Source organism: Poromitra crassiceps (assembly GCF_964638095.1).
Source record: "Poromitra crassiceps genome assembly, chromosome: 2".
In the NCBI taxonomy this organism is placed as follows: Eukaryota; Metazoa; Chordata; class Actinopteri; order Beryciformes; family Melamphaidae; genus Poromitra; species Poromitra crassiceps.
The window spans coordinates 4,877,484-4,949,572 of record NC_139624.1 but is presented as its reverse complement, the minus strand read 5'-3'; the positions used below and the strand labels follow the sequence as shown (position 1 = coordinate 4,949,572).

The window sequence follows — 72,089 nt, the reverse complement described above, 5'->3', positions numbered from 1 at the left end:
TTCAAGGCCTCCTCGACACATCTGTCAACTTCTGTAGCCTGATCTTCTACAAAGCTGCTTTTGAAGCGGGGGTCAATGAAACAAGCCATGGACATGGCTTTCTTTGCAGCATTTGTGTATCTGTCGTCAAGGTCTTCTCTCATCGCCCTTTTCATCTCCTTGGTTGGTCCTCATCCTTTTCTACCAGAACATCCTGGGTGATCTAGTCCAGGACAGGCTTGACGGCTGACAGTGTCTCTGTTTCTCTGAGGCAAGTGTATCAGTAAACTTGCTCAGAGGTTCAAGGAGCTGGCAGGCTTGCTCCATAACATTTATGTCAGCATCCTTGCATCAGATGCCATGATCCTCTTTCTCCAGCCAGTGTTGCACAGACTGCCTGCTGTAGGCTGAGGAAACGCTCAAGCATCTTGTGTGTAGACCCCCATCGTGTCACCACATCGTGGATAAGAGACTTCGGTTCCTTCTCCTTGTCCAGGGCGATTTGCTTTGCTCGCAGTTCTCTCTTTCTTTTCCAGCTCCGTGAGAAGCCTTGGACCAGATGACGGCAGGCCCTGACTGCTCTGTCAACTCTCTGGATTTTCAGAGCCTTTGAGATGGCCAGGTTCTAATTATGTCCAAAACACCCAAGCCACAGATCTGGGAAACTTTCAAAAGCCTTCGTCATGTTTGTGGCATTGTCTGTGGTTATGCTGACCAGGTCTTTCTTGTTGATTCCCCACTCTTCCAGCACAGGGCCGATCCTGGCCATTTGGGTGCCCTAAGCGTAATTGTTCTGTGGTGCCCCCCCCCCCCCCCCCCCCGTAAAACTTTCAATAACTGTCAAACGAAAGACTGCAAAATCATTAATTATGAACGATACTAGTGTATCTCACATTTCATTACATGTGGGAAACAAACAATTGTTAGAATTACTGTACATGTCAGCAAACAAGTGATTGTTAAACTGTACATGCAAGCAGGGGCGGACTGGGATCATAATTCAGGCCGGGCATTAGATACCAAGCAGGCCAGGCCGATACAGGCCGACGTGCGTGCCGGCGTCCGAAGGGCGGCGGCGAAAAATTTGGGCTGTTTGAAGCCCAATTTGGGCCGTTTGAAGCCAGATTTGGGCTGTTTGAAGCCAGATTTGGACCGTCTGAAGCCCGATTTGGGCCAGTTGAAGCCAGATTTGGGCCAGTTGAAGCCAGATTTGGGCCGGTTGAAGCCAGATTTGGGCCGCTTGAAGCCCAATTTGGGCCGAGTCCAATTTTACAATGAGATGCACCCTGAATAAAGTAATAAAACCACTAGTAAACCAGTAGGCGGCGCCTGGCCTGCTGTTCAGTGAGTGGCCTGACTGAGGGCACCAAAAAAAAAAAAAAAAAAAAAAAAAAATTTTTTTTTTTTTGGTGCCCTCAGTCACGTGATGCCCTACGCAGTCTGCGTACTCTGCGTAATGGGTTGGAGCGGGCCTGTTCCAGCATATTTGCAAAAAACACTTTGATGTTTGCAGAGGAGTGATCTTCTGGGAAGAAGGTAGGTAGGTAGGTAGGTAGATACTTTATTGATCCTGAAGGAAATTCATGTACCAGCAGCTCACATACAGTCAATAAAAACACACAGTAGACAAATTAGAAAAACACAGTAAAAAATATATAAAAAGATACTAACAGGCCGTGTGCAAAAGCCAGAACCTAAAGTGACCGAGTGCCTAATAGAGAACATAATGAATAAAAACAGGCAGGGCTAAAAAAACAACAACACACGAGACAGAGACAACAGAGCGAAGGCACACATGACCTCACTTCCCCCGCTGGGAAGAGTTAAAAAGTCGAATGGCTCTGGGGACAAATTATTTATTTAGTCTGTCTGTAGGGGGTCCACCCGCTATGCCGACCACCCGCTATGCCGACCACCCGCAATGCCGACCTTAGGTTTAGGCATGGGGGTGGGAGAGGTTAGGTTTTGGGGTCTGGGGGAGGTTAGGTTTAGCCATGGGGGGAGGTTAGGTTTGGCGTGGGGGCTGGGAGAGGTTAGGTTTTGGGTTAGGGTCTGGGGGAGGTTAGGTTTGGCGTGGGGGCTGGGAGAGGTTAGCTCCACCGACACGCTGCACGCCGCCTCGCTCAGCTGGTTCTGCTTGTGGGCTATCGGCATTGCGACCTGTAAAATATGTGCTTTGAGCCAAACTTTTTTCAACATCAGCTTTAACCTTGTTGTACAGGTGCAGGATTTCAGTCTTGGAGAAAAGATTACGGGATGGCACCTTCATCAGCCTCACAAACCCTCTCAACAATTTGGAACGGCATCATATCCTTTACGATCCAATATGCAAGGGCTCGATTGAGGTCTTGAGTCTTTTTTGATGTAGGTGCCCAAGCAGCCTGATGACCAAATGCTTGCTCGAGTGTCTGTGGCAATGTAGATGATGAGGAAGCAGAAGCAGTAGCTGAGGAGGATGAGGATGATGCAGCACTGGTTTTCTCTGATGCACGCCCACTCTGTAAACAAGGGAATAGCACATGTATTATGTATTATTATGATTATTGTTATTGTTGTTATTGTTATTATTATTATTATTATCATCACCACCATCATCATCATCATCATCCTGGCTCGTCTGTCTCTCTCTCTCACACACACACACACACACACACACACACACACACACACACACACACACACACACACACAGTCTATCTTCTGTGTTTGAGTATATGCAATGACCACATGCACAATCACGACGACATTGATGTGTTTCTCCTGTTTGGACAACAGACTGTTTGATGTTGAACAAAATGATGTTGGTTAATTTGGTCGGGGTGATCAAACTACCTACCTAACGTGGTGTCGTGTGTGTAATGGGTAAATAACATTAATGTTAGTTTGTAGACAAAAGGGCTGTGTGTCAGCCCCGTTTGTTTGCAGACAAAGGGGCTGTGTATCAGCCCCCTAACGTTAGTTTGCAGACATGTCTTTGTAAATAATGTAATGTAAACAGTGACTCACGTCATCGCACCGGCCGCAACTAATGGAACTGATGAGCGTCAGGTGCGAGTGATTGTGCAGCCGTGGGTCGCTGACAAAAGGAGAGAGCCTGACACTTGCCTTTGGTTCTGGGAGCGCGCGGATGTTCTGTGTGGGGCTGTGTTCAAAGCGGGTGGGGCATTCGCAGCTGTTTAGGGGTGCCGGTGCGAAGAAAGTATATGTCAGCGTGGGTCCAGTCTTGTCCATGTAGGAAGGAGAGGGTTAGTTAGGGCTCTTCTATAGGAACGTCAGCTCCACCGTCGCGCCCCAGCAATTGTTCCGCCTTCGGCCTGCCGCCGTTGGCGTCTGCTACGCTACCTGTGCAATCACAGACTTGGTTGCTGCATCGCCCAGCGAAGCTGTTTCCTCCCGGGGAGTTGGACGGTGCCTACTGCCTTGACCCCGGGGGGGGGGGGGGGGGGTCTCGGTGACCACAAAAGTTACGTATCTGTTTTAACCTTTTGTGTATCGTCCATTCAATTAATGTCTTCATGAATGTATTTTCTATTGTATATTTATCCCATGCGTTTTATAGAGGGAATAGAGGGAAACTGAGTGGGGTTGAGGAGCTTGTGATAAAGGGAGGGGCTATGTATTGTGCTCACTCTTACTTTCCCTACTAGATGTGTCATGTGATGTGACCCTCTGTGTGTAGTGTGGCAGGGTTTACATATCGATGTGTGCAGTGGCTTGCAGTGACGTTATCTTAGGCAGTGATATGCTCGTATTTGCAGTGGCGTGCTCTTACTCGCAGTGAGGTGTTTTTCAGCAGGAATGTGCTTTTACTAGCTGAGATATGCTCTTATCCTGATGTGTTTGCATCCTTAGATGGTGGTGTGTACATTATGTGACCAGTTCTGTGTTAAGGTTTACATATCGTATGTGTGCAGTGGCTTGCAGTGACGTTATCTTAGGCAGTGATATGCTCGTATTTGCAGTGGCGTGCTCTTACTCGCAGTGAGGTGTTTTTCAGCAGGAATGTGCTTTTACTAGCTGAGATATGCTCTTATCCTGATGTGTTTGCATCCTTAGATGGTGGTGTGTACATTATGTGACCAGTTCTGTGTTAAGGTTTACATATCGTATGTGTGCAGTGGCTTGTAGTGACGTTCTCTTAAGCAGTGATATGCTCGTATTTGCAGTGGCGTGCTCCTACTCGCAGTGAGGTGTTCTTCAGCAGGAATGTGCTTTCACTAGCCGAGATATGCTCTTATTCTGATGTGTTTTGCATCCTTTGATGGTGGTGTGTACATTATGTGACCGGTTCTGGGTCCCCCCCGGAAGACAGCAATTCTTCTGCACTTAGTGACCCCCAAACTCCCTGTTTTAATTTGTGCCTTAAATAAAGATTGTTCTATTGTACCTGTACTCCTGGAGGTTGCGTGGTTGTTTTCCAGTACTGACATTTTGATCCTACATCTCATTTTGGTATATCTGGTAGCCTTGGCTACCAGTAGCCTTAAAGCTAATCCAAACAATTATTACGATAACGTTAACGCTAGCGCTAGCGCTAACGTTATTTACCCATTACACACACGACACCATGTTAGTTAGGTAGTTAACCCGCTAGCCGGGCACATCTCACCAATGTTCAGTATGAGAGAGAAGCTCCCGGCTCTAGCGGGGTACTAGGTAATAAGTTACACTAAAAGCTTCCGTTTAAAGGTCCCAATTCGTGCAGCTGTAACCTCTTAAAAACGTGTGTCTCTGGTCCATAAAACATGATTCTGGATTAATCTGTCGAAAATATAGCAACCCCGTTTGTTGTGACGGAGTTCTCACTTCCTCATCTCGTCGCTTCCCAAGAATGGCCTGTTTCTATAATATATTCAGAACTAACAGTTCCCATTGGCCGCTGAGGGAGAGCCCGCCCCAGGCTCCCAGCGGGCAATCAGATTAGCGTCTGTGGACCAGCACGCTAGGTTGCGAGTTATCGTTAACTTAACGGTACTACGCTAAAGAGGACATCTCAAAATGCCTAGACTTACCGAATGCACCTCTGCAGTTGCTGGATCACGTACAGTTGGCGTCGCTCCAGCTAGAAGTGTTAATTTTGTGGCTATAGACTAAATGGTGCAGGTAGCTTGTGTGAGAGAGACCCGCGCAGTATACAGGAGGAAGCTAGTGACGTCCCAATTCCCCCAGATTCCCCTCTGGGCAAACGAAGCGTTTGGGGGTGTGGCTTGGAGGAGACTGCAGGGGGACGCTGGATAGGGACAAATCCAACTGTGGCAGTTCTGAGCGTGTGACCACTCATTACAGGGAGGGCTGACAGCAGTATATATGCATTTACAAGTAAAAACAGCTTTTGCACGGAATGGGACCTTTAAAGTTAGAATATTGAATGACAAGCTATTGGCAAGTTAGACAGACAAACCATTACATTTCCCCCACACATCGTTAAGCCAGAGTCGATAACAAGAAGTAACGTAACATTAAAATAGAAGCTAAAAGTTAGGCTAGCATTAGCTTACCTTGCATTCACTATACAGAATTGGATGATGGTCACGGAGATGGCTCATGAGTTTGGAAGTATTGCCTCCCTTTGCAGCGATTTTTTTTTGCAGGTTCTGCAGACAGGGTTGCCGTCTTCCTTCAACTGTCCTTCGGCATTCTTATAATAGGCCCACACATCAGACCTTGTTCTCTTGGATGGAGATAAAAGTTCACGAGTAGCTTCGTCCGCCATGTTTTCATTGCACATTCCAAACAATGACAACTGCACATGCCTGCAAGTCTGAGGGACTCAGGGAGACGTGCTTCATGCTTTGCTTGTGGCATTTACCGAGAGAACGCACGGTAATCAAACCGTCGCGGTTTTAATGATAATTAAAATTTGAAATGGTACTATAACCGTAGGCAATTTTATCATGGTTTATCATTAAACCGGTAACCGTTACATCCCTAGTTCCAAACATTTCTTCTCAAAAAGGTGCCAGGTTTTAAAAACTCCCTTGTAAAAATCAGGCAACAAAGACAGGTCTAAAAACTTACATTCCATAAAAAACAAAACAGCATCAAGTCCCAATTTGTCCGTTCTTCTCAGGATATTACTTGCAACTTCCTTCCATACTATATTAAAACCAGTCAGATACTTCTGTACAAATTGTAAACAAAAAGTTGCCACTCTACTTGCTAGGTGTACCAGGCCTTGCCCCCCGCCATCCTTTGGTAAAAAGAGCACACTGAGAAACCGAATGCATTCTATCCAAAAATAAATTAACTAAGATTGCTTGTAGTTTTGAGAGTAGCCCGGCAGGTGGCTCCATGGAAGCAAAACGGTGCCACAATGCTGAAGCAACAAGATTATTAATAACCAGGATTCTCCCTCTAAAGGATGCATTTGAGAGAGCAGTCATTTCCACTTTTTTAACCTTTCGTAATCTTTTCAACCAATCCCTCCCAATTCTTCTTAACCATCTCCTCGTTGCCAAGATAAACACCTAGATACTTGACACCATCTTTTTTCCACCCCAATCCTCCCGGTAAAACTGGAAGACCACCATACCATGTTCACAATGCCAGTGCTTCACTTTTCCCCCAGTTCACCTTTGCAGCAGAAAGAAGCCCAAAATCAACTACAGTTTTGTTAAGAATGGTAATTTCAGACTGGTTTCTAACCATCATCCGCATAAGCAGACAGGACATGGGCTTTATTAAAACCTGGAAACACCAAACCATCAATACAGGACCTCATCTTATGCAACAAGGGTTCAATAGACAAAGCGTAGAGCATGCCAGACAGAGTGCAGCCCTGCCTGACACCTCTTTGAACCATAAAATGAACACTCAGCCCCCCATTCACGATTTCAGACGGCAGCCCGTCTTTATTGTCACACGAACACACTACAACACATGCGTGCGGCCACTACACACACTCATGCTGACGGTGGCCGGTGAAATATGTCCTCTGCATTTGACCCATCCAGGCTTGTCCTTTCCTCCAGGGGGCAGGCCAGGAGCTGTGGTCGCTATTTCTTTCCAGCGCCCGGGGACCTTCATTGGACCATCATTGGACCAACTTCAGATGTTGTCGTCACTGGTCGGATGACGATCTTCTGCATGTTTTTAGTGCGGACGACGAGATAGCCCGACGAGATAGCCCACCTGGGCAGTAGGCACTGAAGATATGGGGTAAGATATTCATCTTCAATACACTCTGAATGTCCTGATCCAGAACCATGATCATAGCAATGAGACGCGGGCTGAGACCAAACCTCTCAAGGACCTTCCACAGGTAGGGGTGCTCAACCCGGTCAAATGCTTTTTCTTGGTCTAACGAAATGAGACCAAAGTCTATGCCTAATGAACCAGAGATGTCCAAAACGTCTCTAATTAAAGACACATTGTCTATGATGGACCTACCAGGCACACAGTAAGTCTGATCCAAATGAATGACATCTTCCATCACATGCTTCAACCGATTTGCCAGGGCCTTAGACAGGATTTTATAATCCGAACAGAGGAGGGAGACTGGACGCCAGTTTTTAATGTCTTGAAGGTCTCCCTTCTTCGGCAACAGAGTTATGAGAGCTCTCCTGCAGCTCAGAGGTAAAGACAGATTCTCAAAGCTTTCATTGAAAACGTCCATAAGATCCTGACCGAGTTCAATCCAGAATGTCTTATAGAACTCAATAGGAAGACCGTCAATGCCCGGGGCCTCCCACCATCCATCCCCTGCAGGGCTGTATACAACTCCTCCTCAACCAAAGGCTCACCCAGGATAGTCTTCACTGGAGAATTCAGGCAAGCCCTCACAGAAACTTTCAAACAACTGTTCGTTCTGTTGCCAATGTATATGGTTCCTCTTCTGGCTCAAATGAAAGAAGCCAAGACATGCCTGAGAACCTGCCCTGGAGTCTATCCCTCAGCCAGTCACGATCCTCAGTGGTTGGCTCTCTTGTCAGTGGGTCAAAGGGCTTCTGAGGGGGGAACAGCTCCTCCACTGAGTGTGAACGTTTAGCTGCTTTAGGCTTCTTCCACTGACAGGTGGTGTCTGTGCAGCTGAAATTATGTACAGCAAAGATGGCTAAAGCAGCTGCATGACTGCATTTGTATGCTCCATGTGGACAATCGCAGTTTGTGGAGATAATCCCCTCTTCACCTGTAGAGACCTGTGTAATGGTGGGTGTCATGTTAGTTTGTTAGTTTCATGCCAGTACTTAGTTTATCATTAATGTTAATAGTTGCCAGGCAGTCGGTTTATAGTTATGTTTAATCAACTTCTTTATTTTATTTGTGTGTGTGTGTCTCTAAGTGATTGCTATCTGATTGGGTGCATGTCCCCCCCTCCATCCCACACACTGCTCTGTCAGCTCACAGTAACACCCTTATTTTGATAAAAGTCGGCTTTGTATTAACATGACATTGGACAGATTAGGTGAGTGAGGACTATGCTGCTTTCTTAGTAGTTGAATACATGACAAATATTAAGTTGAATATTGTTTAGTATGCAGGTTATATCATGTTAATGACAAACTAGCATACTGGTCTATAATGATAATTATATAACACTATATAAATACATTGTACTCCTCCCCTGGTTTAATACAGTACATCAGTGATTCTCAACCTCTTTCATATCAATGACCACTAAGTACATTAGACCTGCAGGCCCCCATTTGATTAGCTTATTTTCTTTTCTTTTCTTTTTTCTCTCTGGGACCCAATTCTGTAAATATCTTTATTGTGAGACTTAGTCCAGAAAGTACTATTAATACTAAGTTCATGCAATTGTAGGTAGAGAGATGACAGCAGTGAAACTGGTTAAAAAATCAATCTTCATCTACATTTTGTAATTATGTTAACTTGTTGTAAATGAAGAAGCAAATAAAATGAATGAATAAATGAAGAACAATTCATCATTTGCTGGGGGCCCACGTTGAGAATCACTGTGGTTCATCCATTAACTTCACTCACCAAAACTTGATATACTTTGTTCCTCATGCTAGCCCTGACAACACCGGTAAGTACACACATTATTCACAATTTCCTGTGCCTCAAAAACGCCACTGTACGTGTTACAGTCCAATGAAATGAATGAGGGTCAACAAATAGAACAGCTAGCTTGAAAGCTAATGCTAGCTAAGCTAAACTAGTAACGTAGCATTAGGTTACATCACTTGGCTATAGAGCTCAACAGGCACGTGACTTTTCATGACGTAATTTGCCCCGGAAGTAAGTTCTGCGTCCATTTTCTCCATAGACATTTCGATACATCCAAATATAACAAGTTTTAAGGCTCGAACCAAACCAACACGTGATCCAGAGAATCTTGAGTGACCCCCCCCCCCCTTGTTATTTTTTGTTGTCGCTGCTCAACATGCCTGTTGAGCTCTATAGCTAACATTAGCTGATATAAATTTGCAAGCATGGCCGGGGACAAGGCACCCAAAACGGGGCTGTGGGGACGTCTCGTCACCATAAATATATTGAAATAACATTACTCACATCTTGTGCCTGCAGACATAATCCACCTGGCTGGCAGCGCTGCCAAGGACCCGGTACCGACCTGACTGTAGTGTGTGTAGGCTAATGTTACTCCACCTGGAGTGGAGTGGCTGCAGCAAGCATTGAACGAACGTACCCAGACTCCTAAACACGCCCACCACCTCTTCATTTCCAACTTGAAAAATGAAACGTGGCGAGTTTTAGCGTCCTTCACTCAGAGTAGACAACGAGAAATCGAACACGCACATTCTCCTTATGCGACTACCATATCCCTTTACTGCATGTCACAATCAAAGTCTGCATTGGATATGAGTCTGTTACTGAAGGACTGTCTAAAGTTACCGCTTTTATTCACATCAGTCATTTGATTTCTGCTGCCGTTTCTGCCTATAGTGCCTATACAGCAGATTAATATAGGTCTACTCAATAAAACCTGCATGTGTTTTTCCCAAATCCGTAGGCCTATTTTGATCATAGATTTATGGAGCTGCTATTTTTATAGGCTATTTTGCCACAGAGAGCACCTTAGTGCGCATTGGAGACGTTTATGGTTCCTTTTTACGCAGGTGATTTAGTGATATTTCTCCACGCAATCGGCAGGGTCAAACGTGCTTGGGAGAAAATAAAAAGCAATACTTCATGCTGGAGGAACAAACCATAATCTTAAGAAAATATGAAAAATTCAAAGATGTAGCATAATAAAAACCCAAGGCAACACTGCTGCACATAATAATCACAGAAAGGAGGGCTGTTAAAAAATTGCAGATTGTCTCAATGCGTAAGTTATTCAGCTTGCTTGATTTCGCTACCGAAGTTCAGCATCTCCGTTGCGCACACAGTGCGCTTTGGAGACGTATGATTAAATGTGTCTTGGCGGTCGCAAAAGACTTCTCTCCTTTTTCAAGAAGCTCATTGGTTCGTGGGCGGTGCCTTTCTAAGGTTTAATCTTATCCTTGCAACTTAACCTGCTCTCAGCCAGGTTAAATGTGAAGCATAAGTTGCAATAGAAATATATCTCGGTAAGAAATTGACTAGCGTCGTAGCACGGCAAACCCAGGGTTAAACCTGAAGTTACCTCGCTAAGCAACTAATCTTGCTTATAGGCCTCTGGACCGTGTGTGTGTGCGTGCACGCGTGCGTGTGTGGCTGTGGCGTGATTTCTAACCCCACATAGGATAAGCAATAACCACGCCCTGTGGCACCGGGATTGGCCAGGAGCAACACTGGAGGGCACGCAGCCCAGCGATTTCATGAACCAACTGAATAGCTCTTGAGAACAGACAGCGATATTGAGAGCGGACATTGAAATGAATTATGGTCACCTACCTTCCTTAGCATATAGTAATAATAATAATAAGCATAATAATTGTAATCTACACAATGTACAAAAACATGCAATAATATAAACGGTGTTGTGTTCACGTTCATAGCTCATATAATATAATCGTTAATTTCAAGCTCAATTCTTACCCAGAGAAAAGGTACAGCACTGAAAATGTAACAAGAAATAGTTTTTTAAACATCTTTATTTTAAAAGATGAAAAACCCCAGGTGCTTTAGTCCCAAGCTTCAATGCTCCTGGCCAATCCCGGCGCCACAGGGCGTGGTTATTGCTTATCCTATGTGGGGTTAGAAATCACGCGTGGCTGTGTGTGTGTGTAATAATGGAAATTATGACAGCTTCTTGCTTGTATGTTGTAAATGCTTAAACGGTGTGCATTGAATTTTACTATTTACCATAATTTATTGTAGCGAATCAGTGTTACACATACAGCGGTGAGCAATGGAAGTGTCTCGACTACAGATAGGAACTGATGTGTGTGGGTGTGTTCCTAGGGGGAAGGGGATATATGTGACCAGCGGCCGGGGCGGAAGTGAGTCTAGCTATGCGAGCGAGTTGACCGGGTGTCGTGTGTAGAGCTAGCTGTGAAGCTAGCTGCTAGGAGCTGAATGAGCCTGTGAATAAAGAACCTGTACCAACTACAAGTCTCCGGTTCCTTGGCGAGTTAGCGCTACGCTACGCTACATTGGTGCAGAAGTGAAGCGGTAACGCCTCTGATTCGGCCGGGAGAGGAGAGAGTGAGGAGGAACGACGGAGAAAGTTGGAATCGACAGCTGTTGGGCTCGAGCGGGAAAAAAAAATGTTTAAGAGGGAGAGGGAAGAGGCTGTAGCCTCGGAGTTCGCGAGGACGAATGCTGCGGTGGAGGGCTCGCTAGAAGACTACATGTGGATGGAGGAGGGCCGTGGGCGGAGGGAGAATGAAGCCGAGCCGGGCCCCGCTGGCAGACAGGCGGGGAGTGATGAGGCTGAAGCAAGGCCCGCGGCAGCGGGAGACGGCGCCCGCAGAACCAGGAAGGACGTGCCCGTCCCGAAATACAACGGTAAAGGCGAGTGGGAAGCGTACTGCAAGCAGTTTGAGACAGCTGCAGAATGGAATGGCTGGATGAGAGGGGAGAGGGCCAGCCATCTCGTGATGTCCCTCGAGGGCGAGGCTACGGCGTGCGTGTCGGCAATAGCCGATACACAGGACTTGAATGCGGTGATGGGGGCCCTGCGGAGACGCTTCGGCCGATGTGAAGAGCAGGCCATCGTAGCCGCGGAACTGTGTAACAGACGCAGACGGCAGGATGAGTCGCTGCGTGCACTGGCAACGGACATTGAGACGCTCAGCCGGCGCGCATACAGTCAGCTACCGACGGAGGCGCTGGAGGGGTTGGCCCTAAACTACTTTGTCCAGGCCATCGAGCCACGGAGTCTAAGCCAGAAGGTAATGCTGAGACATCCGAAAACACTGGGAGCAGCGCTGGAGTTGGCGCTGGAGATAGAGATTGTGGAGGGCTGGGACACGAGCAGCGGCAGGATGGAGGCCGCCCCCGTGGCGAAAATGGCGGTGGAGAGCCCGCCACGGGAAGAGCCAGCGTCGAAGAGGGCGTTGGAGGAGCAAAGCAGCATGGTGCGGGAGCTATCTGAGTCGGTGCGCCAGTTAAAAGAACAACTGCTCCGAAGCGCGACCCTGCAGCCCACCCCACGAGACAATACCGGGGCCAGGGGGCCCGGGGCCATGCGTTGCTGGACCTGTGGACGGCCCGGACATCGGGCCAGAGAGTGCCGCGGAGGAGCGTGGAACCAGGGAAACGGCGCGGGGCCCGTCTAAGAGGGTCGAGACGGGCCCCCTACGTCATATTCCCTATGGCCACCATTGGAGGGGGCCCAGCGGTACAGACAGGGAGGTGGGGCGTCGCCTTCCCCCGAAGCAGACGACATCGCCGGCACGGTCAACATGCAGAACGGGCCGCACACGATGAACGGCTGCCATGTTCAGGTTCGCCTGCAAGGGAAACCCTGTGTCGCCCTGGTGGACACGGGGTGTACGGCAACGCTGGTGAACTACAACATGATGCCAGAGGGAGCGCTTCTGGAGCAGCCAGCGGACCAGCTGCTGAGGACAGTATCCGGTGAGTTGATGCCGATGAGGGGAAGGGGGTCCGTGATGATAACTGTGGGGGGACAGACAGTGAACTTTCCAGTATGGGTAGTAGAGATGGCGGGGCCCTGTATCTTGGGGGAGGACTACTTGACGCTAAACCAATGCACTGTAGACCTCGGGAAGAGCACACTGTTCGCAGGGGGGCCAGTAGTCCAGATGGGTCACCCTCCCACCGCTCCAGGGGAGCAACCAAACGTCAATAACATCACTGTATACCGCGTCACAGTTGGGCACGGGCCCCACGCGGAGCCGCAAAAGAGACTGTGTTGGACCTGCGGAGAGCCGGGCCACGTGGCGAGGTGGTGCCGAAGCGGTCCCGGGAGACGGACCGGGTATGCGGGACAACGACATGGACAGCAGGGAGCCTGCTGGGCATGCGCCGCGATTGGACATCTGGCTAGAGAATGTCAAAAGACTGTCGGGGACCGGAGGACAGCGGGAGAGGAGAGACGTGCAGGCGGCGGGCAGGGGAGACTCTGCTGGACGTTTCGGCCTTAAATACCGGCCTAACGATATATTCCGCCCTGGCGTTAATTTAGCGCTTATTGCTTTTCAAAACCAGGCCTATTCAGTGTGCCGGTTGCGCGGAGCTCTCCTCTGCCATCATCACTCTCTGTCCCCCCTCTCTCTCTCACTCCCTCTCTCTTGTGCATCAGACAGGCACAATGACTGATGGAAAAAAAGTTTGCCCGGTTCTATTATTGTGCGTAATTGCGCGGAGCCGCGGACTCTCCACTCTCTGTCCCCCCTCTCTCTCTCTCACTCCCTCGCGCATCAGACAGCAGACAGGCACAAAGCCACACATGTGAAATCTCCCAGCATGCATTGGGCTAATACATTTCGATAATAAATAGCATCCAAATTAGCCTAAATAGATAGAAAGGTAGATAGAAATAATGTGTAATGTTAACACAACATGCAACTGTAGAACATTTCAATATTGGACAAAATAAAATCTCGAAATCAAAACACAACCCTATGTGAAACATATATGTCATCCTGGTGGTATAAATATCCCTCGCAGATTTAACGTAATTTAGGAGATGAGTGACAGCCGTAACACGGTTCTACTGTGACTTCCTACTGTGATGTCGCTCCAATAAGACGACTTACTTCACATTTTCTTTTACAATAAAAACACATTTATGCAATGACTTTACATAATGTAGGCTATATTTATGTGCATCATCCTACCTGAGCTGAACTTTTTGTTAGATTGCGGGTAGACTCAGCCCTCAGTCTTAATCCGTTTCACTACTGTAAGACTGAGAATATTACTATTTAAATCTTTGCATAACGTTAGGTGGCGCTGTTGGAAGCCTTGCATCGGAGAACCAATCATGAGTGCTGTGGGCGGGCCTGCTTTCTGGGGGCAGTTCTCATGCAGAACCGGTGTCTCGCAAAACATCGTCGCATTTGCGGAGAAACATATTAATCACTTAGAAACAAACATAACCTGTTAATAGGACGTGTTTCATCCGGCCCCGGCGGCTAGAGGTCTTTCCCCCAGCGATAAACCCGACTCCCGAGGCTAACGTTACAGAGCCTGCTGGCTGCTAATGACTTCACACAAGTTCACAGTATCAAGTGGACCACTTCCGCGTAGGAAAAATATTTGTAAATAAACCACAGCTATAAATTTTGTTTGGAGCATATCAGCTTCATGCTCTGTGTTAGGACTATGATAAATGGCATTGCCGCTACCAAATAAAATTCTAATAATAAATGTAGGCGTGTCTGCTGCCGGCGGTTCTCGCCGGGCTCGAAGAGACAGTTTCTGACAGTGAAATTCCCAGATGTTTGGTGGCACAGCTCACCAAACGTCTGGGAGCCGAGACTAGATTGCGGGTGGCAAAAGCTGTCTGTTTTATAGTAGTCTCGCTAGCCAGCCTCTCTTCCCTTCCATCAGAGAGTCTGGCGCCATGGAAACAGGCAACAGGGATAAGCCCTCCCCTGCTCTAAAGCTGCTCTCCCATTCGAGCGGCTGTTTCGGTGGCAGCAGGATATCCGCTCCCCCCCCTTGCAAGCTCTGTCATTGGCTCCGACCATGTCAATCAGAGCGGCTTCCGCTCCCGTGTGTCGCTGTAATGCTCCCGGCCGCCGAATGTGAAAACAACGACGCTAACTAGCTAGCGTAGAAAGCTAACGGCAGAAACCTACAGGCTAACTCGTTGCTACACGCTGAAAATGGCAAGTTTTGAAGAAAATTTGGATTGTGCAATAAAGAAGGCCTGCTCGGCACAAGTTCCACCCCAAAACTATTTTCCAAGGGCACTAACGCTAAGCACCGCCCAAGACGAGGATGATTGGTTAACCCAAACAGAGCATTTTTTTCGCAATCCCACAATGGAAACCTGCGGCGCCAGACTCTCTGACGGAAGGGAAGAGAGGCTGGCTAGCGAGACTAGTTTTATAGGTATTGTTGCAGTGTGCGCAGCTGCCACAGCGGTAGTTGCCGTTGGGCAGCGGACTAAGGAGCCTCTGTTGAGGTTGTGTAGGTCTGTGACCTGTGAAGTTTGCATTCACCAACAGGTCTCTATGATTTTTACCGCGTTTATGTACAAAAAGAGGCAGCTCATTGAAGATCGGAGTTAGCTCCACATCAGATTTTAAAATATGCCAATGTTTTTTAAAACTGGGTCCCTCCTCTTACCCTGTAAGGATCTGAAGAAGGTCTTAGGACTGAAACGTTATTCTGTTAAATAAACTTTTGCATTTGGAGACAGGGATTACAGGGAGTTATTCTCTTTTGATCCATTTTACATTTGAAATTTTGTCCGTTTGAAGCCAGATTTAGAGGAATATCTCATTTTAAAGGGATAGTGCGGATTATTGGACATTAAGTTGGATGAACTCCATACCAGTTGTAGAGTGTATGAGGAGCTGACTTGCCGATCCATGAGTCCCGTGGGCGGAGCTCTAGCTTGATCTGAGTGGAGAAAAATGATTCCCGATGGACATTCTATCTAGGGTCACAGAGTTATCAAGTTTTACTATCAAGACCTTCATCAGAGCATGCTCTGATGAAGGTCTTGCTGACCGAAAGCTCACAATAAATGTGAATTTTAGTGCAAATTTAAGTGTGTGGAAAGTCCTTCTTTCAATATTGGAGAAAAATAAAACATAGAAATCAAAACACAACCCTATGTGAAACATATATGTAATCCAGGTGGTATATATATCCCTCGCAGATTTAACGTGATTTAGATGAGTGACAGCCGTAACACGGTTCTACTGTGATGTCCTACTGTGATGTCCGCTCCAATAAGACTTGGCTTACGTCACATTTACTTTTACAATAAAAACACATTTATGCAATGACTTTACATAATGTAGGCTATATTTATGTGCATCGTCCTACCTGTGCAGCAGGGGAGAAGAAAGGGTAGTGAGAGAAAACGATGCGTTTAGAACATTCTTTTCACTTTGATTGCTGTGTAGCGTATTTACATGCTTGCAGTATTTAAACTGCAGTGAGATTGGTTTGAGAAGCATAATAATATGGAATAATATGGAGACAGCCGGGGAGGGGATGAAAGAGGGAGGGGGGAGCTCAGAGCGCCTCGGCTTTTCTGAAGCCGGACTGGATCGCTCCGTGGAATTGGAGCTTAAAAGGGAAGCTAATTGTGATTCGTTTACTGCACTTCCCCAATGAGCAGGTTGTGCATAATTCTACACTTAACTCATTGAGTGCCAGCCACTTTTGGAAAACGGACGCTCCCAGTGCCAGAGTTTCAGAGCGTTTTCAGTGATTTCTCGAGGCCCACAGAATATTGTGTGATATTACTATTTAAACACCGAACACGCACAAAGAACGATGAGACTCTCTTCTATCATCTGCAAAAAAAAGTTTATTGATCCCATTTTCCGTTCTTTAGTTAGGGTTAGGGTTAGGGTTAGGGTTAGGGTCTGCTCCGTTTTTTTGCGCCGGCTCCCAGCGCGACACGGAAAAGCCAAACCGGACTGCAGGGAAAGGTTTGGCCCTTCGGCGTCGGGTGCTGCCTTTCTGGCGGCTAATCGTGTGAAGAAACTATGCAGACAGACAGACAGAGGCAGAGGGGCTCAGTTGTGTGCGCGGATTGACTGCTGTTCGCAGCCAACATAAGCTGCAGTCAGAGCCATCTATATGGCTCTGGCTGCAGCATGAGCGGTTTCTCTTTGATCACGGGGGTTTTTCCTGCTGTTTTCTGGACCTTCCTCTAATCTGGAGAGCACTGTCGCCACCTAATGGATCTGTAAAATAGGTTATAGACCTCCAATAGCTACAATATTTGTACAGGAGATGTATCGGGCATTGATCCACGTCCCACCGTCAAAAAACGCAATTGACGACAATCGTCGTCATTGGCACTCTACGTTACTAAAGCAATTGACGACGATTGTCGTCATTGGCACTCAATGAGTTAAAAGGCGTGGTTATAATGCTTAAGGCCGCGTGAAGCGCCGACACCAAAATATCGCCGGTCCACGCCCACTAATCTGCGCTGCACCTGGAGCTAAGCGCTGTTTTAAGGCCGTTGCAACGTTAGAGCCCAATGAGTTTTGGCCTGTCAGATGTGACTGGGGAGGGCATTCCAGAGGGAGGGGGCGGCTGCAGCAAGGCCCTGTCAGAGGCCCCCCTGTCACAGCTTTAGCAAAGAGATACCTGTGATGCTTGTTAAAGTGGATATAAATTGTATGATCATATTCAGCCAGACAGTGAGATGGAGATTTACAATGGTGAGCAAAAAAAAAAAAAAAAAGTCCATGGAGTCTATTTTTTCTTTTTTTTTGGACCGGGCTTGCGGCCCGGTACCAAATGCATTGCGGCCCGGTACCGGTCCGCGGCCCGGTGGTTGGGGACCACTGGTCTAGAGGTATCAGGAGCTGATGCAGTGAGGAGGGAGTTACAGTAGTCTATGGAGGGATCAGGAGCTGATGCAGTGAGGACTGAGGAGGGAGTTACAATAGTCTCTGGAGGCATCAGGAGCTGATGCAGTGAGGAGGGAGTTACAGTAGTCTCTGGAGGGATCAGGACCTGATGCAGTGAGGAGGGAGTTACAGTAGTCTATGGAGGGATCAGAAGCTGATGCAGTGAGGAGGGAGTTACAATAGTCTCTGGAGGGATCAGGAGATGCAGTGAGGAAGGAGTTACAGTAGTCCATGGAGGGATTAGGAGCTGATGCAGTGAGGAGGGAGTTACAGTAGTCTATGGAGGGATCAGGAGCTGATGCAGTGAGGAGGGAGTTACAGTAGTCTCTGGAGGGATCAGGAGCTGATGCAGTGAGGAGGGAGTTACAGTAGTCCATGGAGGGATTAGGAGCTGATGCAGTGAGGAGGGAGTTACAGTAGTCCATGGAGGGATTAGGAGCTGATGCAGTGAGGAGGGAGTTACAGTAGTCCATGGAGGGATCAGGAGCTGATGCAGTGAGGAGGGAGTTACAGTAGTCTCTGGAGGGATCAGGAGCTGATGCAGTGAGGAGGGAGTTACAGTAGTCTACGCACGAGGAGATGAAGGCGTGGATAAGTGATTCCGTGGCAGGTGGAGAGGCAGTGCAGGCTATTTGTTGCATGTTTCATGTGAGCGGGCTCATAGCTGGATAGGTAACTCCTGGGTTATCACAGCCACTTGCTGATCAGCTACGTAGGACCAGTTATCTGGATGGCCAATGTTAGCTATAGTGAAGTCGGCTAACTCTCCCCTGACTTTACTGAACTTGCTTCGTACAGGCCCCTGCTCTGTGAAGGTGGCGGTGAGGGGCTGGGGAACCTCTCCAACAAGCGCTGCAGCACAAGCATCTGATGCTCTCGGTTCTCCCGATTTATGGCAGCCAGGCTGGAGAGGAGAGTGCTCTGTAACGCAGCCAGGCTGGAGATAAGAGTACTCTGTAACGCAGCCAAGCTGGAGATGAGAGCACCCTGTAACGCCTTCTCCTGCTCCATCATTCTCTGCTGCCTGTCCTCCTCCCGTGCCTGCATAGCTGCGTCCATCTCTTGCAGCTTCTCGGTCATGGTCCGAGTCCAGGTTTCAGACACTCCCTCCATCTTGGTTTTCTTTCGCTTACGCGGAGGTGCCGCGTAGCCTAGTAACAGAAACCGAGGAGAGGAATTAGACAGCTGAAAGAGAAATTCCATACTAACATAGCGGACATTTGTAATTTCATGGGCAGTGTTGCGGAGTAGTGAACATAGTTAAGTTTAGTACAAACATTTAGTTTAGCTACATTTTGCAGTAGCTTACTGCCTGGTAGTTCAACTACATATATTTCAGAGTTAATTTATTTATGTATTTGTTGACATGTTTTGTAGTTAACTACTGAAACTACAAACAATTTTGGCCCATAAAGGGAAAGGAATTATTCTTTTTTTAAACCATGTTACTGTCACTGAACCCCCTTTGACCAGCCCCGCCCCTTTTATTTTATCCTGACCACTGTGAAGGCCTTCATCATGCTGCCACAACCTTTGTGTAGTGCAGTGGTTTTCAAAGTCTGAGACTGTGGGCCTCCCCCCAGACAAAGCTTGGAAAAAGGAGCCTGCCTCACTCAATTCCTGGATGCCTATGGGATTATGATTATGTTATTTGATCCCATAGACACTCAACAATTGAGCCAAGATAGCCTGATATTGCTGTTTGACATATTTCAGAGTTAAGACTACATAAAGAAGGTCTCTCTGAAGGGGTTTATTTGTTTCTGACTCTGGGAAAGTGGGAAAAACAGTAAAATAGTAACAGTAATATATATATATATATGAATATATTACTATATATATATATATATATATATATATATATATATATATATTACTGTATAGTACTGTAGCTTCCCCAACACTGTCCATGGGAAACAACAAACAGCGGCTTAGTATCTGAATGCATATTTCCACTTACCACTCGATTGCAAGGGACGTGTAGTGTCCGACAGGTCGGAGTCCTCTGCGGTCTCTGATGAAGATGCCAGGTCCGACATCTCATCTCTCTCTCCCACATCACACCAAGCTCTCTCGCCCACATCCCTCGGTCCGCCGAGAGGGGGGGACACACCCTGCACATTGCACCAAGAAGTGGCCAGTCCGGAGCTGGAGGACAGCTCAACTGGACTGAGAGCAGTGTGTCCGAAAACTCTGTCGCACAGATCATAATACTGCCAGTCCATTCGACCTGGTACTCCGTTCCGGGTTTTGTCGTGGTTTTGGATCTTGGTGTATTGTTTCTTCAGTGCCTTCAGTTAGGGGTGGACAATAAATCAATATCAATAATAAAATAAAATAAAAATAGAATATGCCCCAATAATAAGGATACATATTTTTGATAAGTTTCCAATATTTTCAATATCCATGATGTACAGCATCATGCACTCACTGACTCAGTGCAGCGCACTTTCATTACAGGGCTGAGGCAGTGCAATGTGTTCAAGCAGAATTGGAAAACAAACAGACTTGGCACATTTTTCAGACATGTTTGTAGTTGCAGACATCGATTGTGACATAAGTGAACATTCTTGGCCCTTTTTCCTGTGTCCTTTAGTGTTAAAGGAGAATTTCGTGTGCTTTTTTTCAACCTGGACATCGTGACACATTTTTTTCAAATTCGTCGAGGACTCACCGAGATAGCCTTGTTTCTAGCTGGAGCAATGTGCTCTAACAGCTACACAGTGTACTACACAGGGCAATCGCGCACCGCCTCGTCAATACATGTTCGCTAAAACGTTGCCGGTGGGGAAGCTCAAACTGTCAATAGTGTCTGGCAACATGGAAATGACTCTATATATATTTAGCTGATTGATGGATAGTTTCCCATTCGGTCCCTCTGTTTTGGCCGCTTCTTCCAGTTCACCTTTGGGACATGGAAGAATTGTCTCCAGCACAGCACTGTTGTGTTGATGAGAGAGGGGAAATCCTCCGTTCGCTTCGCTGTCTTGCTGGTTGCCCCTCTGTCTGCTCCTCTCTTTCTCTCTCCTCACCTGCTTGTACGCCCCGGAGATTAATATTCATGTATAGAGTCATCTCTCCATGCGAGCAGGCGAGAAGAAAGAGATGAGCAGACAGAGGGGCAACCAGCAAGACAGCGAAGCTCGCGCTGTGACACCTGTGGAGGAGTTTGGAGTGGGAAATACCAGCTCTGGTGACGTCACCGTCCCGGCTCATGACCTTTGAAGCGTAAGATTGCCAGTTCCCAGTTATAAAGGAATGCACGATATATACTGGGGAGTGAGTCTACCCAAGAACTCGGGAATCACGAGGACTCACATTCACTCAAGCCGTTTTCCCACATGCGCTTTGTACCGCTAAATGACCGGAACGTGGTCTATTGCCTTCATGTGTGAAAGTTGTTGTTCCGGTATAAGCGCGACCCCGTCATCGCGGACATTTCACCAGTTTCGAGCCAGTCAGAAGAGCGGTATGCGCGATAACGGACACAAGTGTGAAACGGGTCCAGTCATTTCCCGCTATCAGTGGGCGTTGTCTCATGCGTTGCCTATGCGAAAATGACGCTTCCATTCCACGTCGTCAAAATTGTTCAGAGCATCTTCCCAAAATAAATTCTCTCCTGGTCTCTCTCGCTTCCAGACGGCTCTAGTCTCACGCAGCAGCGCAGAGGTACTTAACACTGTCATCATCTGTCCCCGGTTTAGTCTATCTTCATATTCTGCAAGATGTTGAGCGGAGAAGACTGCGAACATGAATCTGTTTCTGTTCGCACGTATATCCCTTTCCATTTTCGCCTTAATTTGTCTGCGTCGCTGTCTACGTTTGAGGAAAAAGCGCGTCAGCAATATTATCAAAAGAGTGGACGCCGGCTCCATGTTTGTTTGTTGTTTTTTTCTGACTGGCCTCAGTGGCCTGCAGCACAGACCCCAGGCCACTCTCCTCCGACCCCCGCCCCCCGCCCGCTCCGCCCCACCCCACCCCACCCCCCAACATACCGGCTATTTGACGACTAGATTCCCACATGCGAGCGCTCAGGTGTGAAGGGAAATTCCGGGAAATGTCCGATATTGACTTACAGGTAATTTTCCGGTACGCATGTGGAAAAACGGCTTCAGTTACATGAACACACTAATTGACTAATATCGGAATAATAATCATATCGACTGGTATGAATAAGTATATACGGTGCAGCCTTACCTTCAGTTTGTTAGTGACCTGTTTCTGTGAGCGCTGGATGCCTTTTCGGTTGAGCAGCAGTGTGATGTTAGCGTACACCGTGTTGTCGCGCACCGTCCCGGTCATCTGCCTCTGGATCTCTGCCTCACCACGCACGGCCAGCAGCGCCCGCACCTCCAAATCCTGCCACATGTGATGCTGACCCGACCACATGGTGACCGCCAATGTGTTTGAAAACACGCCGTTGCAGCAACCTGGAAATGCATCACTGCTGTGCGCCCCTGTTCCTAACCAATGAGATCCGCTTTGTCCCGCCCCTGGTTGTTATAGCAACCCAGGTGGTGCCATTCTCTTACCACTTTTACACCAATGACCAGGCTCCAGCCAGGGTTATTTGACCCATGTCCAACACTTCTTTTGTCAGTTCACACCGTCAGTCAGCACGGGGTTAATCCCTCCTCATGAGAATAGGACCTGGGTCATGACCGGGGAGAGATGCATAACAATTAGCCTAGCATATTAGCATAACAAATAGCAACCCGGGTGCCGGTGGTGCCATTCCCACTGAAATCAAGCCTTGTCGAGTCAGGCAACCTGGGAATTATGCTGTGTTCCAGTTGCACTGGGAACTAGGACTCTCCCAAGTCAAAGGTCGGGGAAGGCCCCTGTGACGTCACCTGAACTGCGATTTCCTTCTTCGAATGTCAGGGGGAACCTCACTACCCCGGGGGAGATGCATAACAATGAACTCATTCATAACAATTATAGCCTGTATCAGCCCAGAATCACAGTTTTCAGCACTCTTTGGGTTTGCATGGCGATTCAGAAAAAACACGATTAAACACGATTTCAGACGGAAGCCCGTCTTTATTGTCACACGAACACTACAACACATGCATGCGGCCACTACACACACTCATGCTGACGGTGGCCAGTGAAATATATCCTCTGCATTTGACCCATCCAGGCTTGTCCTTTCCTCCAGGGGGCAGGCCAGGAGCAGTGGTCGCTATTTCGTTCCAGCGCCCAGGGACCATCATTGGACCAACTTCAGATGTTGTTGTCACTGGTCGGATGACGATCTTCTGCATGTTTTTAGTGAGGGGTTATGTACGGAGGAACCCCCTGGGGGGGGGTTCCTTTGCCTTTCCGACATGCTGCCACTCCGAACGTTAACTTCCATCATTCGGACTGGCGGTCGTTCACCTTAGAAGCCGCAATGCCGACCTTAGGTTTAGGCGTGGGGGTGGGAGAGGTTAGGTTTTGGGTTAGGGTCTGGGGGAGGTTAGGTTTAGGCATAGGGGGAGGTTAGGTTTGGCGTGGGGGTTGGGAGAGGTTAGTGAAAAACGGGGAATATAGACCCCCTTTCGGAGTGCCGATATTTCGGAGTGGCAGAACGTCGGAGTGGCAGCACGTCGGAGTGGCAGCATGTAACCCCCTGGGGGGTACGGGGAGAACATGCAAACTCCACACAGAAAGGCCCTTTCGACGAGCTAGCCCACCTGGGCAGTAGGCACTGAAGATATGGGGGGGTCACAACTCCAGCGCCCACAGCATCCCAGGTGGGAATCGAACCCGAGCTGTGAGGCGACAGCGCTTACCTCATAGGCTCATAGGCCAACACACATGGTCACGCATGCACTCCCCCAAACCCCCCCCCCCCCCCCCCCTCCCTCCTTAAAACCCCACCCCCCGCCTTCAGCAACATCCCCCCGCTCTTGCAACCCCCCCCCCTTTCGCACCGCCCCCCTTTTTCTTGTTGTTGTTTGTATGTGTTTTATGTCTGTAATTCCTGTACATATAACAACAAATGTATACAGTATGTATTGTATAATATTGAAGTGTGCCTTTATTACTTTTCAAACTAGTAATAATGTTACTAATCTTAATCTGAGTGTTGACGGTGATACCCATCCGTGTTTCATGTCTGTCTCTTTTATGTTTTATGTTTAGAGGACCGCAATGGAAATATGCCTTTGGCTTTATTGTGTTTTTATCCTCGGTGATTGTCTGTTTTTGTATTTGTGCCCTGTTTTGTTGACATCACCAAATAAAGTCAGTCAGTCAGTCAGTACCACTGCACCACCGTACCCCGAATGGAAGAGTATACTGAAAACATAGGGGGTGGATGCCAGGCTAACAATTACAGGGTGGTGCCACATTCACACTGGAATCAACAAGTGTCCACCCGATTCGGCCACAACCTGGTTTAACCCTTTCAAACACAAAATCACCCTGGGAATAACCGTGCCTGGCTGGACCTCGGTCTGAAAGGGGTCACACCCATCACCCAGGGTGATCAAGAGCCGACATACCAACAATGTGTGTGTGTGTGTGTGTGTGTGTGTGTGTGTGTGTGTGTGTGTGTGTGTGTGTGTGTGTGCGTGCATGTGCTTGTGTCCCTATCAGCCCATATCCCATGGCAACACCACAATGAAAAGGAAATATAATAGCCTAGCTAATCCCATATAGAGTTCAACAGTGGAAATGGGATAAAAAAATAAGAATGTTGTCCTGCTTTTTATTTTTTATTTTTGCTCCAAGTGAAATGTTTTATGGTCACTCACATGGCTGGTTGGCTTGGTTCCAGGCTTAAAACTCTAAAAAGTGGGCGGTCACTGTTGCGCTCTATAGCTATACATTTTAGAAGAATATCATACAAATATCAGCAATACTATGCCATATGAGATCAAAGAAAACATCATAAAATATAATAATATTCGATATAATCTATTTCTATATTATTATAATCTTACACTCTTACATTTTATGATCTAAATTAGTGTTATATAATTATTGTAAATTGTATGGCAGTATAGGCTCTAATGGATGAAAAGGCATGACGGTTTTTAAGCATTTTTGCTGTAGTGTAGCCTATTTTGTCTTTTTTGTTTGTTTTCTTATCAAGTCAAGTCAAGTCAAGTCAAATTTTATTTATATAGCACCTTTCATACACAAAGGCAATTCAAGGTGCTTATGATGACATTTTAACCAATTGTCATAGTTTAAACTTTACACACACACACGCACACGCGCACACACACACACACACACACACACACACACACACACACACACACACACACACACACACACACACACACACACACACACACACACACACACACACACACACACACATCACTGCCTATAGTATGGGATTGTTCTAAATTCCTCGATCGGGACAGGCAGATGTTTGGAAGCTTCTCACACTTTGTCTGAGGCGACACACCCATCGATTGCCCAGGGCGACCAAGAGCCAGCCACAACGCGCGCGCGTGTGTGTGTGTGTGTGTGTGTGTGTGTGTGTGTGTGTGTGTGTGTGTGTGTGTGTGTGTGTGTGTGTGTGTGTGTGTGTGTGTGTGTGTGTGTGTGTGTGTGTGTGTGTGTGCGTGCGTGCGTGCGTGCGTACGTGCGTGTGTCAGTGCGTGCGTGCGTGCGTGTGTGTGTGGAGGAATCTGCGCCTCACCAGGCTCTCCTCTCGGCTGCAGCGGGACGCACTGCGCGCATTTCGGCATCATTTCAAAGCAGAGGAGGAGAGGAAACGCGACAGAAAGTGTGTGTTTTCATGTTGAGACGGTGACCCGCAGGCTCCCTCCTCCTCGGTCGGGATGTCTGTGCGGGTCAGAACGGGCTTCCAGCGGCAGGAGGTGAACAGGACCGTGTGGGAGGTCCCGGAGAGGTACCGCGACCTGAGGCAGGTCGGCACCGGAGCCTACGGGACAGTGTGGTGAGAGCGTATATGCATCACTGTTTCCCCATACAGTCCATGTGGAGTAGCGTATCTGCTGTTTGACGTTTTGACCTATTCCTGTCTCCTGATCTCAGCTGTGACATAATAATACTTTAAAACAAGTGTGGAAGTAACGCATTACATTTACTCTCGTTACCTTAACAAATATAGCTTCTTTGTGTGCATATGTACTCTATTTGAGTAGTTTTAGAAGTCAGTAATTTTACTTACTATTATTGATTTATTTATGTATTTATTTAAGTAGCTTAGCGTTTGAAATTTATACAATCTTTGTGGGCTCCATACACACAGTCAGTGATGCACATCAAACTGGTGTAATTGTAATCAGGGGATTGTGCTGTTTTGTTTCTGTTGTCTATATTCTAAAAGTGTTTATTGTAATTCATTTTACTTTTTAACCATTTTTTACCCATAACTAATGCCTATATTTAGTAGGCCTATGTTATGGAAAAGCAAAAACAATTATGTTATAAAAACAACATTTGATGTGGCTACACATGACAAAATCTACATTTTTGATTTGACATTTCTCATGTCTTAATTGGTCGATACATTTGATGTTTCTTTTAAAAACACACACACAAAAATCACATTTTATTTAACCTTCATTTGACGTGCATTCATTTGATTTAAGAAAAACTTGTGATGTGGCCTCATACTTTGACCCATTTGAAACATTTCAATGGATTTGTGCTGAGTTAGTACTTATAAGTGCTGTAAAGGAAAATTCCGCTGTGGACATTAATGGGTTAATTAAAACACTCTGACCGCTGCCAAGCACTGCCCGGAAAAATCAAGTGGAACTTTACTTTTCTTTAGTGAAATAAAAACAAGTTGAGTCACATTTACCCTGATTTCACTCCACTACTACGCTACTTTTTGCTTTTATACTTGAGTAGATTTTTTACACCAGTAATACAGGCCCTACTGGAGAATCAGCAGAGTACTTGGTGTGTCACGTCCCCCATCCTCCCCCTCTGAAGCACAGCTGGCTCGGCCTGCATTGTGTTTGTGGATCAGGCCCAACAAAGAAACCCCCTGCAGCCTGCAGAGCTTTATTGTTGGGAGAAGTCAAAGAGCCTGAAGTCGACTGGTTTCCCTCAGCTGGACCTGAAGCAGTGATACTCTCTGTTTTAGGGGCACTTCACACGAGGACGGTTTCCTATGGTGACGGGGAATTATTGTTTCGTTAGTGCCTCCCTTTTAGACGGCGACGGCAAATTTGGGCTTAGGAAACGACACATTTTGAAACCACCTTGCAGAGTGGAATTCTTTGAGACCCTTCCCGCTGAGGGCTCCATGTAATCGCTTGAAGACGGCACATTTCAGAAACTCTGACGTGCCTGCACACGCGACACACGCGATTATGCCATATATAGCTGTGTTGGCAACCATTTTTAAAATAAAACGTCAGTATGAATGAAGTTTGGCAACATTCAGAATTAAGCTACACTGCGGCCAACTTCAGTTACATGTTCATAACGTTACTGCTGCGAGGAGCCGATGGCTGTACCCGGTCGACATTTAACGTTAGTTACAAAAGCACGTCGACAGTGTTTTCTCACTGCCAGTAGCCTATAGGGTTTGACAGATAGCACACTCAGCGCTCCCGGTCCTCGCTGCTCGTTAAAGGTTTCCAATAGGCGTTATTCTGATAAACTGGTCACATATATGTTACATTCTCACCCGACAAATATTAAAACTTTAAAACAGTTTGGGGGTTTTTTTAGCTTGAAAAAAGCTTTTTGGCAAGTCTAAATGACTGCGGAAGGCGTACTTTTACTATGTAAAAATGCAAGAGTTGCAGCCTATATCGAGACATATAGCCTAACTTTTGTGGGGAGAAACAAATTGGAAATTTTAGCTGCTGCGCAGCAGTGGGTCGTGGCTGGGCAAGTCTCAAGGCTTTGAGCTATTATGACATCACAATTGCTCGAGTGACATCAGTGATGGCATCACAATTGCTTGACTGACTGATGACATCACAAATACAACCTAATTGCCATAGGTAATTAAGGCAATTAGGCTATACACGGGGCCAGAATTCAACGTTTTGATGCACTGTGGGCTTAATTTTTGACCGATCGAAAATTTGTTTTGATACTTTTGTGTAGGACAGTCTAACGATGCAGATGCTGAAGTTTGGTGTCATTTGAAGAAAAAATGTGGGAGGAGTAGGGTTTAATTAGTGTTACAGTTTTTGCAGTTTTGCGGTCTTTAGACTTCATAATTGGCGATAGTTTGCATTGTACAAAAGTTTCTCCTCATTTGGGCCCACAATTCGGTGAAAGTTGCAAAGCCGTAGCACGTATGCCTGATTTTTTATGAATTTTCAAAGTTTGAAAATGTAGACCGACGCTGTAGTGCCACCGTTAGGACTAATTGGCCCAAAATTTGCGTCAAAGGCGTTTGGCATGGGACTGGACCTGTGTGCAAAGTTTGGTTAGTTTTCATGCATGGGAAGTCGAACTTCCCGGGAGAAGAAGAATACAGGCAAATACAATAAGTGGCCCTGCCGCTTCGCTGGCCCGGCCACTAACTAGTCAGCTATGACTTGAATGCCACTTGTAAAATCATCCACAGTGTAACGTTAGTGCGACGGTGCGACCACTATTTTGACTGGCGGCTTTTGGGCGATGTAACAAAGGCAAGCTCTCACTTTTTCTGGCACATTGCCACCCCACGTTATCGCCTGAATGCGTCAGAATGCATCTTCCGTTAAAACTGCATGTTTTTTAATCGAGTTTGGTTACGGATTCGCTAAAGCTGTTTCCACATCACATTTATTTTTATCGATACACCCTCCCGCACCACCTCCCCCTGCCCCCTCTACTTGCCATCGGCAGAGAGAATACGGACCATGATTCAGACTTCATGTTTAGAAGAGGCTTATGACACAGTAACACTGAGACTGGTTTCCCTCAGCTGGGCCTGAAGCAGTGATACTCTCTGTTTTAAACACAGTCAAATGTAACATCTTGGAAATTTCAAGATTTTCAGATTTTGACTAAATTCAATCCACCACAGGTCCACTTCAGTGTCCAATGACCTTGAAATTTGGTGGGCACATCACTGCCAAACACCCTTAGGGACTGCAACAAGTTTGGTGTTGATAGCCCAGCGAATGACGACGCAGTATTGATTTAAATGTGTGCTAAGCTAACCGCTAACGTCCAAAATCACATACCGCATCTACTCATGAATGGTGAATTGCATTGACTGAATTGCAAATCACTTGTGGATGACTCACACTGGTCCGGAGTGATTCCAGAGGCAGTCGCTGTCGAGGCTGCTTTCAGCTTTCATTTATTGTTTTTTTTATTGCTTAGTTTCCCATCTTTCCCTGCTGAATCCTATAGTTTCTTTCTCCTGCATCAATCTATTTTGTTTTCTAATTAAGTTACATTTAAATTTTAACTTATCCTTAACACATTGAGTGCCACAGCGCTTCAGTAAAATTGTCTGCAGCCTGTGCCAGATTCACTTCCATTCAGTTGAAAACAGCTATAGAATTTTTTCTATTATGGCTATATTGACGGGGCTGGACTTTAATGAAACATTGAACACTCCTGCTTCTTCCAAAGAAGAAATTTTGTTTCTAGACAGTTCCATTATGAAATGACAGCCTCTGAAAAAAGTGCACTTTCAAGGGTTTTCTGTCGTTTTTTTTTACTTTCCAAGATATAGTCACTTTTATGAATACCTTTTGCACTCTAATTTCGAGCACATTCACTGACTCTGGCTGGTGTTTTCTGATGTGGTGGCGTGGTGTGGTTTCTGTGCAGCCTGCTTTTTAGGACGTGCACAGACGTCCTTGGCACTCAATGTGTTAAGGTTTTAATGCAACAATTTCAAATTGTATGTGTTTGTTCACAGTTCGGCGTTGGACCGCCGGTCCGGAGCGAAAGTGGCGATCAAGAAGCTTCACCGTCCGTTCCAGTCCAAACTCTTCGCCAAGAGAGCCTACCGAGAGCTGCGGCTGCTCAAACACATGAAGCACGAAAACGTGAGAAACCAGGGAGCTAGGGCTCTGTTTGTTTGTCTGTTTGTCTGATGACGTAATCAGTGATGTCATAAATTCACTCATTCTCTCACACACACACACACACACACACACACACACACACACACACACACACACACAGACACACACACAAAGTCTCAGTGATGTCATAAATTGTGACATAATCAGTGATGTCAGAGGCATTGTCATCATCAGTGATGTCATAAGAGGTTGTGATGTCATCTAGAGCCCGACCGATACTGGATTTTTGAGGCCGATGCCGATACCGATATTAGGGAGTAAAAAAATTCCGATATCGATAATATCGGCCGATATATATATATTTTCAGATTTTTTTTAATCAAATTTGTATCCCCCATTAGTGCTAATTTTTTATTTATTTATCCTGGTTGCTGCTCCACCCTCTGCCGATCTGGGGAGAGCCGGAAACTGGCTCCATGCTTCCTCCGAGACATGGGCAGTTCTTACATTATATATACACTTTATATTAGGCTACACGATTTTTTTGCAATGATCCCTCAAATATCAAACACTTGACAAAGATATGAGTTGACATGAATTTAAATATGTAATGTAGGCAGGATATGTTACAGCTTATTAATAAACTTTATTGTCCAAAATGACATCAATGCAATGAAACAGTAAACTTAACTGGGAATTTAATAATTATAAATAACTACAAATACAAAAACACAAGAAATAGAACAAATAGTTAAAATATCAAATATACACAACATGCTGTCTATAACTTAAAAAAAAAAAAAACAGCAATATCGGCCAACATATCGGCCGATACGATATATCGGTGATCGGGCCAATATCGGCCGATAATATGGGCGAACCGATATATCGGTCGGGCTCTAGGTCATAAAAGCAGGTGTGACATCGTCAGTGATGCCATAAGAGTCCCACTGATGATGTCATCAGTGATGTCATAAGAGCTAAATCAAGTCCCAGGGGCAGACACTGAAAGAAGTGGGAGTCTGGCTTCAGATCCCCGTCTTCAGCCATGGACAGCTGTATGTTGCCAGGTCCAGGACAGGTGATCCAGCATCCCTGAAGTATGCCATCAAGGAGCAGCCAGGGCGAGGCCGCGCAGCTGTGTATGCAAGCTGCAGGGCCAGCTTGGCTCGCTGCAGGGCGGGCGAGCCCCCGCGTAGGAATCGAACACGCGAGATGCCTAGTTGCCCAAAACCCCATGGTGTTTCTAAAAAATCACAGATACATGGCGACGTTTCTGAACCAAAAACACGTTCCATATCAACGTTTCAACAAGTTCTCCAACAACAGGCGTGTTTCCAACATCAATTTGAACATTTCAGTTCATTTGAAAACGTTGCCGTGTTTGCAACATTAATTCGAAAACGCACAAATAAAACAGCTTGGTTAAGGTTAGGGTTAGGGTTTGGGTTAGGGTTAAGCTTAGTGTTACGGTCAAGGTTAGGTTTATGGTTTGGGTTAGGGTTATATAACAAAAACGTTAAAATATTTATGCTCTCCGACCACCCCCGAATGCAACACCCTTATTCCACCATGCTATTTCAACCACTAGAGGTCTACTCTAGACTATAAAATTACACATATCTAGAAATGTTTATAAGCCACATATTTTTGGTTCACAAACATTGAGATTCAACATATCTAACATGACGACATTTTATTCTGGAGGATGTGTTTTGGTCCTGGTGTCTCCTATGAGTAAATGCTTTGGTCCTGGTGTCTCCTGTGAGTAAATGTTCTTTGGTCCTGGTGTCTCCTGTGAGTAAATGTTCTTTGGTCCTGGTGTCTCCTGTGAGTAAAGGCTTTGGTCCTGGTGTCTCCTGTGAGTAAATGCTTTGGTCCTGGTGTCTCCTGTGAGTAAATGCTTTGGTCCTGGTGTCTCCTGTGAGTAAATGCTTTAGTCCTGGTGTCTCCTGTGAGTAAACACTTTGGTCCTGGTGTCTCCTTTGAGTAAATGCCTTGGTCCTGGTGTCTCGTGTGAGTAAATGTTTTGGTCCTGGTGTCTCCTGTGAGTAAATGCTTTAGTCCTGGTGTCTCCTGTGAGTAAACACTTTGGTCCTGGTGTCTCCTTTGAGTAAATGCCTTGGTCCTGGTGTCTCGTGTGAGTAAATGTTTTGGTCCCGGTGTCTCCTGTGAGTAAATGCTTTGGTCCTGGTGTCTCCTGTGAGTAAATGCTTTAGTCCTGGTGTCTCCTGTGAGTAAATGCTTTGGTCCTGGTGTCTCCTGTGAGTAAATGCTTTAGTCCTGGTGTCTCCTGTGAGTAAACACTTTGGTCCTGGTGTCTCGTGTGAGTAAATGTTTTGGTCCCGGTGTCTCCTGTGAGTAAATGCTTTGGTCCTGGTGTCTCCTGTGAGTAAATGCTTTAGTCCTGGTGTCTCCTGCGAGTAAATGCTTTGGTCCTGGTGTCACCTGTGAGTAAATGCTTTGGTCTTGGTGTTGTTAGGATGACGTCATCATTCCTACTTTGACGTCGTCACCCCGACTATGATGTCATCGATCACTGATGATGTCATGGTTCATAAGTGTCTTTCATGCCTTTCGCTAGTGATGTCATAGCACAGGTGATGTCATGTCTCTGATGATGTCACAAACGGTATGATGTCATAGCACAGGTGGTGTCATGCTCGGATCTATAAAGGCCTGTTCCGGCAGGCTCTGGCCAGTGATTCATAATCTAAACTAGGATCATACCAATCTCAAGCAACGTCTGCAACCTGCAATTCCTGCAACCAGAAACTTCTGCAATCTCTCTGCAACCGTTCCCAAAACCTCGAACAGTGCACCCCCAGCTATCAAGCTACCAAGTTCCACAACACCCCAGCTTCTCCAGACCTACCAAGTTTCCCGTGGTCATCAACTACCCGCGATTAGATCCACACGTCTAACCCCGATCCTGACAGTATGAATCACTCAGAAATGGATCTAGCGGGCAAATTTCTCACCCCAATCAAGGAGGAGGCCCCCAATCACTCTGAAGCGGATCCAGCGGACACACTTCCGCCAGTCAAGGAGGAGGCTCCCGAGACCCCAGTTTCCCCGCCGGCCACGTCAGGCAGTCCACCAGGCGACACCTCCCTGCCAGCACTGATTTCTACTATTTCTGGCCTGGGCGCGCGACTCGCGGAGATGCAGCGGGAGCGGGCGCTCCTCGATGACATCCTTCGGGACGTGCTCGACGGCCAGACGAAGGCCGAGGATCGGCACGCCCTCCTGGCTGGCCAGGTGGCCCGTCTCGACGGGCCAGGTCCCCAGGGCGTCATTCCGCAGTCTCCTGCCCCCCCTGCCCCTCCTGCCCCAGCTTTTTGGGCGATCAGTCGCCCCAACGCCAGTTACCCGGCCGGTCGCTTCAGCTGACCCACCAGGCGGTCAGCTGGATATCTCCACTCATCCTGATACCTTCACTCATCCTGATGTCTCCACTCGTCCTATCACGTTCGGAGACTTCCATGTCATACTTAAGCACCTAGATCGAAGGCTAGATCGTCTCGATAGAAGGCTAGATCGTCTCGAAGGGCTAGGCCCCCAGGGTGTCACCCCGCAGCCTCTGCAAGACCTCGCACTTGAGTCAAGACGCCTGATTGCCCACCAGGAAAAAGCAATCCAGGCTCTGGCTTCCGCAGCCGCTGATCGGCACGCCCTCTTGATTGGCCGGCTAGATCGTCTCGAAGCCCCAGCTTCCGAGCGCACTGCCGTTCCGGAGGTTTCCAGACCTGCTACTCCCCCGCCCACAGCGGTCGTTGCTTCTAGCTCTGCCTCTCGGCCGCCTCCAGCTGCTAAGGGCATATTCTGGGGGGGAGTTCGCGTCGTCCCAGAGCAGGGGCAGCCACATTCGAGTCCCAGCAGCCATCTGTACCGTGATCCGACCGGCAGGGTTCGCATCACACCAGAGGAGAGGCAGCGCCGTTTGGACACCCGGAGCTGCCTGTACTGTGGTCGAGCCGGGCATTACCTCTCCTCCTGCTCCCGGCGTCCAGTAAGTGGTCCCACCGCTCGCCGGCCCGTGGTACTCTCAGTGGATCAAGACTCTACGTGTCCAGCCGAAAGATCTGTACGGTTGGGTAGCGCTCCCTGCAGGACCCAGGAGTGGCAGTGTGTCTCCAAGAGGGTTAACGAGTTGGAGAGGACTGTCGACCGTCTCATTGGGAAGCTCAATCGCTGCCTGCAGATCGGCTCCGTCCCCCCGCAGGGGGTCTCCGAGTCTGCTGGCCCTGAGGCACAACCTGAGGCACAACCTGTGGACCTGCCCCTCGCCGAGTCTGAACCTGTACCTGAGGCACAACCTGTGGACCTTCCCCTCGCCGAGTCTGAACCCGTACCCCAGCAGCAGCCAATTCCTGTCCTTGACCAACAACTCATGCTGGACGAACAACTCATGCTGGGAGGTTCCCGTAGTGTCGTCAGCCCTCGGTCAAGAGCAAGAAGAAATAAGAGGCGTTTAAAGGAGGAGACGGTGGGTGTCCTGCCCAAACTACAGGTCGGGAGGGCAGGCCTCGCTGTGTCAGATCCCCCTGCGGCTCTACCTTCGGAGACGGCGGCATTTGACCCTTTTGATGGTCCCCAGCCTCCCATGTTTGGATCGTGCCCCGGGGGATGGCTGGTCCCAGAGGATCCACCGGAAGTTCTATCCACGTATCGGTCCATCTATGGCTTCGATATCCTGTATTAGGGAGGAGCACCTCCACTGTCCTGCACCCCCTTTGGGGTCTGACCACCTGCATCTAACCACCTGCTGAAGAGCACCTCACCGTCCCTCACCCCCTTTGGGGCCTAACCACCTGCGTCTAACCACCTGCGGAAGAGCACCTCCACCAGAACCTACGGATTTTTTGTCTCCCAGATGCCATCCTTGATGGCCTCATTGGACGCCAGGTGACGTCCGTTGAGGGGAGGGTACTGTTAGGATGACGTCATCATTCCTACTTTGACGTCGTCACCCCGACTATGATGTCATCGATCACTGATGATGTCATGGTTCATAAGTGTCTTTCATGCCTTTCGCTAGTGATGTCATAGCACAGGTGATGTCATGTCTCTGATGATGTCACAAACGGTATGATGTCATAGCACAGGTGGTGTCATGCTCGGATCTATAAAGGCCTGTTCCGGCAGGCTCTGGCCAGTGATTCATAATCTAAACTAGGATCATACCAATCTCAAGCAACGTCTGCAACCTGCAATTCCTGCAACCAGAAACTTCTGCAATCTCTCTGCAACCGTTCCCAAAACCTCGAACAGTGCACCCCCAGCTATCAAGCTACCAAGTTCCACAACACCCCAGCTTCTCCAGACCTACCAAGTTTCCCGTGGTCATCAACTACCCGCGATTAGATCCACACGTCTAACCCCGATCCTGACAGGTGTCTCCTTTGAGTAAATGCTTTGGTCCTGGTGTCTCCTGTGAGTAAATGCTTGGGTCTTGGTGTCTCCTGTGAGTAAATGCTTTAGTCCTGATGTCTCCTGTGAGTAAATGGTTTTGGTCCTGGTGTCTCGTGTGAGTAAATGTTTTGGTCCCGGTGTCTCCTGTGAGTAAATGCTTTAGTCCTGGTGTCTCCTGTGAGTAAATGCTTTGGTCCTGTTGTCTCCTGTGAGTAAATGCTTTAGTCCTGGTGTCTCCTGTGAGTAAATGCTTTAGTCCTGGTGTCTCCTGTGAGTAAATGCTTTGGTCCTGTTGTCTCCTGTGAGTAAATGCTTTGGTCCTGTTGTCTCCTGTGAGTAAATGCTTTAGTCCTGGTGTCTCCTGTGAGTAAATGCTTTGGTCCCGGTGTCTCCTGTGAGTAAATGCTTTAGTCCTGGTGTCTCCTGTGAGTAAATGCTTTGTTCCTGGTGTCTCCTGTGAGTAAATGCTTTAGTCCTGGTGTCTCCTGCGAGTAAATGCTTTGGTCCTGGTGTCTCCTGTGAGTAAATGCTTTGGTCTTGGTGTCTCCTTTGAGTAAATGGTTTTGGTCCTGGTGTCTCCTTTGAGTAAATGGTTTTGGTCCTGGTGTCTCCTATGAGTAAATGATTTGGTCCTGGTGTCTCCTGTGAGTAAATGGTTTTGGTCCTGGTGTCTCCTGTGAGTAAATGCTTTGGTCCTGGTTTCTCCTCTGAGACAATGCTTTGGTCCTGGTGTCTCCTGTGAGTAAATGCTTTGGTCCTGGTTTCTCCTCTGAGACAATGCTTTGGTCCTGGTGTCTCCTGTGAGTAAATGCTTTGGTCCTGGTGTCTCCTGTGAGTAAACACTTTGGTCCTGGTGTCTCCTGTGAGTAAATGCTTTGGTCCTGGTTTCTCCTCTGAGACAATGCTTTGGTCCTGGTGTCTCCTGTGAGTAAACACTTTGGTCCTGGTTTCTCCTCTGAGACAATGCTTTGGTCCTGGTGTCTCCTGTGAGTAAATGCTTTGGTCCTGGTTTCTCCTCTGAGACACTATTTTGGTCCTGGTGTCTCCTGTGAGTAAACACTTTGGTCCTGGTTTCTCCTCTGAGACAATGCTTGGGTCCTGGTGTCTCCTGTGAGTAAACACTTTGGTCCTGGTGTCTCCTTTGAGTAAATGCCTTGGTCCTGGTGTCTCGTGTGAGTAAATGTTTTGGTCCTGGTGTCTCCTGTGAGTAAATGCTTTAGTCCTGGTGTCTCCTGTGAGTAAACACTTTGGTCCTGGTGTCTCCTTTGAGTAAATGCCTTGGTCCTGGTGTCTCGTGTGAGTAAATGTTTTGGTCCCGGTGTCTCCTGTGAGTAAATGCTTTGGTCCTGGTGTCTCCTGTGAGTAAATGCTTTAGTCCTGGTGTCTCCTGTGAGTAAATGCTTTGGTCCTGGTGTCTCCTGTGAGTAAATGCTTTAGTCCTGGTGTCTCCTGTGAGTAAACACTTTGGTCCTGGTGTCTCGTGTGAGTAAATGTTTTGGTCCCGGTGTCTCCTGTGAGTAAATGCTTTGGTCCTGGTGTCTCCTGTGAGTAAATGCTTTAGTCCTGGTGTCTCCTGTGAGTAAATGCTTTGGTCCTGGTGTCTCCTGTGAGTAAATGCTTTAGTCCTGGTGTCTCCTGCGAGTAAATGCTTTGGTCCTGGTGTCTCCTGTGAGTAAATGCTTTGGTCTTGGTGTCTCCTTTGAGTAAATGCTTTGGTCCTGGTGTCTCCTGTGAGTAAATGCTTGGGTCTTGGTGTCTCCTGTGAGTAAATGCTTTAGTCCTGATGTCTCCTGTGAGTAAATGGTTTTGGTCCTGGTGTCTCGTGTGAGTAAATGTTTTGGTCCCGGTGTCTCCTGTGAGTAAATGCTTTAGTCCTGGTGTCTCCTGTGAGTAAATGCTTTGGTCCTGTTGTCTCCTGTGAGTAAATGCTTTAGTGCTGGTGTCTCCTGTGAGTAAATGCTTTAGTCCTGATGTCTCCTGTGAGTAAATGCTTTGGTCCTGTTGTCTCCTGTGAGTAAATGCTTTGGTCCTGTTGTCTCCTGTGAGTAAATGCTTTAGTCCTGGTGTCTCCTGTGAGTAAATGCTTTGGTCCCGGTGTCTCCTGTGAGTAAATGCTTTAGTCCTGGTGTCTCCTGTGAGTAAATGCTTTGTTCCTGGTGTCTCCTGTGAGTAAATGCTTTAGTCCTGGTGTCTCCTGCGAGTAAATGCTTTGGTCCTGGTGTCTCCTGTGAGTAAATGCTTTGGTCTTGGTGTCTCCTTTGAGTAAATGGTTTTGGTCCTGGTGTCTCCTTTGAGTAAATGGTTTTGGTCCTGGTGTCTCCTATGAGTAAATGATTTGGTCCTGGTGTCTCCTGTGAGTAAATGGTTTTGGTCCTGATGTCTCCTGTGGGTAAATGTTTTGGTCCTGGTGTCTCCTGTGAGTAAATGTTTTGGTCCTGGTGTCTCCTGTGCAGGTGATCGGCCTGCTGGACGTGTTCACTTCTGAGATCTCTCTGGACAAACTGCGGGACTTGTAAGTTCCTCCAGTTCCTCCATACTCGACAATTTAACCATCTGTGCCTGTAGATGATCTCCTCTCTCTCCTCTCTTCTCCTCAGTTACCTGGTAATGCCGTTTATGGGCACTGACCTGGGCAAACTGATGAAGATGGAGAAATTGTCAGAGGACAGAGTGCAGTTCCTCGTCTATCAGATGCTGAAAGGACTCAAGGTGCAATCTTCCTCAACACATTTAGAACTATTTAAACGCAATATTCAGCCCCCAAATCAATATCAAGATGTTCATGAACAAATGGGATAGGTGCCGCAGGCTGAAGCAATGAGTTGAATAATGAATGGGATGTGAGATAATGGCTTAAGTTCAGACGGGCAGTTTACTCACTGCAGCTTGTGTGTTACAGTCGCCATCCTCTGCTGTTTAGACGACGAGGCATTCATTTAGAACAGTAAACAGGTTCACTGGAACTACTGGAATTTAATGGAGACCCTGCAGCCAATCAGAATCGAGTGCTCACCCAGACAAATCCATCTTGGCACGCTCCAATCTACTGGTTTGAATCTGAACCACCAATCAGCGCCCTATACAAACAGTAACAGATGATGTTATGTGTTACTGTCTGTCCTGTTTTTATAAGACCAGGGACCATGTTGGAGATAAGTGTTCACACTTTTACATGTCATCCCTTGAATGTTTTTTAATGTCTTTCATAGCCATAAATAAAATCAATCAATCAATCAGTCCTATAAGGCAGCTATGGGCGGGCTTTGGTGTGACGCCAGTGAGAGCAAGCCCGTGATAGACAGATGGTTCATCCAATCACCTGCCAGTTTTTGGGCCAGCGCTAGTGCCGCCCCGTAGAGCCTACATGTCCACTCTATCTATATATAGATGATATATTATAAGATATCAAATTAGATCATATAATACAATTAAGAGAATAGCCTATATGATTGATAATATAATATGATATTTAGGTGATTGATTAAAAGCCACAAAAACATTGGGCTAAACAGGGGTAAATAGCCTATTTATTTTTGGGGTAAAAAATATCTTAAAATCAAACACGTAGGCTATTTGATTTTAAGGTGTAGCCTACACCAACACACAACATCATCCTGCAATGAAATATGTTTGACAAGTATCCTTCATACTTTTGCCACTAACAGCTACAGCGAACAGGCTCGTCAACGCTTTTCCGCGCTGGCCCTATGCTAGGTTTCGATCTAGCCTTGTTTTTTAAGTGCCTGCCCTTTGAAACGGTTTCCTGAGCGACTCGTTCCCAGATGGTTATGTGAAAACAAACCATATGGCATCGTCAGGTTAGACCATGGGGGCGGGGGAACACTTGATGAGTGCTGAATAACCGTTAGAACTAAGTGGGGGTTTGCTTTAAATCAATTAGCAATTTCAGTGAAGTATAAGTGGCTGATGCTTCCTCTCCTCTCTCCTCTCTGCAGTACATCCACTCTGCAGGGATCATCCACAGGGTGCGTGACCTTTCACCTTTCACTCTATAAGCATTGGGGGTGGGGAGCTCTCTTTTTCACACCCACTCCCATTCATTTAGTGTGTGTGTGTGTGTGTGTGTGTGTGTGTGTGTGTGTGTGTGTGTGTGTGTGTGTGTGTGTGTGTGTGTGTGTGTGTGTGTGTGTGTGAGAGAGAAAGAGAGAGCGTGTGCGCACGCACTTGTGTGTGTGTGTGTGTGTGTGTGTGTGTGTGAGAGAGAGTGTGATCATGTCTCTCTTAACTCTAGAAAGGCCAATATACTGTCAATTGATGGCTTTTTGTTTATGTATATATATATATATACACTCAGTAAATTATTAACAAAGTTATTAGGTTACATATTCAAAAAGGAAGTAGGAAGAAGTAAAAACTCATTATTATTAAATATTTTCGAAATCATGTCATGCAAGAAGAAATAACACTAAATACCCGTACTTATTTAAACAAAACTCTTAACCTCTTTCATTTGACAGCTTGTTGTATGGAAAGAGATTAGTGCCAGCAGAGCATGTATTTAATTGCATACATTTAAATGTTGACTAGCTAGTAGCTCAGTGTAGTCCTCTGTTTGCGGCCTTGGAGGAGGCGGAGCCTGCCGGTCGACACTAAGGGAACAAAAGCCCTTATGTCTGTATGTGTCTCAGGAGTAGGCAGAATCTGAACAGCGAGAACCGAATTTGAAATTATAGCTCAAACTTAAATTCAACAATAATCAACTTCAATTGCAAGTTATTGCATTCAATGTCAAATTGTGCCTTAAAACTTTAATTCATTTATTAAACAAATCTTTTTTCTTCTTTTTCTTTTTGTCAATTGAAGGGTTCATTATGCCAAATTCAAATGCATGAAATTCAAATAAATCTGCTGGCACTAATCTCTCTCCCTATTGTTGCCAAATTCTCCTCTCCTTTTTTCTCACTCCTTCTCCCATCTCTTTATCCCACAGGACCTTAAACCTGGAAATTTAGCCATTAACCCTGACTGTGAGCTGAAGGTATTCCATCACTACATAACGCCACCTAGAGGAGAAGTCTCTACCCTACTCATCTCCACATTTTGATGTTACAGTTACGCTTACGCCTTTCTCATTTAGATCCTGGACTTTGGGCTGGCAAGGCAAGCCGAGGCAGAGATGACAGGTTACGTCGTGACCCGGTGGTACCGAGCGCCAGAGGTTATCCTCAACTGGATGCACTACACACAGACCGGTACACCGCACACCTCTCTCCCTGTCATCACATGTTGTGTATGCAAACTATTTTGTGTCCACAGGAGGGCAGTGACAAGAAGATCTATTTTTACCAGAGGTGTGACCAAGTCAACTTTGCTTGAGTCCCAAGTCTATTGTTTTGACTTGTTTGGGGTATTGGATGATTGAACTCTCTATCAGTAGGAAGGAACAAACAAGACATATTAGCAATTTTACACTTTATTCATTGAACACAGTCAGGAGCCTCAGTAGCGGGTGGAAGAACCATACGCAGCCTCAACATCCTGGCACCTCCTCCTCATGCTGGTCACCAGCCTGCTCACACGTTGCTGTTGGATGGCATTCCATTCCTCAGCCAGGATTCATCGCAGGTCAGCCAATGTGGTTGTCTTGGTCACTCTAGCACGTACAGCACGCCTGAGCTGTGTTCAATTGGGTTGAGGTCTGGGCTGTTGGGCCATTCTATTCTCTCTACTCCCACATTCTGGAGGTAGTCTAATCGAATTGAACACTTGTGTGATCAGCTCGGGTGCAATCTGGGAACCCATCGTTTAAACAAACAAACAAAAATGTTTTTCTCTAACCTCTGGGGCTAGCCCCGTTTCAATGTGGTGCAACAGGAACTCAAGTGGTGCGGTCGGCAGTGGAAGGAAATCCCTTTCTGCTCCCTGCAAGCTCTGCCATTGGCTCCAACTGACCGCCTCTGGACACTAATGCATTTATTTTCCGCTCCCTGCGTGTCGCTCTCAAATCCGTCCGTCGCTATGAAACAACAATAACAACTCTAGCTCATTGCTAGTGTAACGGCGTTGTGTAGGTGGTACTTGCAGCAACCCATGTTAAGGGCTTGCCCAGGGTTGGATTCGAACTGCCGACCCTCGGCTTGGGAGTCCGACATGTTAGCCGCAACGCCAAGAGAGCTAGCTCCCTTGGTGGAGCTGATTAACATGCCTTTATACCTGGGGAGTGAGTTTAACCAATCCACTCACTACCACTCGGGACTCACGAGGAATCCGCGCTGATTCAACTCGGTTACACTCACCCCCTTAAGCTCACTCCACACCCACTGGACATCCGGGTCACGGCACCAATGTAACGGCGTTGTGTAGGTGGTACTTGCAGCAACCCATGTTAGAGGCTTGCCCAGGGGTGGATTCGAACTGCCGACCCTCGGCTTGGGAGTCCGACATGTTAACCGCAACGCCAAGAGAGCTAGCTCCCTTGGTGGAGCTGATTAACATGCCTTTATACCTGGGGAGTGAGTTTAACCAATCCACTCGCTACCACTCGGGACTCACGAGGAATCCGTGCTGATTCAACTCGGTTACACTAGTAGTAGGAGCAACTTGCTATACGCTGAAAATGGTAAGTGTTGACTACACACCGGTCACGTTCACTTCATTTTGATCAGGTAAAGCTCAGCATGCGTGCGAGCGTTGTTACAGCCCTTTTGACAGAGCCTGCCGACAGATTTTCGATGCAAGTCGAAAGTCTGTCTCAAGAGATTAGCTCGGGTGTGCTGTATACGTGCTAGAGCAGCGATTTTCAACCTGTGGGCCGCAGCTCTCTGGTGGTCGGAGGAGGAATTGCAAGTGGGCCGCCAAATCATTAGATTTTTTATACACGAAACACATTAAAAAATAACTTAATGTTGGGCAGCTCCTTGAAAACTGTAACACTAAAAATGCTGCAACATGTGTTGATGGGCAAGTTGTTACTTTTGACTTTAGCGCTACTGGCATAATCAGCTGTGCTGCTCTGCCCACAAATGCAGGATCCTTACAAATGGGACAGCATTTCCAAACTTTTTGTGGCAAGTTTATGATAAAAACTTTAATAGGACTCAACTTTACAAAATAGGACTAAACTTTAATTTATTACAGTTGAAATCAGTTTCAACTGCAATAAATTCAATCATTCCATACAAATTCAGAAAACAGAATTTAAATTCAGTCGTCTGCTGGAACAAATTAAATCTCGTCACTTTTCCCAAACACAAGACTTTAGAAAACTTTCCAAGTCCCAAGTCACCAGAACCCAGGTCAAGTCAAGTCAAGTCTCAAGCTATTAAAACGGTGACTCTCCCTGATAGACATGTTTCTCCTCTGTTGCAGTGGACATCTGGTCGGTGGGTTGCATTATGGCAGAGATGCTGCTGGGAAAGCCGCTGTTCAAGGGAAACGACCGTATCCTTCTCCAGCACAGTCTGGTTTTGTCCTGTCTGTCAGATGGTTTGATGGTGAACACCTTGACCCCCAGCTGATGCCAGATCTCGACCAGCTGAAAGAAATCATGAAGATCACAGGAACTCCAACTGCTGACTTTGTTGTGAAGCTCCAGAGCCAAGATGTAAGCAACTTCCTGTAGGCCATGTTTAGACGACAACGGTCTGTGCATAAAACGTTCTGGCCTTTGGTTCCACGGTAAAGATAAAAACTAAAAACTAAAAATAGATACAAAAAATACCTGTTTTCTTTCCAGCACTTGGCAGAGGAAATCGATGCATCTGGCTGTGGCTGTGGCTTGTTTAATTAATTACTATGCTTGAACGTTAATAGCGGGCACTTATCACCCATTATGTATTTTTAGCAACTTGTTATCAGACTCTGATGTCATGATAGTTTGTTGAATGTCAATGCGATTCACTTGTGCCTCTCTTTTTTTTGGCCGTTAAGGCTATATTGATAGGCTAGTTGAATGCTCCAATTGTCTTTCGTTGTCTTCCATGTTCAAAGTGGGGCTGTGTTGTCACCGTTTTCACAGTTAAAAGGTTTCACTTTTTTGCATTTTCAGGCCTCAATAAATGCCGTTGTCATGTAACCATAAGGTCATTTTATGCAGGGAGCGTTGTCGTGTGAACTGGGCCTTAGAGTCAGAGTGATATATTTAATATCAACTGGTCTGTAAAACATGCAATTAAGGGGTCCAAGCAGCTTGGAGCTCTATTGTTTTTGTTCTCATTCTTTCTTATCATAAATTCTCTCTGATAAAAGTGTTCGTGCAGCAAAAACCATAAGACCAAAACCACCAAAATTGGCAAATTCCACCCACTACTCAGGCACACAAAAAAATACACTCATTGAGCTCAAGGTGGTGCTATAACAATCAAAATTACATTTTTGCAATTATCTCGAAAATGGCTTGGATTATAACAAAAACTTTCTTCATTTTCATCATCAGTCATCAGAAACCGTTGGGTCAATCATCCCTAAATGTTTTTTATAATTATGATAATCTACGGACTTCACTGATCAAAAGTTATCAAAGAAATTTCGATATGTCAATGCATTTTGAAATGATAACTTTTTTTGACCTTGTCAATTTTGTCTGTGGCGGTATCACTCACGATTTGTGACAGAGGTGATGTCATCAGTAGTCTCGCTGGCCAGCCTCCCCTCCCTACCGGGAGAGGAGTCTGGCACCACGGAAACAGGCAACTGGGATAAGCCCTCCCCTGCTCTACTCTGCTCCCCATTGGAGCGACTGTTTCAGTTCCTGCCTGATGTCCGCTCCCGGCTTATTACAAGCTCTGTCATTGGCTCCGACCACGTCAATCAGAGCGGCTTCCGCTCCCTCCTCCCTGTGTGTCGCTGTAAATAGTGCCCTGCCGCCTCAGTGAAGCGGGCGGGCGATTTCCATAATTGCAGCCATGGCACATCATCTCCAGAGTCTCCTCCACCCCAGGAATCAAGCATGTGTAGCGCGCAAGATTGCTGGTAAATCAAAATTGGCTTAAGCGATTTTAACCAAAAACTTGGCGCCCGTGTGTTTAGATGTTACGTCCAAGCTTCACCACGCAGTCTTGGGATATTCTGCCACTAGGGGGCTCCACAAATGCAAAAAGATTGGTTTCCGTGTCTGCTCTTTGGGGTTCTGTCCCGGGTTACGCCAGACCTGGGCCTGGTCTGTGACAGCTACATGGTCTTCTGCTCTAAAATCCTCAACTTTTGAGATTCTTCTGCTGCTTATTCTTCTGCTTAGACCCCGATTATTGCTGCTTGTGGCTTTTTATTAATTTAATTGCTGCTATGTGTTTTTAAATTAATTCACTGGCGAATGCATAATCAGTTCCTCAGATCTGCGGTTACCTACTAAATACTTCACTATCAGCTGAAAATATCGTCTATCATGCTGTCATTCTCCACCCACCCCCCCTTTCTCCGACAGGCCAAAAACTACATCAGAAGTCTACCAAAAGTGGCAAAAAAGGATTTGCATGCCATTTTCTCCAAAGCTAGCTCAAACGGTACGTGAAGCTCTCTTTTTTCAGTTCCCCCTGTCGTCCCCTGTCTAAACCCTGGTGTGTGACTGTGTGTGTGTGTGTGTGTGTGTGTGTGTGTGTGTGTGTGTGTGTGTGTGTGTGTGTGTCTGTGTGTGTGACTGTGTGTCTGTGTGTGTGACTGTGTGTGCGTGTCTGTGTGTTGCAGCGATGTGTGTGTGACTGTGTGCCTGTCTGTGTGACTGTGTGTGTGTGTCAGTGTGTGACTGTGTGTGTGTGTGTGTGTGTGTGTGTGTGTGTGTGTGTGTGTGTGTGTTTCTGTGTGTTGCACCGGTGTGTGTGTGTGTCTGTATGTGTGACTGTGTGTGTCTCTGTGTGTGGTGTCTGTGTGTGTGAGTGAGTGAGTGAGTGTGTGTGTGTGTGTGTGTGTGTGTGTGTGTGTGTGTGTGTGTGTGTATGTGTGTGTGTGTGTGTGTGTGTGTGTGTGTGTGTGTGTGTGTGTGTCTGTCTGTCTGTGTCTGTCTGTCTGTCTGTCTGTGTGTCTGTGTTAGGGCATTCACAGACTAGTCGACTAGTAAAACCACTAGTCGACACTGTGCTTAGTAGTCGACTAGTCGTTTAAATTTATTTATTTTTTCTTTAAGAAAGAACATGAAGTATTTACACGACATACATGGACTATCATATCCCATATCCCATATCCCCCACAAAGAACATCAAAACACAACAAAACAAAACAAGAAAACTGCATAAGATACACAATAATCCAAGAACAAACAAGACTATTGGACAAACAACCAAACAAAAACAATGCATTCAAAGTAAATACATAGATCTTGCCCTGTTGGCAGCTAGGAAATGCATAGCTTTAAATTGGAAAGCATCCAATCCCCCAGCTGTAGTTCACTGTTGGAATGAACTCTCAAGCTACCATACGTTGGATAACATTTACTACAAGAGCAGAGGCAGATTCTTAGACATCCCCAAAATATGGCAACCACATACAGAGTTTGACTTTAAGAACTTTTTACCCCAGTGTCATTAGGCCTATCAGGATAGGAGCTGAATGCATTGTTTTTGTTTGGTTGTTTGTCCAATAGTCTTGTTTGTTCTTGGATTATTGTGTATCTTATGCAGTTTTCTTGTTTTGTTTTGTTGTGTTTTGATGTTCTTTGTGGGGGATATGGGATATGATAGTCCATGTATGTCGTGTAAATACCTCATGTTCTTTCTTAAAGATAAAAAAAAAAAACGACTAGTCGACTAGTCGACTACCTTTAGCGACGACTAGTCGACTAGTAAAATTCACTAGTCGTGAATGCCCTAGTCTGTGTGTGCATGTCTCTGTGTGTGACTGTGTGTGTGTCTGTCTGTGTGTGCATGTCTGTGTGTGTGACTGTGTGTGTCTCTGTGTGTTGCAGCGGTGTGTGTGTATGTGTGTGTGTGTGTGTGTGTGTGTGTTTGTCTGTGTGTCTCTGTGTGTGCATGTCTGTGTGTGTGACTGTCTGCGTGTCTGTGTGTGTGACTGTGTGTCTTTGTGTGCATGTATGTGTGTGTGACTGTGTGTCTCTGTAGCTGTTTTCACACATAAGCCCTTTTCCCACATGCGCTTTGTACGGCAAAATGACCGGAACGTGGTCTAATGCCTGCATGTCGGAAAGGTGTCGTGCCGGTATAAGCGCGACCCCGTCGTCGCGGAGATTTCACCACTTTCGAGCCAGTCAGAAGAGCGGTATGCGCTTTAGCGGATACTAGTGAGAAACGGGTGCAGTCATTTTCCGCGATACTCTCATGGGCGAGGTGTACACACGTTGCTTAATGTTCCAGCGGGCATAATCTAATCATTCGCGCACATTAAAGCAAACTGGCGAAATGATCTTGTGATAATAAGAGCAGTAGCCTATGTCAGCTTCATGTGTGGGTGTGCTGATTTTCCCCTCTCCTCTCTGCTCGCTCTCTGGCCACAGTCCGTCCTCCTCCTTCTGTCACAGCCCGACAGGGACTAAGCAAATGCACGAAGCGAAATGTGGAAGTATTTTGCTTACGTTGCCGACAGCGAAGGCAAGCCCGGACACATCAAACGAAGCCAGTCTGTAAAAAGTGCTTCAACGCGACGCAGGTGAACGGATAAACAAGCAAACTTATTTCACCATTCGGAGTTTTGCCGACACGTCACTCCCCACCCGCTCTGCAGTGCCGCCCCGCCCCCCAACATACAGGCAATTTCGCTGGTAGATTCCGACATGCGAGAGGAGAGGTGTGAAGGGAAATGTCCGATATTGACTTACAGGTAATTTTCCGGTACGCATGTGGGAAAACGGCTATACAGACAGGGAAATTACCTGTAAATCAAGACTGGCTATTTCCCGGAATTTCCCTTCACACCTGAGGGATCACATGTGTAAAAACAGCAGCGAAAGTACTTTTTTACTACGGCACTGCAGAGCGGGTGGGGAGTGACGTGTGCACTTGGATGGGGAATCGTCCTTATTTTGGGGGGCGGGGGTGGGGGTGGCAAAACTCCGATGGTGAAATAAGTTTGCATGTCACACAATAAATCACACTCGTTTGACTTAAGAGGGAATGTATGTTGTATCCTTCACATTCGCTAACCAGTCTTTGAACTGGAATCTTTGAAGAAGTTGGGATCCCTGTCTGAGAGAAATAGCCTGGCTGGTTCGATGTTTATCCATTCACCTGCGTCGCGTTGAAGCACTTTTTACAGACTGGCTTCGTTTGATGTGTCCAGGGGCTTGCCTTCGCTGTCGGCAACGTAAGCAAAATACTTCCACATTTCGCTTCGTGCATCTGCTTTCTCTACAAGCGTTGGGCGGCTTGCAAGACTCTCAGAACAAGCCGCTGCCATTTTCGCTGTGTCTGTCGGGCTGCTGACTGAGGAGGACTGAAGGACTGGCCAGAGAGCGAGCAGAGAGGGGAGGGGGTGAAATCGGCACGCCCACACATAAAGCAGACATACCGCTCTTATGACAAGGTTAGAAGTGGTGAAATGTCCGCGATGACGGGGGCGCGCTTATACCGGAAAACAACTTTCACACATGAAGGCATTACACTGCTTTCTGGTCATTTCCCGGTATAAAGCGCATGTGTAAAAACGGCTTGTGTGTGGGTGTCTGTGTGTGTCTCTGTGTGCATGTCTGTGTGTGTGACTGTGTGTCTCCGTGTGTGCGTGTCTCTGTGTGTGACTGTGTGTGTCTCTGTGTGTTGCAGCGGTGTGTGTGTTGGAGCACATGCTGCTCCTGGACCCAGAGCGGCGGGTCTCGGCGGCGGAGGCCTTGGCTCTGCCGTTCTTCAGCGACTTGACAGAGGCCGAGGAGGAGACGGAGGCTCTGCCCTACGACCACTCCATGGACAACACCGACCTGCCCCTCGACCAGTGGAAACGTAAGAAGCTGCCCATCTATGCTACCTATCCAGGCGTGCTACCTAGCGGTTCTGCACATGCTAAGCAGCACATCTCCATAGATAGGTAGCACAAGACATTACTGTCTTTTAGAGCAGAGGTGCGCAAATCCTTTCCTATGAAGGGCCAAAAATTAATCTGGATGGAGGGCCATGGGTCAAAAATAAATGTTGATCTTATGTGAAATTACATTACATTAAAATGTATTATATTTTATAGACAATTTACATTCTAAATCCAAATTAATTTTCAAAACACTACTAATTGTATTAGTTAGATTTAGAGTTGATGGATGTTTGGCAAGGCACAATAATGAGCGCTAAAAACACCATGAAAACATGTTTGTTGTGTTTGCATCAGAGCGCACGTTTCAGACACCAAAACAAGACGAACCCTCAAGCTGCAAAGCTGTAAAGGTTTATCTGGTGCAATGAGCTCACTTGATTCAAAATATTCATCCACTTCTCACACTCATTGAATTTACACAGTTTGTATATTATGAATTCAAATTTACTTTACTAAGTAAAGCAACTAGTGCTAAGCTAGCAATGGCAACTTGATCTACTTGTGCAAAAAAAGGGGGGGGACCAGAAGTGTTTCCGGGGGACATTGTGGGAGAATCATGTTTCAAACTCAGAGAAATTCAGAGCTGACAGCTCAGTTCTCATTATTCCACTTTATTTCTCTCTATACAATAATTTCTCCAAACCTCTGTTGTTTTCTGCAGAGTTGTGGCTATTGCAAAAATGATCTAGGACAGTGGCTTCACTACCCCCTTTCCCTCATTTCTGAATACAAGTGTAACGGCATTGTGTTTGATGGTATTTGCAGCAACCCATGTATAGCTTGCCCAGGGGTGGATTCGAGCTGCCGACCTTCGGCTTGCGGGACGGACACGCTAACCACTGCACCAAGAGAGCTAGCTCCCTTGGCAGAGCTGATTAACGTGCCTTTATACTGGGGGAGTGAGTTTAACCAACCTACTCTCTACCACTCGGGACTCACAAGGACTCACATTCATTCGGTTACACATGTACCCCCTTTTCCCGACTACAACATTTTGCTTAGAAAATTGCCAGAGAAGAATATAGCATAATGATGCAATGAATGAATGACAACCCACCCTTTGAAGAATATAACATTACAAACAGGGGTGTAGTATAAATACAGAGGTGGGTAAACTATCCAAGGCGAGTAGTTTACCCACCTTGTTTCCCCTCATTGACTAATACAGTTGATCTGAAAATAGGTGAGTAAACTATCAGCCTCCTTTCAAAGAGGTGGGTCCACTACTACCCTCCACTACGCCTCTGATTACAAAATAAGAAATGCAGTGAAAGAGTTGCAATGAGTGCCTCCTGAGCAGATGTGTTTTAACGTTTCATTTATTCTCATGGTGTATTCTTACCTAGTACCTCCACGTACCCCTATAGGGGTATGCATCCCCACTTTGGGAACCACTGATCTAGGAGGAGATTAATTGTATGAGAGTAGTTGTAATTCCCACTGGGGGCCAGTAGAGGTCAATAGAGGTAAAATATTACTTTGAAATGCAATAATTTATCACCACTACACAACAACACACCCTGGCTGTCAGGAGGGGAGAGAGGATCAACTGGTTTGAGGCGAGGTGACAGAAGAAGACGGATAAATGTTGATGTGAAAGAAAAGTGAAGGCAGTGAACGTGGAGCTGAGAGCAGGAGAGGAACATGTGAGGATTAAGCTTTCTGTGTTCCTGCAGGTCACACCTTCACAGAGATCCTGACCTTCAGACCAGCCAGGGACTCCAGAGAGACCTCACTTTAACACCACACACACACACGCACGCAGGCACACACACACACACACACACACACACACACACACATACAAGCACGTGCCATGCACACACACACACATGCAAGGACACATACAACTGTGGATACACATTTTACATTCACATTCCTGCTGTGCAAAAATGTAATGTGTACATATTGTTACTTCGTTAAATTTCTACATTTCAATAATAGTGAAACTGCTCAGTTCTAATGAAGCTCTATACCCTTTTAGTTTGTGTGTGTGTGAGAAAGAGAGAGAGCCATGTTACCATTACAAGAACATTTTGTGAAAACTTCAGTAATAAAAAGTTATTTGTCTACAGACACTCGTACAAATTCATGCTAATTATAATTCATCTTTGTATCATTTTTGTATCTTTTATCTGCTTTTTATTGTCTCTTTATCGGCTTTTTTATCATGTTTTTTTTTATCATCTTTCTATTGTCTCTGTAGGTCTTTTATCATAATCCTATCTTGATTTTATCTTTTTTATGCTATTATTTTATTTATTTTACGATTATGCCATTATTTACTTGAATGTTGGCTCCTTTCCACATTTGTCCTCCTATATGAATTTAATCCCTTTGTTATTGTTTTATTGCCTTTTACATGTATAATCTGAGTATTCTGCTTATATTTTGTCTGTCACAGCACTTTGTAAACTCTGTTTTTAAAGGTGCTATGTGAATACAATTGTTATTAGTATTATTATTACTCATAAAAATCCATCCTAGCTACTGTTGCCTTTAAAGACAGTCTTTTATTTTTTTAGTTCTATTTGCCTTTCGGTCATTTATTCTGATAAGAGTGTGATTGGCGGAGACGAGGGCGAGGTCGCCTTTTGTGAGGCGTTAAGGTGAATGCACGCAGGGCGGCTGTGAATAATGACGTCCAATGAAAAATTGACAGGATTATCGACACAAAAACACGTTCCAACAGGTTTTATTTCACAAACTGAATGATACTCGGTTTATTCACACAGACTGTAAAAAGGACTTCCCTATTGACTTTCAATCCTTGTGCTATACATTAAATTCTATGCATCTAGCTGACACCTTTATCCAGAGTGATATATAGCAGGTAGAGGTTCAAAGTCTTGTTCAACCCCCCCTCCTCTCATTTACTTTATTATCAGAAATATAAAACAAAAACAAAAATGTGTCGACCGTGTATGTTTTTAATTTGTGAGTTTTTGTCACTTTACCTTGTACTCTTGTTCTGTCATTATTTGTGACCTAATGATGTTTGCAACATATCACATGGATATAAGTCTGTTTTCCAATAAGAAATAGGCATTTGGGGAGGACATAGTGGCTGTTGCAGGGATCAAATCTGTGACATTTCAGTTCAGAGACAGTTTCCTCACCATTAGACCATCCTGCAAATGATAAAACTTTAATTTTTTTAATTCTTTAATTTAATTAATTTGAGCTGGCTTTGATCAAAGCCAGCTCAAATGAAAGCAAACCTAAAGATTCAATCAGTTTCCCAGGGAGCCCCTGGATACTACTATACCCCCTCAAGGACCCCTATATGGCCACCCGGACCTCACGTCAAGAACCACTGCTCCACTCCCTAAACCAGGCATGTCCAAAGTCCAGCCATGATGAGTGGCCCTCTGCTTGTCTCTCAAAATATACTATATGTGGCCCTCCACACAGTATTAGTTAATCAAGTAAGTTCAATTAGCATTTTTTCCGTTCACATAACGATGACGGCACTATCATACAATTTGTAGACAAGCACCAAGTAGGAACAACACAAAGCAGAACTAATGTTTTCAGGTGGTAAACAAAATCCTTAGTACAATTGTATTGTATTTTATTTTTATTTTTTTATAACTCCTATGATGTGAGAAGCACATCATATCGGTAATTTCACATCATATCGGTAATTTCACATGATCTAATCTGGCCCCCATTCAAAAAAGTCGGGACACCCCTGCCCTAAACTGAGCTACAGAAGAGAAACCGATGAAAAAAATCCAACACGAGGATACACTGAAGAAATTTCTTACATGTAAAATGTAAGAAATGGTGCTCACCAGTTTGTAGAAAATGTCAGTGAGGGCGAAAAATTTGTTACCGTAAACTTTTTTGGCCTACATAGCTACATCCTATACATCTACATAGTAGGTGTATAGTAGGCGAATTGCCCTATTCACTGTCATTAAGAGCAATAGATTTTCAGCAGAATGACTCAGAGGGCAGATATGTTTGTGCTCTGTGATAAGAGCTGTGTGACTGTGGCTGATGTTGACGCAGGCGTGTGTTTCCTGGTTGGGCTCACACCCTGGCAGGAAAATGGACGCCACCTGCTCCTCTGAACACAGCGGACCATCATGCTCACATCCCAAGCTGCTTCTACTACTGCTCCTCTGCCTGGCAGGTAACAAGCCGCTCGTTCAAAAAATACACAGGAAATATACGAGTCTCATTTTGACGTTGATGATGGATCTTTACAGTACAGTGTGTACAGTGCAGCCGGGGTGCGTCTCATTTCTATTAGTCACTGGGAAAGGTCTCATTCCAAAAGAGACATCCACTGTTTGGAAAAAGTTGACAAATACTCTTATAAAAATGAATGCTGGCTTCATCTCTGACTAGTCATCTTAAGTTTGCATACAAAAAAAGTTATGTTTCTGAGCAGTCTCTTTATCTAATGTTGGGCTTCTAAAACCATGCATGGTGTAGCAGTGATTTTGAAAGAAGCCTTTCAACTTAAACAGGCAGAATCCATTTAAAATTAAAATTAAATAAAAGAGCAAAGAAAAAACTAGTACACTAGCCCTGGTTCAGACGTGTGTTATGTTGCTTAAGAATAGATTCCCAGACACATACAAAAAGGAAAAGACTATGGGTGACAGGGACAGACAATATGAACTATACTCATATGAAGATTTATATGCCAAAAACGTTTTGGCATATAACCCATTATACAGTATAATACCCATGTTACACAAATATGAAGTGGGGGTTTTTTTCTGAAGATGTAGGCCTCCACTCAGCAGTGCTGTCTACTGATGATGAGAATGAGGTTTCTTCACGACCAGATGACAAAGGTGAGTTACTAAAGTTTATATTCATATTCATCTAAATTCAATAATGTCTTAAAGGTGTTATATGTGTCATTTTAAGCATCAACATAATATTGCCAAATTACTTGTGATAGGTATGATTACCGTAAAGCGTAAAACAATGAGAGCATGTTGGAGGCGATTGGGGAGTGCGCTGCTGGGAACCGCCCAGAACACACACAGACCTTATATTACACACACAACCCGATACCGGGCCGGAGTCCCAGCAAACGTAACGGCCTGATAATCTAGTATCTCACAAGTGCAAGGGCAAAATCTTTGCTAGTTTCTAGCAGTCAAAATCTTCCTTTCTTCCTTTTAATTACCACTGGGTTGCTGAGACATGTCCTTTGATGTACTGACCCAATGAGACATGTCCTTTGATGTACTGACCCAATGAGACATGTCCTTTGATGTACTGACCCAATGAGACATGTCCTTTACTGACCCAATGGTATTTCAAAGAAAAAGGGAGATTTTGAGTGCTAGAAACTAGCAAAGATTTTGCCCTTGCACTGGGTGCAAGATATGGCCCTTAGACTTGAGACTTGATGACTTGGGACTCAAGTGAAGCTGACTTGGTCACACCTGTGTTAAAACGATAAACTTGGAAACATCTTTGAAATATCAAACATGATGGCCACTTGTTCTGATAGTTGCCGGTGGTTTCCAGATGGGCTGGAGGTGGTCATCCTGGGTCCAGACTTTGTGACGGTGGGCGTGCCGAGCAGCTTCCAGTGTGAGGCCAGCTGCCGGGCCTCCTGCACCTACTCCATGTCTCTGGACAGCCAGGGGGCCCGAGCCCAGGACAACCTGCTGCTCCTCATGGTTCCTCGCTGGGTGGAGGCTCTCAGTATGAGCTGCTCCGTCAGCGATGACCACACAGGCTCCACCCGCACCATCACAAAGAAGCTGCAAGTGTTAGGTACATACACATTGTTGACTTTCTTAACCTTATCAAGATCTTGTTTTCAATAGAGACCTGAATAGCAGCAAACAAACAAACAAACAAAAACATACAAAAGACAAGAGGACACGACAGCAAGGGTATATCTGCGGTATTGCGATTCCTGGTTAAACCTAAAAAAAAAAATCATCCCTGCGGTACTCTATAATATTTACATTTAGAATAGCCTATACTTCCTTCCTTGATAACTTCTATAGCTGATGTTTACATTGGTGGATATCTAGAATAACCTATTGTTGCTGATAGAATAGCCTATAGTTCCTATGGTTGAGCTGATGTTTATATATGTGTGTATTTATAATAGCATAAAAGTCTTGCATCTAGCCTATAGACCTTATTCGCTAACCCCGGACAGCGCCATATTGTTGACATACCGTCCTGCAGCTGACGACTATAGTAACGGCCTTATTGTCATTCCTGTTCCATTACAAAATAGCGATAGTGATGACAGCAATAAAAACCCCAGAGTTGTTGTTTGTATGCTGCCGTTAATGCCTGTAATAATAAACAAAAGAAAAAACGAGGTGAACAGACTTTGCTGTGAGGAGCTGTCAGAAAGTTTCACCTGTCTCTCTCCCAACTATCCACACATCTCCTGTGCTGCTGACGTATCCTCAGTCTCGCTCCCTTCACATCTGTGGATGGTAGAGATAGAAACAAACCACGGGGACTTTATTGCTGTCATTACTACAGCCATGCCTAACGCAGGTCACCATCCGAACACAACAGGAATGATACAGGTAACGCTAACGGCGGCTAGCTTCCTTATAAACGCTGCTCTCACATAGGTTGTCACTTGAAGCTGCAGCACTATGTCATTACATTACATTACATTATGTCATTTGGCAGACGCTTTTATCCAAAGCGACTTACAATAACACATTTTTGTCAGCAATAGAGCAATCAACTATGCAACACAGTCTATGACAACTACAACATATGAAGGAATAGTGGTAAAGTTAAGTTAGTAATTTTATTTTGATTTTTTGATTTTTTTTTAGAGAGAGAAATAAGTTAGTTCAAGAAGGGCCCAGATGGAGCATGAAAAGGTGTGTCTTTAGTTTTTCACGAAAGATCGCAGTGATTCAGCCGTCGTGACTGGAGGTGGAAGCTCATTCCACCATTGAGGTGCCAGGGAGGTGCCTATGTCATCAATATGGCGGCGGTGGGCGTGCCCGTACGTGAGTGACGTCAATCGAATAAGGTCTATACTTTCTTTGGAGTGCCGCTAATTACACTCTTTTTTTCTACAAGTAGGCTATGGCTTCGTAGTGTTTGAATAGCCTATTTATATTCCATGCCAGCAGGGGTGCATGGGAATTCCGCTGATCTTGCCAACGTGTTTGTGGCAAAATGAGGAATTTGAAGATGTTTGATGGGACATTATGCACATAGTAAGCCGAGCTTCCAGACCATTCATTTAGAAAAGTTAACCATGGGATGTTAGCATGGAGATGGAAACAAAAGAAAGAAGGAAATGTTTTTAATATATAATATAATTTAGTACATATATATTTTTTATATTTCGAAAGGAATTCAAGTCCCGGCGGCGCGGCACAGCACACGATTGCTCAACAGTTGAATGTGCGAGGCCGCGTAGCGGCTGAGCTGCGTCTGTGAGCCTGTGAAGCATTCGAGGTTGGGTGAGCACGCATAGCGTGCGAGGCGAGTCTGCCTCGAGGGCAAACCAGTGAGGCACGGTAGAAATGAGCGATGAGGAAGAGGACGCCAATGACGACTAGGCACAGTAGGAATGGCGTGGTGAGGGACGCTAGAAAGAAACATGCGCAGCACGCTCTGTTTCGAGTTTGATTTGCCAATGTGATGATTTGTTTTTCTGCAAATTTGTGCTTTGATTTCTGCAGGAAGTATACCATTATAATATTGCCGTAAAATTGCCATAAAGATGCCATATGACTTCGTAACTTCACAACTCTGTGAACACCTCTCCCCACTAACCATATTGCATTTTTTTTTATATTAGCTGGACCTGCCAACGTCTCCATCACAGGTTCTGATTTGATTAATCCTTTGATGAGCCACAGCTACAGTTGCCACGCCTACTGTCGCCCATCTTGCAACTACACCTGGAAGATCGATAACAGCCCGTGGATCAGGGGACAGGGGAATGTTATTTATGTTACTCCTCAGGAAACGGATGCCTCCAAAACCCTCATCTGCAAAGCCACCAACAGTGTGTCCGGGCTCTTTGTCTGGGCGGCCCGAAACGTCACAGTGACATGTAAGTCAACCCCCAAGTTCTACACATCCTGTAAGTCAACCCCCAAGTTCTACACAAAGTCAACCCCCAACCCCCAAGGTGCCGCGTCTATGTGCCGACAGGCCGCAGTGCCGACAGGCCGCAATGCCGATATCCCACAAGCAAAACCTAACCTCTCCCACCCCCCACGCTAAACCTAAGGTCGGCATAGCGGGTGGACACCACCCCCAAGTTCTACACATCCTGTACAACCCCCAAGTTCTACACATCCTGTAACTCAACCCCCAAGCCCCAAGTTCTACACACTCCTGTTCCAAGAAGCCCATCTAGACTTTCAGTGTTAGATATGATTTAGCTCTGAATTTATGAAATACCGGTGCGGAAAGTGAAACTTCTAATCAGGGCGGTCAGTCCCCTACTACATCAGAGAGTAAACAATCACCTTGAGTTTACAAAGGTCATGCGACGAACTGCAGGCATCTAGCAGCCACGAAGCTGTTTTAGACAGATTTCTGGAGTTACCTGATTATTAAGTGGTCATGTCAACAGCATAAACCGATATGTTTATCAGATAAAGGCCGTTATCGGATTATGAGAAATCCAATCTGATAAAACACACATAGCTTTCTGCCAAATCATCAGTTTTATTCAGTGCATGTGCTAATCTCAATGTCCACTCATGGACTTTGAGGTGAGTTCCTGTTACTTACTAAAGTAGCTACATGTAAATGCATAAATGAGATTATTGCTATTTACCTGATTATTCTCAGTTATCAGATAGTGTGCATGTAAATGCATTCAGTGATGTCATAAATCACTGATGATGTCACATATGATGTCATCAGTGATGTCAATCGAGCAACTGTGATGTCATCAGTGATGTCACTTAAGTGATTGTGATGTCATCAGTGAGTGATTCATCATAATATTACAATGTCATAAGGTCCAACACACTTCAGTCCCTTCATAAAGCCTGTGTTTAAGACGCGGCGTACACACACAGTCGGTGTGGTACAGTCACAGACCTGAAGGAATGCCTGCTCGAGCAGGGTATGATGACTCACATCTGGTGCACTCCAGCTGAGGCAGGAGACCTGGACAAACTGAGGACCCTGCTGCAGGAAGACTGCTTCAGTAGGCGGATCAATGAATGGTGGCTCGCAGCCAGCCTGGGTCACGCTGCCTGTGTGACCTACCTGATCAGTGAGGGAGCCCAGGTAGACCTACCTGATGCCATAGACTACACGCCTCTCTAGTGGGCAGTGCTCCGTGGTGACCTGGACTATGTCCAGATCCTCCTGGAAGCTGGGGCAGACCCCAGTGGAAGCGGACATGACCTATACACCCCAGTCTACTGTGCTGCCCAGGAGGGAAGGCTGGACATACTGCAGGAACTCATCGGTTCCGTGCTCCTGTTCCTTTTGACATCAGCGATCACACCCTTGCGATGTCTCTCTACATCAGCGCCACCTCCCACCACCTGGACTGTGTCCGCCTGCTGCTCCAGGCCACTGGTGTTCTGACCCGTGACGTGGCTTCTCGCCTGCTGGAGGTGGTGCTGAGAGAAGGGAGCAAAGCGGCCTTTGTCCAGCTGCTCCTGGACCATGGCGCCGACCCGGCCCTGGTGAGCTGGGAGCAGGCACAGCTGGAGGTGAAGGTGGATCCTGAGGTGCTCAGCATCTTTCTGGAGACCAAGAGATGTCCTTTGGCCCATGTATGTCGGATCTGGATCCGCCAAGCGCTGGGCAGACATCGCGTGAACCAAGTCCAATCCCTACCACTAACACAAGTGATGAAGGAATTTGTGGCTTTATTTACCGCGGTGGTCACAGAGCAGTGTACTTGGATTTTGTCCTTGTGTTGTTTTTTCTCATCATGCACACCAGAGGATATGAGCGGAATGCGGAGCGAGCGAGGAGTGGAGCGGGTGATTTTGGCTTGAGCGGTGATCTGTACCAGATCGGTACCGGAGTGAAAGTTGGAGCGGCACCAGATCACCCGCTCCGGCGTTGTTTGCCCGCTCGCCTTTTCCTTCTCCCTTGCTCGCTGGTGCCTGCCTGCCTGGTGGAGCAAGGGGGCAGCTGACAAAGCGGATAGCCAACAAAGCAAACCGCGGAGCGGAGCGGAGTGGACTGAAACCTGTGTTGAGCGCAGAACGATGTGGAGCGGAGTGGCTGTGACCATGGCTGTGAGTGGTGGAGCTGATGGAACGGGCCGCTTTGTCAGCAATGAGCGGAAATTCTCGCCACTCCACCTCGTTCACATGCTCTGATGCACACATTTTAATGTTAAGTTACGTTACCTGTCAAGCACCTCTCTTCCACACCATGCGGTGGTCTTCTCTGGCCTTGTTATTATAAAGTTCTTAGGGCATGGCCAATTCATCCTCAACAAATTTACATTTGAGACTACCTTACAAGTAGTCAAGATAGCTTTAGGTAATTAGGTAATTCTTTAGGTAATTATTTTCAAGTCTTGTTTTTATTTTCATTTCCTAGATTTAGTTTTTCCGTGACGGTTTCTTACAAAATGTTTCTGTGCAGCTATTTTTTTCTAACGAGTTGAGAAAAGCTACCCAATCAATGAATAAACTAGAATGTTACACTGTATTTCCTTTTGGCCCCAGCTTGGCCCTCTTATGTTGAATAATAATTAAGAAATGGGCTTGAGCCAAGAAGAACTGGACGGACAAACCCATCTTTGTCACACGACAACCCACAAGAGCAGTGGGCAGCTTCCTTAGTGTACAGCGCCAGGGGACCATCTTGAAACATTGACGTCACTGGTCAGATGACGATCTTCTGCATGTTTTTAGTTGGGGCCTATACCTATGTTGTATAAAGGAACCCCAGGGGAGCACGGGGAGAACAGAAAGGCCCTTTTTGACGAGATAAAGTCCGGTTGAGCGTGCCAAGTGTGCAGTGCGTTTAGCACCCCCAAAGTCTACACCCTAAACAGTAAATTGTTTTATGGTCATTCAAACATACCAGCATGGCCTAGCTGGTGACACTAGCTTCACCAGCAAGGTCCACCAGCTTAAAGGGGGACTTTTACCCACTAGCCTGGTAAACCAGCCCGTCACGTGAACTCACATTTCATTTGGTTCTGCGAGACTGTCTGGCCCCAAGGCCTGGGAGGGTGTTTAGCAGACGCTGCAAAGCGGAAGAACCAATCAGCGACTGCGCTGTGATTGACAGCGCAAGTTGGCCAATCAGGAACACCACTAGCACTGCACTAACAAAACAATAATGGCCGCCTCCTTGCCTGATCGTCTCGAGGAGTAATGTCAGCGTTTGTCTAGTTTAAACAGCCATAAAGTGCAGTTATTGCAGAAATAGACTCAATAACATAACAGTATCACCACCCTGACTCTGTTATCTGATCCAGGGAGGACTTGAGATATCGTCCTACAGGCCAGAGTGCTCGGGGTAGCTGTGGGTCTACAATCATGACCGTGGTACCAATCTGGAGATCTGGTGCTTCTGCTTGCCACTTCTGACATGTTTGGAGACCAGGCAGGTAGTATTTCAGAAAGTGCTTCCAGAAGTGGTCCGCTAGCAACTGACTGTGTCTCCATCTATCTACTCAACATGTCTGACTCAGGGTAGACGACCTGTGGGAGCGACGTATCTGGGCGCCCCATCAGAAGAGCATTTGGGGTTACCGGGTCCGGGTCAGAGATGTCGGAGGAGATATAACCCAGAGGTTTTGAGTTGAGGATTCCTTCAATCTCAATGAGGACTGTCCTCAAGACCTCTTCTGTCACTGATTGAGCCCCCAGTGTTACCCGCAGGGCTTGCTTCAGGGAGCGGATCTCCCGTTCCCAACACCCACCAAAGTGTGGCGCGCTTGGGGGGTTAAAGGCAAAGTGGATTTGTGCCTGGACTTCTGGTTGGAGAGCTGTGAAGGCTTCCTTCAGCTCTCGTTCTCCTCCCCTGAAGTTTGTCCCCTGGTCGGACAACAACTCAAAGGGTTTCCCTCGCCGAGCCACAAAACATCTGAGTGCCATCAAGTAGGAGTCCGTGTCTATGCTGCTGAGGAGATCGATGTGGACAGCACGCATCGTCATACATTTGAAGAGAATACCCCATCTCTTTTCACGCCGTCGGCCGATTTTAACCTCATAGGGACCAAAACAGTCCACTCCGGTGGAGTAAAATGCTGGCTTGCGGAGGCGCAGCCTGGCAGGGGGCAGGTCAGCCATCTTGGGGATCTGGGGGGTTCCACGCCATTTTCGACAGTCAGGGCACTCCCTCTGGTGGCGTCGGATTGCTTCCCTGCCACGGATGACCCAATACTTTCGACGGACTTCAGCGAATACCCGCTCTGGCCCTGGGTGTAATAGCCTCTCATCGAATTCTTTGATGATCAACTTGGTGACCTAGTGCTGGGGGTCAAGCACAATTGGGTGCATAGCATCCTGATCCAGCCGTGTGCTGTGTCCGCATGTCTGGGAACGCCCACAAAATGTTACACGGCTGGCGCGCGAGTGGGGTAAAACCGCCGATATATCTCATGGGCTGACTCACCAAAAGACGGTGCTGCGGCTCTAAACTACATGTTTGGGGGTTCTAGAGCAGAATACAAGACGTCTGCTCAGATGTGCGTTTACTGCGGTGGTTAAATCCCCAATCGTGTCTGCCTGGGCTGGGCTATCAGCTAAATTCTAACTTTGCTGAATGGATAGAACGGGGGAATTTACCCCACCCTGACCCCGCCCCCAGGCTAACCCAGCGTCTATTGTGGGCGTTCCTAGAGCCTGTATGGGCGTTCCCAGACATACGGACTGTCTCTATGGTCGGAAGGGAAAGTTACGGTGGGAGGGGCCAAACCACTAAGTGGGCTTAACATGATTGGCTAACCACAGTAGTTGACTGACAGCGGTGCTAACCAATAGGAAACTGAGAAATTTTAAGGCAATATAGAATGAGAAAGGTTGGCCTTTTTAACAACAACATTGTCTATTTGGATCTGCTGTAATCCTGTAGCCATACAAACTTAACTTCCATAACATGGTGCATCATCTCCAGAGTCTCCACCCTAGAAATCTCAGTTTGTATAATAATTTACTGTCCACAGATAAATCATTAGTTGAACACATTTTCTCATTAACGATCTATCTTCTTTCAGCTGGTCCTTCAAAGGTTCGTATCAATGGCGCGGACAATATAGAAGTTGGGAGAAAGTCTATGTTCCTTTGTACCGCTGAGTGTGCGCCTTCGTGTCGCTACCTCTGGTCTGTGGACAGCCAGACTGTGAAGGGCAATGTGATGGAGATGACAGCAGAGCGTCAGGGGGAGTCCGTCACTATCAAGTGCGAGGCACAAAACACGGTCTCAAAGAAGTCAGCCACAGTCTTAAAAACTGTCTGGATGGGAGGTAGATAAAACTCAAAAGCATAGCTCCATAACGAACTAAATGATTTAAAGTGCTGATCATGATAATGAATGTAACGTGCTGTGTGGCATGCGTGTCTTGACATGTCTTGTGTTCCTGTTTGATGGCAGATCACAGCCTGTCTGCTCGGCCTGAGCTGACCTCAGGTCTGCTGCTGTCTGCCTTCATCGTCTGCACTGTGATCACACTGTGATGGAGTGTTGAGCCACTCTTCCTACTACTAGGGATGGCGTCTTTTTGTAGGCCAACCCAGAAGTTAGCATCGCGCTGGTTCCCTCATTTGAAATTCAATGGGGTTTTTGGGATACATAAGTTATGTGGTCAACTAAGGTTTATAAACTGCGATCTTTGTGTTCAGCAAGATAATATTCACAACTGAACAACACTTCTATCATTGCTGAAGTATAAATTGGATTCTTAAAAATTGCGACTTTCAAAATAACTTCAAAAATCATAAAAGTGACCCTCAATTGTGAAGATTATCTTGCTGAACACAAACATTGCTTGTTTCATAAACCTTTGTTAACCACAGACCTTATTTCAGGCATCTAACCAAAATCCCCATACAAAAAACCCATTTGCTTCGAGATGAGGGAACCAGATAGTGCTAACTTCCAGGTTTTAGGACTCAATCCTGTGGTACACTATAGACTGAGTAAAACAGTCTGTCCATCTGCATACATGTTTCTCCCCAAGGGGTTGGCCAATCAAACTGCACATGTGCATGGAGCATTGACAGGCAGGGACTGACGACTGACAAACATTTTCCCAAATTTAAGCTGTTTATGAGCATTTTTGAGTTGTGGCGCGCGCGGCGCACACCCGGAAGTCTGCATGTAACAATGTAACAATTTCTCTAAACACCTCTGAGTGACTGGAACACTAGTTAACCAACATTCTTTTAATTGTGAAACCCTTTTCCTGCTCAGTTGCTGAGAGAATTGGGTTTTTCCGCATAGAGACACTGCGTAACGCCTCATCATTCAGAAGCCACGCCCAAGACGGGGGAAAACAGAACCCCCCCTCCAATCTTGGCTTTCTCCTATGTTGCGTGCATGGTTGCGTGTTGCACAAAAAGATCGTATATACGGAAGATGAACACTCCAACTTACTTCTTTGACAGCTAGATCCACATTTTTCTTCTCGCCAATTCTCAATGGCTTCCTTGTTTTGCTCAGGAGTACAAAAAAACTGTAACTGGCGATTGCGCAGCTTTTACACAACAGCTTTTAGCTATGTTTAATTCAAGGAAAATGACGCTGGTGTGTGGAAATGAACGGAGCTTTTCCCCCGTGATGGGCGTGGCCTATTTCATGCAGTGTCTCTATTGGCAAGCTAATCATTGTGACAGCCAAAAAGCTAGCTACTCCTTTGTAATCTAGCTACACTCACACAATGGTGGAATCTGTTTCCTGCTCAGTTGCTCGTGCACATCCCCGGGTATGGACTAGTCATTTAGAATCATCAATATGAATTCATTCATTCCTTATTATCCAGTCCCTCCAGGAAATTGCGATTTTGGATTAATTAATGCAAATTCAACCAATCTCCGCAATACTTGCGAGGGCTTGCAATTTTTCAAAATTCCCACAATTTCTCTGCAAAAATGGGAAAATAGGTTTCTCAACTTTCAAATTTAGCCAGTTCCCGCAATTTTACAGCAAAAAAATCACATAAAACTTTGCAAATTCCATTGCAATTTTTGAGAAAAGTTGCCATTAGGTAGTGGTTAGGAAAGAATATCGAAAATCTTTTCCGTCAACTTGCAAGTTTTGCCAGTATTGAATTTTACTGCAAAAAAAGAACATAAAACCTCGCAAATTGCATCGCAATCTTTGAGAAAAGCCGTTGCAAAATCTGCATTTTTGATTGCAACAATCACAAAAAAACTCCGGGAGGGACTGCTTATCCATTTAATACTGTTGGTATTATTTACTGTTCTTTTTTGTTTTCTTTCTTTCTTTCTTTGCATTTGTTTGTTTGTATTTTTATGAGCATTATTTATTATACTCATTACTAATGTATTGTGCTCGTAAGTTAGAATAATTAGTTTTATCATAAATTGTATTTATGCATTTGGTTGTTTGTTATACCTTGAATTGTTTTTAATTATTTTAATATAATTATAATATGTTCCCTATCATAACAGCCATGTATGTTATTGAATGGGTTTAGAACAATATTTCTAGTATGATGTTGTAACTGAATTTGCAGTGATGAAGCAGATTTATAAAGGAATCATTAGTCACCATTGCATATGGCTCTTTTCCATGTGTCTCATGTACTGACCTGTAGAAAACATATTTGTTCTTGATGATAAGGTATTTTAACATCAAAGTGTGCAGGAGTGAGTGATGTGCACATGTACGGTCATGATTTGTCACGCGATTGTTTAAAAATATTTACACTGTTTTTAATAAAGTCAGGCTATTTGTGGTCATTACATTAAGAGCATTTGGAAGCTGTATATATATATATATATATATATATATATATATATATATATATATATATATATACATATACATATATATATATATATATATATATATATATATATATATATATATATATATTATGGAGAACTGAGAACAGTTGATGAATTTGTGATCCAACAGCTTTTTGCCAATATAAAATTTGATGTCTATATTCTAATAAAATGCACTGATTAATTTTGTCACATCTGAAGATTGTTTCCTCCTCCTGTACCAAACATGAATGCACCATCTCACTTGCAATTATATTTTAATTAAATCAAATAAGCAAATGCATATCTGTCTAGTGATGTTTCATACATCACCACACCTAAACATTTTATTTATTTGCATTAAATGTTGTAATTGCAAGTGTGACACATATCATTTGCAGATATTTACTTGCAATAACAATACTTTCTTTATTATCCTATCCACTGTATTTCAATTTGCACTTATTTACATTTTAAAGCATAGGTCGAATCAATCTTCCACACATTTATTGTGTTTGAAGGTGATCAGGTGCATGTTTACTGTACTCTTGTATTGGCACGTGACGTAGCCTTTACAGTTGGAGCCACCTAGGTTTCATATCAGTGACCCAATTTAATTGAACACACTTCTTGAAAGGCACTCAATCAAAGTTTGTGTTTTTGTCCATAATCACTGCTATGAAACGTTTGATGAAGCCTCAGGAACCTATTCCAGATATTATAACTGTAAGCTGTAGGTGGGGAGATTAAGTCACTTAATTAGGCCAACATTTACACCATTATTTAGCTGAAATCGTTTCTATAATGGTTGAAGTCAAAATATGTAACTTTTGTGCACAACCTGGCCTCTATACAAGGGATCAGCCAAGCAGCATTTTGGTAAACAAACCGCGTCACTGGGTGGCAACGGCAATGGAACCCTATGGAGCCCAAGTGGCACGAGGCTTGATTGTCTGACTCTAGCCAGCTAACTCTGTTGCATATACATCAAACTCTTGAGCTACTTCTGCTCTCACTCAGAATGTCAAAATGTAAGCGATGTCATGTATAGTTTTTGAGATATTAACGTTTGTTTGGCACAAGTCATACTATTAACTGCCGCGGGGTTCCGGATTTCTGGGTGTCAAGTGACGTCACGCTGATTCGTCCTATAGGGTAAGACATGGCTCAAATTACCAGACTTCGGGTTGGGCTGTTTAGCCTTCAAAATAAAAGGGTGAGATTTTAAATAGCTAGAAATACTGTTTTAAAACAATTACTTTTTGTATTTTGAAAAATGTCAAAAAAGGGGTAGCCAAGGGGTCCTGACCAAAACGAGTTGGGAGTGAGTTGTGCAGCTTTAACTTGCTCCAGTGCCAACATAAAAGATGTGCCAACATGAAAGCGTGTGCCACTTGCTGAAAGCCCAACAACACATCAGCAAACAGAAGCCAAAAGGCATATCAGATGTGGCATTATACAGCTCAAGTTGTATTGTATCAGGACAGAGATAACGCTAAGCACAGATATGAAGGAGAAAGAAGCGTGCTATTGTCAGATCTGTCAAATGTCTGAATCAACTTGGCGAGAACAAAAGAAGGAACGGCACCATAACGCCCTCCGCCTGGCGCCCGAGCACAAAGCACCAAGGTGATAACACACTTCAAGGGCCGATCCACGCTCGCATTCCGATACCGGGAATGTTGGCCAATCTTCTTGTCTGTGTATGAGCAGGTGATCATTTTGAGCGAGGCCGTGAAGTGGTCTGTAAAGGGTTGCCAGATCCGGTAGAATGGGCCTTTTTCACAGTGGCCATTTTGGGTCGAAAAGGCAGGGTAAAGACAGGTGCAAGCAAAACCGTAATGAGGGTTTCCAACTTCCATGATTGGAAGTTGGAAACACACCCACCAGCCCATTTTCTCCCAGCACAATGCAACCCAAAACAGTCCAATTGGTGGAAAACCGCCCAATCAACACTGACTTTCACACCACCTCAATGAGATGTTCTTTATCAAATGCACGTGCTGCATAACATCTTTTCCAAGGCCTGCATGCTAGAAGGGTTACAATTTACAGTGTGTTATCATATTGAGAGCTGGTTAGCACTCGATCAGATCCATTGACTCCAAAGATTTTCCACACTTTTATTGTGTGTTTGAAGGTGATCTGATCAGGTTTGCTGTACTCTTGTATTGTCGCGTTTACAGTGAAGGCCCCACCCAGCTTTCATATCAGTGACGCAAATAAATTGAGGACAGCTATAAGAGTGAGGACTGGTCTGCAGGGATCATTTTGTCTGCAGCATCATGGATCATCTCTCCGTCTGTTTGCTGCTCACCTGCCTGGCAGGTAAGATGCTCTCACCCCTGTTCATCATGACCTGATTATTTAGCATTTTAGATGTATTATAAGATATATACTGATTGCTTGAAGCTATTCTTTTTGCCATACTGATACGAATATTTGGACTAATCTTTTTTAGTTTTTAATTAATTAATTAATTAATTATTTAATTAATTAACTAACTAACTTTTAATTGATTAATTTCAACTATTTAATGTGATTTATGTAATTTTGATTTGCCCATATAAAAATCTGTTAATTTCTATTGTGGTGTAATTATGTTAACTGCACTGCACTTATTTAACATTTTCAAGTATTACTGTTGATGCTGATTATTTCAGTTTCTTTGTTGTACCGATAAAAAAAAAGATCAAATAGACACAATTCAGCTAAACAGATTGTGAGCAAAAAATATTGTATCTCATGTAATTACCAATGAAAACAATAGGGTGATGTATAGTGATAAAAGCAAGAGAGAAAAAGAAGGCATGCAAAATCAAAAACTCAAATTAAATGACTTGGTGTCACATTCATGTTTGTCAGTGAGATGAACCGCCAGAATCTTGTTTCTTTTTTCAAACAGGACTTTCTGCCAGTGAGGGACAGCAGGGAGCCGTGCTGGAAACACCATGTAAGATGAGAGCCTGTTCTTACTCATAACAATATTGGTGGTGGTCTGCAAAAAGCCCTCACATGGTGGGATTTTGTGTGTGTGACATTTCCATAAATTAGAAAGTCTCCCCCATATGGATAGCTCTCTCAGATCAAAAGTTGAGTATTTTAATCTGTTATGTGCCTAAAAGTAAAATGTGAGAAAAATGGCTTTCAACATTCAACAATGTTGTATTTTCTACAGTGGCATTCCACCAAAACCATTCAAATAAATACTTTACTTTTGTTTTATGAAAATAATTATTCACCATGATGAAAGTAACTAAATCACTCAAAATACCAGTAAAACTAATTTTCAATCTTTTTTTGCTCGTTGCCAACAATGTGCAGCAGCGACATGTGAAGGGTTTCTGCACTCTGCAGGCCACCACACTGTCTTTTAACAACATGTTTGTCAGTCATCAGCATGCTTCATAATCAATAATATTGAACACTGCCTAAGGACAACCTTGTTTGTTTTGCACTTCTCTGATTCATACATTCATTCATACAAAATGTAATGCATGTTGTAATATTTTTGCACTGTATTCTAAAAAGTCCACGCTATAACTAAAACCGCAGGTCAATTTGTTTAAGAACATGATTCAAAATATAAATTGAAAGTCTTCATTCTCAGCAACTTACTCATAAACTGGATGCAAAAAACTTTGTTAATGGACAAAAGATTTCCACTTGTTTTTGACGAAAATCTACAAATTAATTGACTGAATAATAATCATCATCATCTATTTATATTTTTATATTTGTCTATGTGTATATTAGATTATATCTATTTATGTAGACGGTTTCAACTCGACAACAAAAACATTCTACAGTAAATTCCCCGAATTTTACTTCCTGTTGCAGTGTTTGCTAGTATAATAGTAGTATAACTGACAGGACATACGCTAGGTTCCAAACTGTTCCCTAGCAACACAATTCTGTGAAAACCATCTATAACACATTATTAGATAACAATATTGTTTATAACACACTTGTAATTAAAGGACCAATGTGTAAGATTTAGTGGCATTTAGCGGTGAGGTTGCAGATTTCAGCCCCTCTCCCTCCCCTTCCCAGTGCTGGCCACGAAACTTGCAGAAAACACGAAAGGCTCGAGAGCTGTGTTTGGTTTGTCCATTCTGGGCTCTAGAAACATGGCAGTGCAACAGGGAAGGGGACCCGCTCCCTACCTAGTGAGCGTGGTAAAAAGGCGTTCTCTTACTCTGCCCCCTCCACCTGGAACACGCTACAGCAGAGTCTGAAGCTGTCCAGCTTGATCCCCCTTCAGTAAAGTGGAGAGTGCCTCCTTGGTTTGCTCTTGCTCACTAGGTTGAATCTCTCCACCTCTGGCACTTTTATGTTTTATGTTCATGTCTTTTGTTACTGAATTTAATTGATTGTTTTGACTCATGATTGTATTTTTGTAAACTGTTGTATGCTGCATGTCTGAACAGGTCGCACTTGCGAATGAGACCTCGGTCTCAATGTGATTTTACCTGTTTAAATAAAGGCTAAATACAAATCAAATAGAAATATACAAAGAGCTCATTCTAAGGCAGGGGTTGCCAAACCTTTCCGACCAAGTACCACTATGTACCAAACCAAACCAAATTTCCCAGGGACCACTTCCACTGCATATACCAACCCCCCCCCCCCCCCCCCCCCCTGCACCCATAAAGTAAAATGTGTTGATTTAACCATGCAATGGCAGCAGAGAGGCTAAATAACAATATAAGGCTATACTGGTTCAAAACGGACACACACACAAACGGACACACACACACACACACACACACACACACACACCTGCCAACATTATAGGCTGTGAAAAAGAGAGGACCCTGTTGCGCTAGATGAGCCAATATATTCTACACACTGGACCTTTAAAGGCAATCTCAAAGTGCCATTGGGAAAAAATATAAAAAACTAGAAATAACCACATTGTGGTTGTTGTATAATTTATGCCCCTGCCTCTGCCAACAAGTCAAGTTGCCGTCTACATCCAAGTCTGTCCAGACTCATACAAGCAATACCTTGAAGCTCACGGCACAGTGGTGTGGCCATTCAGGGGCAATTAGCAATGTTTGGGAGTACCTCAACAACACAGCTAACCATTTTCAACATGGACAATGGTCCTACCCCTATCTCCACCACCCACATACCCCAGCCACCCCCCTACCCACCCCTCGAACCCCAACTCTCTACGACCTTCCTATCCCTAACTATGGCCCATTTCCCTCACCCCGCCCCCTCCGACCACCCACACCCCCTAGCTACTCTACCTACCCCTTGAACCCCAAATCTCTACGACCTTCCTATCGCTACGGCCCTTTTCCTTAGCCCCGCCCACTTTCCTGACCACACGCCTCTTCCACCACCCCGATAAACCTAGACACTACCCACACCCACCCCTCGAATCCAGACACTCTACGACCTTCCTATCCCTAGCTATGGCCCTGTTTACCTAGCCCCGCCCCCTTCCTTGATGGAATGGACAGACATGAGGTCACAGCGACCTTGAACTTTGAGCACCAAAATCTAATCAGCCAAATTTGAGGAAATTCCCTCATGGACGGACAACCCGAAAATATACAGTAATGCCTTCAGCCACGGCTATCGCCGGCAAAGGGCATGAAAATTAAAATGAAAAGCAGGTAAAAATATATGAAATGCAAAGCACAGAAGGTTTAGGTTTTTACTAAGTGCTTTAGTGTTTGTTGAAGAGTGCTGCTTGGCTCGTGTACAGACGGACCCTCCTCGGCGGTGATCAGCGGGGTGGACACGGTGACGGTGGGCATCCCATATGAGTTCCAGTGCCAGGCCAGCTGCTCGCCCGCCTGCCGGGTCACCTGGACCCGGGGCGACCTCACCTCCACCGGGCCACAGCTCAGCCTGCTGCTCAAGACACCAGGGCCTAACCAGCTCCTCAACTGCACCGTGCAGAATCCCTCCACAGGCAAGACAGTCTCTGTCCAGAAGACGCTGCAATTCACAGGTAACACAACTGTTTACTTTTTCTATTTGGAGAAACAGCGCCCCCAGCTAACTAATGCTACACTTCCCTGTTCAGACATCAGCCTCATTTGACTGTTTCTGCTTGTACTCTCTACTTTGCTTACCTTTCTGCAGTGTTTATAACTGGGTTTGCTGGAAAAAATATCTCCAAATATCTGCGAATGTTCTTGTCTCGACTTGTGAGAGAAGTAGCTACTGTAATTGTGTCACTAATCAAGCTAGCAAGTGAAACACGTTTCACTTCCTATACGTACGTCACAATAAAAGCGTTCTGCTTGTTTATCAGCTGAAAACTTTGCCATTCACCTTTTTTATCCTCAATGGGGCTTTACGCCTTCAACTAAAGATTTTTTTCATTATCGATTAATCTGTTGATTATTTTCTCGATTAATCGATCAGTCATTAGATCTATAAAATCTCACAAAATGTTGAAAAATGTTGATCACTTTTCCCCCAAAGCCCAAGAAGACGTCCTCTAGTCTTCTTTTGTCCTGACCAACCCAAAGATAATCAGCTTACTGTAACCAGAATACCGGTATTCATATTTAAGAGGCTGCTGGAACCAGAAATGTTTTTCCCCTTAAAAATTTGTAAACGATTAATAGATTATTAAAGTTAAAGTTGGTGATCGATTTTCTGTCAATTGACTAATTGACTGAATTTTCTTTTTCAATTTGGATGGTGGTACAAGACTGGTACACTACAATGAGAATTTGTCATAATTCATCATGACGTCATAATTTGAAGCCGGCTGAGCAGTGTTAGAAAAAATATATCAGAAAAAAATACACAAAAGTAACTCCATACATCCTGTCTCTCTGTCAGCTGGCCCGTCCAACATGCAGATCAGCGGTCCTCCCATGCTGACGGTGGGCGTGGAGTCTGAGTACGTGTGCTCAGCTGATTGCTTCCCCTCGTGCTCGTTCAGCTGGAGCGTGGTGTGGGAGAACCAGCTGCTGTCCTCGGCCCAGGGGAACTCCACCTCACTCACCCCGCCCAAAACCGCCAACTACGAAACCCTCACCTGTGAGGCTCAGGACACCGTCTCACATCTCTTCATCACCAAGTCTCTGCAGCTATGGGTGGCAAGTAAGTGGAAGACATTGCCTGCAATTAACACCTTCAATAAGTCATAGTAATATGAAAATGTGATGTCCGCATTAATAAGCATTACTTACTGCTTACTAACAATTAACTAGCACTTAGTTAATGTTTATTAACTCTTAACCCTAACCATTAACTAACTAACCCAAACAAATAATGCCGAAAACAATAGATAACATGAACACCATTAGTAAAGGATTACTAGACAAACCCTTAATGAATGTACCCTTATTGGAAAGTGTTACCAAAATACTTAAGTTTTTATTTTGTACTACAGTATATGCTTTATTTCTTGCACTGCCTCCTTGTTATTTGAAGAACTTTGTAATTTGGTTTTGAAAAGTTTTCTCTAAATGAAGTTTATTATTATTATTATTATTATTATTATTATTATTATTATTATTATTGTTATTGTTATTATTGTTGTTGTTGTTGTTCTGCTGTCCATTTTACACAAGGGTTGGACGATAATTCAATATTATCATTTATCATCATTCATTGTAACATCGTGATGATATGAAGATACCGGTACTTTAATATTGTGACAGAGACACACATTTCTGCTGTCTGAATTCTACTTAAAAAATCAGATAAAATGAGGTATGGTGGAATATTATTTGAAAATAGTTTTGTTTGACATCACCTAACATTAGCATTTGGTTCAATGAGATGCACATTCATTTGATTAACGTGAATCTGCATAACCAAAAGGCAATTGATATAGAAAAAATATAGGTACTGTAGATGTCAGGGAGACATTAGAAAAACAATAAATTAAAATCCAGAAACAGTATAAACATATTGACACAGCCACTACAGCGCTCTTACGTCTTTCAGAACTGTCCACTGTAGAGCATATATTAAATAGTACTATTATACTAGTACTACTAGTACTAGTATTATAGTACTACTATACTATTCTTATGATTATCCTGATATTGATTTCAACCATATCACCCAGCCCCACTTTACACAATGCATCAGACTGACTGAACTGTGCTTCAGGGTTA

General features: G+C 45.3%; 1 protein-coding gene across 1 annotated transcript; it reads left to right on the top strand.

Moving 5' to 3' along the window:
* Positions 1–25,639: 25,639 nt before the first annotated feature.
* mapk12b (mitogen-activated protein kinase 12b) lies at positions 25,640–49,844 on the top strand (the record flags this gene model as incomplete). Its single annotated transcript, XM_083660138.1, has 12 exons — positions 25,640–25,758; positions 29,659–29,788; positions 37,636–37,694; positions 37,780–37,891; positions 39,139–39,168; positions 40,134–40,181; positions 40,281–40,395; positions 42,512–42,583; positions 42,667–42,746; positions 44,565–44,643; positions 47,845–48,018; positions 49,780–49,844. The coding sequence occupies 12 exons, from the start codon at positions 25,640–25,642 to the stop codon at positions 49,842–49,844; spliced, it is 1,083 nt and encodes a 360-aa protein (XP_083516264.1).
* Between the last annotated feature and the right edge of the window lie 22,245 nt (positions 49,845–72,089).